The sequence below is a fragment of the Salvelinus fontinalis genome, chromosome 2 (assembly GCF_029448725.1).
Source record: "Salvelinus fontinalis isolate EN_2023a chromosome 2, ASM2944872v1, whole genome shotgun sequence".
NCBI lineage: Eukaryota > Metazoa > Chordata > Actinopteri > Salmoniformes > Salmonidae > Salvelinus > Salvelinus fontinalis.
The window spans coordinates 52,455,849-52,520,665 of record NC_074666.1 but is presented as its reverse complement, the minus strand read 5'-3'; the positions used below and the strand labels follow the sequence as shown (position 1 = coordinate 52,520,665).

Sequence of the window (64,817 nt, the reverse complement as noted above, 5' to 3'; positions counted from 1 at the left end):
ATAAAATTTCCAATATCCTCGCCCACGTGGAAATTCTGTAAGAGTAATATATATGCCAATTATGTGATGGTCCGACCGCATTCTGTCCCCTATCAAACACTTTTTAACTTCTGGTGCCAGAGAGAATGATATAAGAAAGTAGTCAAGGCGACTAGCTTGATTAAGCCTCCGCCATGTATATCTCACTAGGTCAGGGTATTTAAGTCTCCATATATCCACTAATTCCAATACATCCATGACATTCCTGATTTCCTTAAGTGCCTGAGGGTGATAGTTTTCAATCTTTTGTCTTGCCAAACGGCACACAAACACAATTGTCACGTGTGCTCCCTCTCCGGCCTCTAGGTCTCCAGGCTGCTCGTTATGACGCATACTTGTCACCAGCGTTACGCGCATTATGACATAAACCTGGACTCCATCACCTCCTTGATTACCTGCCCTTTATATGTCACTCCCTTTGGTTTCTTCCCTAGTCGTCATTGTTTCTGTTTCGTGTCTGTGTGCTGTTAGTGTTTCTTGTTTTGTATTATGTTCCGTTTATTTGATTAAAACACTCACTCCCTGAACTTGCTTCCCGACTCTCAGCGGACATCGTTACAACAATCCATGTCTCAACTGTCTCAAGGCTTAAAAATCATTATTTAACCTGTCTCCTCCCCTTCATCTACACTGATTGAAGTGAATTTAACATGTGACATCAATTAGGATCAAAGCTTTCAACTGGATTCACCTGGTCAGTCTACCGTTTGTCATGGCAAGAGCAGGTCAAATCAAATTGTGTTTGTCACATGCGTTGAATACAGTGAAATGCTTACTTACAAGCCCTTAACCAAATGCAGTTTTAAGAAAAATACAAAAACAATATTTTTTAAGTAACAAATAATTAAAGAGCAGCAGTAAAATAACAATAGCGAGGCTATATACAGGCGGTACCGGTAAAGAGTGAATGTGCGGGGGCACCGGTTAGTCAAGGTAATTGAGGTAATATGTACATGTAGGTAGAGTTATTAAAGTGTACGCATAGATAATAAAAAGAGAGTTGCAGCAGCGTAACAGGGGGTGGGGGTTAATGCAAGTAGTCTGGGTTGCCATTTGATTAGATGTTCAGGAGTCTTATGGCGTGGGGGTAGAAGCTGTTTAGAAGCCTGTTGGACCTAGACTTGGCGCTCCGGTACCGCTTACCGTGCAGTAGCAGAGAGAACAGTCTATGACTAGGGTGGCTGGAGTCTGACAATTTTTAGGGCCTTCCTCTGACACCGCCTGGTATAGAGGTCCTGGATGGCAGGAAGCTTGGCCCCAGTGATGTCCTGGGCCGTATGCACTACCCTCTGTAGTGCCTTGCGGTAGGAGGACGAGCAGTTGCCATACCAGGCAGTGATGCAACCAGTCAGGATGCTCTCGATGGTGCAGCTGTAGAACCTGTTGAGGATCTGAGGACCCATACCAAATATTTTCAGTCTCCTGAGGGGGAATAGGTTTTGTCGTGCCCTCTTCATGACTGTCTTGGTGTACTTGGACCATGTTAGTTTGTTGGTGATGTGGACACCAAGGAACTTGAAGCTCTCAACCTGCTCCACTACAGCCCCATCAATGAGAATGGGGGCTTGTTCGGTCCTCCTTTTCCTGTAGTCCACAATCCTCTCCTTTGTCTTGACCATGTTGAGGGAAAGGTTGTTGTCCTGGCACCACATGGACAGGTCTCTGACCTCCTCCCTATAGGCTGTCTCATTGTTGTCGATGACACTGTTGTGTCATTGGCAAACTTAATGGTGTTGGAGTGGTGCCTGGCCATGCAGTCATGAGTGAACAGGGAGTACAGGAGGGGACTGAGCATGCACCCCTGAGGGGGCCCAGTGTTGAGGATCAGCGTGACGGATGTGTTGTTACCTACCTTTACCACCTTGGGGTGTCCCGTCAGGAAGTCCAGGATCCAGTTGGAGAGGGAGGTGTTTAGTCCCAGGGTTCTTAGCTTAGTGGTGAGCTTTGAGGGCACTATGATGTTGAACACTGAGTTATAGTTAATGAATAGCATTCTCACAGGTGTTCATTTTGTCCAGGTGTAAAAGGGCAGTGTGGAGTGCAATGGACATTAAAACATCTGTGGATTTGTTGGGGTGGTATGCAAATTGGAGTGGGTCTATGGCTTCTGGGATAATGGTGTTGAAGTGAGCCATGACCAGCCTTTCAAAGCACTTCATGGCTACAGACATGAGTGCTATGGGTTGGTAGTCATTTAGATATGTTGGTATTACAGACTCAGAAAAGGAGAAATTGAAAATGTCAGTGAAGACACTTGCCAGTTGGTCAGCGCATGCTCAGAGTACACGTCCTGGTAATCCGTCTGGCCCTGCAGCCTTGTAAATGTTGACCTGTTTAAAGGTCTTACTCACATTGGCTACGGAGAGCGTGATCACACAGTCATCCAGAACAGCTGATGCTCTCATGCATGTTTCAGTTTTATTTGCCTCGAAGCAATTTAGCTCGTCTGGTAGGCTTGCGTCACTGGGCAGCTCGCGGCTGTGCTTCTCTTTGTAGTCTGTAATAGTTTGCAAGCCCTGCCACCTCCGACGAGCGTCGGAGCCGGTGTAGTACGATTCGATCTTAGTCCTGTATTAACTCTTTGCCTGTTTGATGGTTCGTCGGAGGGCATAGCGGAATTTCTTATGAGCTTCCGGGTTAGAGTCCCGCTCCTTGAAAGCAGCAGCTCTACCCTTTAGCTCAGGGAGGATGTTGCCTGTAACCCATGGCTTTTGGTTGGTGTGTGTACGTACAGTCACTGTGGGGACTTATTGAAGCCAGTGACTGATTTGGTGGACTCCTCAATGCCATCGGAAGAATCCCGGAACATGTTCCAGTCTGTGATAGCAAAACAGTCCTTTAGCTTAGCATCTGCTTCATCTGACCACTTTTTTATTGACCGAGTCACTGGTGCTTCCTGCTTTAGTTTTTGCTTGTAAGCAGGAATCAGGAGGATAGAGTTATGGTCAGATTTGCCAAATGGAGGGCGAGGGAGAGCTATGTATGCATCTCTGTGTGTGGAGTAAAGGTGGTTTCTAGTTTTTTTTCACTCTAGTTGCACATTTAACATGCTGATAGAAATTTGGTAAGACTGATTTAAGTTTGCCTGCATTAAAGTCCCCGGCTTCTTAATATTTTGTATACTCAGTGTCCTGTACTGTACTATACAGTACAGAATAGAGTGGAGTGGAGTAGAGTTCAGTACACAGTACGGCACACTATGCTTTACTGTACTGTCCTAAACTAAACTCCACTTGACTATACTCTACTGTCCTGTACTCTTCTGTGATGTATTGTACTGTACTCTCTGTACTGTACTGTCCAAACGTGTTAAAATTTGATGTCTTTGATTGGTTCAGATTTGATCCGGTCCAAAGGAGGATATCGCATATTTCTGCCTTTGTGTACCTATTTAGGATACATCACCATGAAGGGAATGACATTCATATCCGTACTTATAGATTTCTGTGTAAAGCTTTCCGTTTCCGTGGAATTGCCCTTAGTAGGCCTTCACGTCATAGGAATTTCACCTCTCTGCTTTTAATGCCATCCTTAATCTCCCGGGACTGTCATCGATAGGACCACTCCACCATTAGTTCTCCACTCTTGCAGTTACTAGAGACAGAGACACCATGGAACTGGACTGCCACTTGTCAGGAGGCCATTCAACAGCCAAAATGCCATCTGGAAAGAGCTGGCCTACATAGCCCTCATACATGTGCGTACCTATGATGCTACCACCCATAAGGTAGCTCGGGGTTTCCCAAACTCGGTCCTGGGGCCATCCCTGGACCCCAGCACTACACAGCTGATTCAAATAATCAAAGCTTGATAATGAGATGGTTATTTGAATTATCTGTGTAGTGCTAGGGTTAAGCCAAAACGTGCACCCAGGGTGGATCCCAGGAACAAGTTTGGAAAACCCTGCTGTAGCTGTTGGAAACAGATCACCCCACGGCCCAAAAACCCAGTCAAACATGAAGGATACTGCACTTGTCGCTACAGCTTGCCCAGAATTACCAGTTACAGCCCCTTTGCTGCACTCTTCTGGAAAGGTTTTCCACCTGATGATGGAACATTGCTGCGGGGCCTTGCTTCCATTCAGCAACAAGAGCATTAGTGAGGTTGGGCACTGATGTTGGGCAATTAGGCCTGGCCCAATTCATCCCAAAGGTATTCGATGGGGTTGAGATCAGGGTTCTGTGTAGGCTAGTCAAGTTCTTCCACACCAAACTCGAAAAACCATTTCAGTATCTCGCTTTGTGCACGGAGTTATTGTCATGCTGATACAGAAAAGGGCCTTCCCAGCATATAATGTCATTGTATGCTGTAGCATTAAGATTTCCCTTCACTTGAACTAAGGGGCCTAGCCATGAAAAACAGCCCTAGACCAATATTCCTCCTCCACCACCAAACTTTACAGTTGGCACTATGCATTGGGGCAGGTAGCGCTCTCCTGGCATCCGCCAATCCCAGATTCGTCCATCGGACTGCCGAATGGTGAACTGTGATTCATCACTCCAGAGAACGCGTTTCCACTGTTCCAGAGTCCAATGGCAGCAAGCTTTACACCACTCCAGCCGACGCTTGACATTACTCATGGTGAGCTTGGGCTTGTGTGCGGCTGCTCGACCATGGAAATCCATTTCATGCAGCTCCCGACGAACAGTTCTTGTTCAAACATTGCTTCCAGAGGCAGTTTGGAACTCCGTAGTGAGTGTTGCAACCGAGGACAGACGATTCATATGCATTACACGCTTCAGCACTTGGCGGTCCCGTTCTGTGAGCTTGTGTGGCCTATCACTTCGCGGCTGAGCCATTGTTGCTCCTAGACGTTTCCGCTTTACAATAACAGCACTTACAGTTGACAAGGGCAGCTCTAGCAGGGCAGAAATTGGACACACTGACTTGTTGGAAAGGTGGCATCCTATGACAGAGCCACGTTGAAAGTCAATGAGCTTTCAGTAAGCCATTCTACTGCCAATGTTTGTCTATGCAGATTGCATGACTGTGTGGTGGATTTTATACACCTGTCAGCAACAGGTGTGGATGAAATAGCCGAATCTACTAATTTGAAGGGTTGTTCACATACGTTTGTATTGTATATATAGTGTATGTGGCCAAAAATGTTGTACAAAGCTGGTGGAATAAGTTGGTGGAATCTTATAAAAATCATTCACAGCTGTAATTGCTGCCAATAGTGCTTCCACTAAGTATTAACTCTGGGGTGTGAAGACCTATGCAGTCAAGATATCTTTGTTTCTTAATTTTTTTTTCATTTTAGATATTTTCTATACATTTTATTTTACTTTAAAAATGTGGAGTAGGTTGTATTGATCATTAGGAAAACATTTGAAAAATTATTGTTAAAAGTTTTGGCAGCAAAATTTTAAAACTGTGCAAGGGATGTGTGAACTTTCACTAGGCGAAGGTGTTTGAGTGTAATCATGTTGGTCAAATCGGATTCAGAATACAATTTATTTACACCAAAGCAGTCTTTATGGGAGGGCAGTGTACACAATTCTGAAAAAATGCCTCATCTACAAAATTCCTATTTACACTTGATTTATCCTGTTATGGCTGCAAGGGAAAGTATTGAGTAGCCAGATAAAACATGCCCATTTCAAACGGCCTCGTACTCAATTCTTGCTTGTACAATATGCATATTATTATTACTATTGGATAGAAAACACTCTCTAGTTTCTAAAACCATTTGAATTATTTCTCTGAGTGAAACAGAACTCGTTCTGCAGCACATTTCCTGACCAGGAAGTGGAATGTCTGAAATCGTCGCTCTGTTCAACTTCCTGCCTCTACATGGGCATGGCACGTAAGAGTCTACGTACACTTCATAGGCCTTCCTCTGGATGTCAAGAGGCTGAGAGAGAAGAAATTTTGTGTTTATCTTCATCTGAATTGGAATACAAGGTCTTTGTATGACGTGTCCCTCATTTCCGGTACTCTGAAGCGCGCGACTTGGACAGTGGGATTGCCTTCTGTTTTGCTGCCGTTATGGACGACAACTATCTCCGGCTCAGATTTTATTTGATGCATGTGACCATATCATCGTAACGTATGTTTTTTCAATATAGTTTAATCAGATTATTTAAATTTTTTCGGAAGTTTTGCCGTGTTCCGTTCTCTGACTTTGTTGACGTTGGAGAGATCTGTGCCACTCGGCTAGTGTGCATGCTAAATGAAGAGGGATATTTGCCGTTCCAGATCAAAACAACGACTGTTCTGGACAAAGGACACCTTGTCCAACATTCTGACGGAAGATCACCAAAAGTAAGAAACATTTTATGATGCTATTTCTAATATCTGTCGTGCATGTGAACTGGTCGTGGGCGCCCAAGTGTTTCTGGCTATTGTGGCTACGCTAATATAACGCTACATTTTGTTTTCGCTGTAAAACATTTAATAAATCGGAAATATTGTCTGGAAACATAAGATGCCTGTCTTTCAATTGCTGTACACTATGTATTTTTCAGAAATGTTTTATGATGAGTAATTAGGTATTTAACGTTGGTGTCTGTAAATATTATGGCTGCTTTCGGTGCAATTTCTGATTGTAGCTGAAATGTAAACTATGATTTATACCTGAAATATGCAAATTTTTCGAACAAAACATATGCTATACAATAATGATGAAGTTGTTTCTTGGTTAGTGGCTATTTATATCTTTATTTGGTCAAATTTGTGATAGCTACTGATGGAGTAAAAACTGATGGAGTAAGAATAGTGGTGTATTTTGCTAACGTGGTTAGCTAATAGATTTACATATTGTGTCTTCCCTGTAAAACATTTAAAAAATCGGACATGTTGGCTTGATTCACAAGATGTGTACCTTTCATCTGGTGTCTTGGACTTGTTAATGTGTGAAAGTTAAAAATAAAAATAAAAAATATCTTTTGAATTTTGCGCCCTGCACTTGAGCTGGATGTTGTCATAAGTGTACCGGTGTCGGGCTGCAGCCCAAACAGGTTAACCTCCATCAAATGGTATTATGGCAACCACATTGGAGTAGGTTGTATTGATCAACCTACTCACGTGGATTGGGATATGTTCCGCATTGCGTCCAACAACAATATTGACGAATACGCTGATTCGGTGAGCGAGTTTATTAGAAAGTGCATTGACGATGTCGTACCCACAGCAACGATTAAAACATTTCCAAACCAGAAACCGTGGATTGATGGCAGCATTCGCGTGAAACTGAAAGCGCGAACCACTGCTTTTAACCAGGGCAAGGTGACCGGAAACATGACCGAATACAAACAGTGTAGCTATTCTCTCCGCAAGGCAATCAAACAAGCTAAGTCCCAGTATAGAGACAAAGTAGAGTCGCAATTCAACAGCTCAGACACAAGAGGTATGTGGCAGGGTCTACAGTCAATCACGGATTACAAAAAGAAAACCAGCCCCGTCGCGGACCAGGATGTCTTGCTCCCAGACAGGCTAAATAACTTTTTTGCTTGCTTTGAGGACAATACAGTGCCACTGGCACGGCCCGCTACCAAAACCTGCGGGCTCTCCTTCACTGCAGCCGAGGTGAGTAAAACATTTAAACGTGTTAACCCTCGCAAGGCTGCAGGCCCAGACGGCATTCCCAGCCGCATCCTCAGAGCATGCGCAGACCAGCTGGCTGGTGTGTTTAAGGACATATTCAATCAATCCTTATCCCAGTCTGCTGTTTCCACATGCTTCAAGAGGGCCACCATTGTTCCTGTTCCCAAGAAAGCTAAGGTAACTGAGCTAAACGACTACCGCCCCGTAGCACTCACTTCCGTCATCATGAAGTGCTTTGAGAGACTAGTCAAGGACCATATCACCTCCACCCTACCTGACACCCTAGACCCACTCCAATTTGCTTACCGACCCAATAGGTCCACAGACGATGCAATCGCAACCACACTGCACACTGCCCTAACCCATCTGGACAAGAGGAATACCTATGTGAGAATGCTGTTCATCGACTACAGCTCAGCATTTAACACCATAGTACCCTCCAAACTCGTCATCAAGCTCGAGACCCTGGGTCTCGACCCCGCCCTGTGCAACTGGGTCCTGGACTTCCTGACGGGCCGCCCCCAGGTGGTGAGGGTAGGTAACAACATCGCCACCCCGCTGATCCTCAACACCTGGGCCCCACAAGGGTGCGTTCTGAGCCCTCTCCTGTACTCCCTGTTCACCCACGACTGCGTGGCCATGCACGCCTCCAACTCAATCATCAAGTTTGCGGACGACACTACAGTGGTAGGCTTGATTACCAACAACGACGAGATGGCCTACAGGGAGGAGGTGAGGGCCCTCGGAGTGTGGTGTCAGGAAAATAACCTCACACTCAACGTCAACAAAACAAAGGAGATGATTGTGGACTTCATGAAACAGCAGAGGGAGCACCCCCCTATCCACATCGACGGGACAGTAGTGGAGAAGGTGGAAAGTTCCTCGGTGTACACATCACGGACAAACTGAATTGGTCCACCCACACAGACAGCGTTGTGAAGAAGGCGCAGCAGCGCCTCTTCAACCTCAGGAGACTGAAGAAATTTGGCTTGTCACCAAAAGCACTCACAAACTTCTACAGATGCACAATCGAGATCATCCTGTCGGGCTGTATCACCGCCTGGTACGGCAACTGCTCCGCCCACAACCGTAAGGCTCTCCAGAGGGTAGTGAGGTCTGCACAACGCATCACCGGGGGCAAACTACCTGCCCTCCAGGACACCTACACCACCCAATGTCACAGGAAGGCCATAAAGATCATCAAGGACAACAACCACCCAAGCCACTGCCTGTTCACCCCGCTATCATCCAGAAGGCGAGGTCAGTACAGGTGCATCAAAGCAAAGAGACTGAAAAACAGCTTCTATCTCAAGGCCATCAGACTGTTAAACAGCCACCACTAACATTTAGTGGCAGCTGCCAACATACTGACTCAACTCCAGCCACTTTAATAATGGGAATTGATGGAAATTATGTAAAAATGTACCACTAGCCACTTTAAACAATGCCACTTAATATAATGTTTACATACCCTACATTACTCATCTCATATGTATATGTATATACTGTACTCTATATCATCTACTGCATCTTGCCATATTTATGTAATTCATGTATCACTAGCCACTTTAAACTATACCACTTTATGTTTACATACCCTACATTACTCATCTCATTTGTATATACTGTACTCTATACCATCTACTGCATCTTGCCTATGTCGTTCTGTACCATCACTCATTCATATATCTTTATGTACATATTCTTTATCCCTTTACACCATTTGTGTGTAAAAGCTAGTAGTTGTGGAATTATTAGGTTAGATTACATGTTGGTTATTACTGCATTGTCGGAACTAGAAGCACAAGCATTTCGCTACACTCGCATTAACATCTGCTAACCATATGTATGTGACAAATAAAATTAGATTTGATTTGATATTGGCTTTTGGACTCCATATTGGATTTGGGGAAAAATCCAGGGTGGCCCCGAAGACAAACTGTGGTGTCCCCCTGACTTAATTGCAAGAGTAGGGGTTAAAGATACAAAATCCTTCAACCATAACCTTGGACCCCCAAAAATGTAATTTATATATCTGAGCCCACTTTTTCTCCTTAATGCCAATTACAATAGCCAAATAATTATTGGCACCTTTGACAAACATGAGCAAAAATACCATATAAAATAAATACTGAGCTATAAAAACACTGAGCTATACAGTATTGCATGGTCAAATAAATTGCTCAGAGAAAGACGTTTTATTTAACAAATCTATAAAAGATAGGGGTCAAAATTGCCACCCTTTTTTTCAGGACTCCAGCACCCTCCCCTTGCGAGGATAACGACACTGGGCCTTTTTCAAAAAAAAATTATGAGATTGGAGAACACATTGGAAGGCATCTTAGCCCATTCCTCCATGCGAGACTCTTACAGTTATTAACCATTTCTTTGACGATTTTGATGTGTGCTTGGGGTTATTGCCTTGCTGGAAGAGCCACTTGCAGCCAAGTGTCAGCCTCCTAGCAGAGGCAACCAGGTTTGTGGCTAAAGTATCCTAGTACTTGATAAAGATCATGATGCCGTTGACCTTAACAAGGACCACAAGACCATTGGAATCAAAATAGCCAATGCACCCCCATCTTTTACCATAGGTACAGTATGAGGTACCTTTCTGCTTATGCTTCTGTTTTTCATCGCCAAATCGACCACTGGTGTGCGTGGCCAAGAGCTCAATTTTCATGTCATCTGACCATAGCACCACCTGGAGTTTGATAAATGGCATTAGCACTTGGATTGGAACCCGGAAGCTGTGGTCAGATGACATGAAAATAGAGCTCTTTGGCCACGCACACCACTGGTGGGTTTGGTGTTGAAAAACAGAAGCATATACATTCAGGCATTTTTCTTCAGTTTTTAAGTTGATGGGGTGTGTCACAATATCTATAAAATGAACCACTTTTCCCAAAAAATATTTTTACACAACCATTAACTTAATAAATAGGAGTCATGATTGTGTTTTATGTTCTGACTCCAGTAGGGGTGTCAAAAAAAATGGAGGGCCTTACCACTAACCTATTAGTAGGTATAATACGTCTTGGAGATGCTCAGAAATACATACAGTAGGCTATGTTTCATATGGCTCTGAGCCAGGCTGACTGTTGCTATGGTGAACAATATGTCACATGATCATTCATCTTCTTGTTATAAATTGTAAAGGAGAGTTCAATACATTTTTTTTCATTAAAAAAACTAGCTAGCTATATATAAAATTATGTGCACCCACCTTCATCTCCTCCTTCAGTAGTTTGACTACCCGATATGTCCCTTGGAATATCAAAATTCTGCAGGATTTTTGCTGGAATTGGTCCTGCAGGAATTGCCATATCCTGCAGGATTCGTGCAGGAATTTACTTGGATGTGCAGAAATTGTCAGGTCCTGCAGGAATTCTCATATCCTGCAGGAATTGCCAAATCATGCAGGAAATCACAAAATCCTGCAGGTTTCGGTCCTGCATGATTCCTGCAGAGATTGTCATGGGAGTACAAGATTTGAAATTTTTTTGCAGGACAAGTCATACTAATGCAGGAGCATCAGGGACTTTTCCTGCAGGATTTTGTCAATCCTGCAAGATTACCGTGGGACTTTTTTGTAAGGGTACAAACAGGAACATCGCTTCCCTGAATTCTCAACCTCTCATGAGAATGTCATCTCCCCTGTGACAAATGCAAGTATCAGTAATTCTATATACGTACATTCCCTTTGATGCTTGACAAGATCGAGGTGTGTATTTAAAGACCATGAAAGCTAAGTGTGCCAAATTGGTTCGGGACTCGATGAAAACTGACCGGGACAACTGGCAGCAGAGCTTGGAAAAGGGGGCAGTTTTGGCAGCAAATACAACAGTCCACTGGCAAAGCCCGGACTGGAACTGAGGGAAGTGAAACGTTGTTAATACTATTGGACTGTGGAAGGTCCAATCTAGCATGGAATAGCCTTAATTTCTCAGAACAAGAATAACCTGACGAGTTTCAGAAGAAAGTTATTTGTTTCTGGCCATTTTGAGCCTGTAATTGAACCCACAAATGTTGATGCTCCAGATACTCAACTAGTCTAAGGAAGGCCAGTTTTATTGCTTCTTTAATCAGTACGACAGTTTTCAGCTGTGCTAACATAATTGCAAAAGGGTTTTCTAATGATCAATTAGCCTTTTAAAATGATAAACTTGGATTAGCTAACACAACGTGCCATTGGAACACAGGAGTGATGGTTGTTGATAATTGGCCTCTGTACGGCTATGTAGATAGTCCATTTAAAATCAGCCTTTTCCAGCTACAATAGTCATTTACAACATTAATAATGTCTACACTGTATTTCTGATCAATTTGATGCTATTTTAACGGACAAAAAAATTGCTTTTCTTTCAAAAACAAGGACATTTCTAAGTGACCCCAAACTTTTGAACGGTAGTGTAAATACAAAATATATATATATATCATATATATACTCGGAAACCATGATGGCATATTATTAAAGATGATTACATACATTTATGACACAAAAGGAAATGCACATAATTTCTAAAGCATTCTATGGGAATTTAGCCACCCTCTAAAGTCAGGATAAAAAACACTTAATCCAAGACAAATGTATTATGTATGGCCAAATATTAGCATTTTTATATTGTGTGTCGATATAGTAAACATAAACACCTGGATATGGTTTTGTCAATTTTCACAAAATATATCAGTGTTTTTTATCTCAGGTTTATATTTTCTTGTGTGCATAGTAATAATGCCACGACGTTAAAAATAACAATGAGTAAAGTATCACGTTAGTAGAATTTCCGAGTACAAGTAGCTAGATTGATACCGTAACAAAGGAATATGTAGTCTGTACTGCTGCTCACATACACTAAAAGCTTGATTGCATTCATTTCACAACATAATGGCAATGGAATATATTTTCCATACCTTCCACATACCCACACAACCTCCAAACTGCTATTCAGATCTTAGCACAGGCATTTGATCTTGTAAGTACTACAATACTCCAGTTCTGTTAAATTGGTGGTATTTAATGATAATCACAGATAAAATGTGTATCTCTGACTCACAGGTGAGATGAGGGAAGTGGGAAGGTAGGCCACTAAATGGTGCCCGAGGAAGACTTTAGTAGTACAGGGCATTCGGAAAGTATTCAGACCCTTTGACTTTTCCCACATTTTGTTAAGTTACAGCCTTATTCTGAAATTGATTCGTTGTTTCCTTCAAATCTACACGCAATACCATATAGTGACAAAGCAATAATTTTAGCAAATGTATATATATGTATATATATATATATATATATATATATATATATATATATATATTACATTTACATAAGTATTTAGACCCGTTACTCAGTATTTTCAGGCCTCTCCAGAGATGTTTGATCAGGTTCTGGGCTCTGGCTGGGCCACTCAAGGACATTCAGAGACTTGTCCCTAAGCCACTCCTGTGTTGTCTTGGCTATGTGCATAGGGTTGTTGTCCTGTTGGAAGGCGAACCTTCGCCCGAGTCTGAGGTCCTGAGCGCTCTGGAGCAGGTTTTCGTCTAGGATCTCTCTGTATTTGCTCCAATCATCTTCCCTCGATACTAATTTGTCTCCTAGTCCCTGCTACTGAAGAATATCCCCACAGCATGATGCTGCCACCACCATGCTTCACTGTAGGGATGGTGCCAAGTTTCCTCCAGACGTGACGCTTGGCATTCAGGCCGAAGAGTTCAATCTTGGTTTCATCAGACCAGAGAATCTTGTTTCTCATGGTCTGAGAGTCCTTTAGGTGCCTTTTGGCAAACTCCAAGCAGGCTGTCATGTGCCTTTTACTGAGGAGTGTCCACTCAACCATAAAGGCCTAATTGGTGGTGGTTGTATAGATGGTGGTTCCTAATTGGTGGTGGTTGCATAGATGGCTAATTGCATAGATGGTCATCCTTCTGGAAGGTTCTCCCATCTCCACAGAGGAACTCTGGAGCTCTGTCAAAGTGACCATCAAGTTCTTGGTCACCTCCCTGACCAAGGCCCTTCTCCACCGATTGCTTAGTTTGGCCGGGCGGGCGAGTCTTGGTGGTTCCTAAGCGGCCTTTACAGATTTTAACAACCAAACTATCAGTTTTCTGAAAGGTCAGCTGTTAGAATAACACATATGGAATCATGAAGTAACCAGAAAAGTGTTGTATTTTAGATTCTTCAAAGTAGCCACCCTTTGCCTTGATGACAGTTCTTTGCACACTCTTCGCATTCTCTCAACCACTTTGATGAGGAATGCTTTTCAGAGTTTTGAAGGACTTCCCACATATGCTGAGCACTTGTTGGCTGCTTTTCCATCCCTCTGCGGTCCATCTCATCCCAAACCATCTCATTTTGGTTGAGGTTAGGTGATTGTGTAAGCCAGGTCATCTGATGACACACTCCATCACTCTCCTTCTTGGTCAAATAGGCCGTACACCGCCTAGAGGTGTGTTTTGGGTCATTGTCCTGTTGAAAAACATATGATAGTACCACTAAGTGCAAACCAGATGGGATGGCGTATCGCTGCAGAATGCTGTGGAAGCCATGCTGGTTAGGTGTGCCTTGAATTCTAAATAAATCACAGACAATGTTACCAGCAAAGCACCCCCACGCCATCACACCTCCTCCTCGATGCTCCACGGTGGGAACCATACATGCTGAGATGATCCATTCACCTACTCTGCGTCTTACAAAGACACAACGGTTGGGACCAAAAATCTTACATTTGGACTCATCAGACCAAAGGACAGATTTCCACCTGTCTAATGTCCATTACTCTTCTTTCTTAGCCCAAGCAAGTCTCTTATTGTTATTGGTGTCCTTTAGTAGTGTTTTTTTTGCAGCAATCTGACAACGTAGGCCTGATTCACACAGTCTCCTCTGAACAGTTGATGTTGAGATGTGTCTGTTACTTGGAATTATTTGGGTTGCAATCTGAGGTGCAGTTAACTCTAATGAACTTATCCTCTGCAGCAGAGGTAACTCTGCGTCTTCCTTTCCTGTGGCAGTTTCATCATAGCGCTTGATGGTTTTTGCGACTGCACTTGAAGAAACTTTCAAAGTTTGACTGACCTTCATATCTTAAAGCAGTGATGGACTGTCATTTGTCTTTGCTTATTTGACCTTATCTGGTCATTATGGGCTTGGTGTTTTACCAAACAGGACTATCTTCTGTATACCACCCCTACCTTGTCACAACACAACCGATTGGCTAAAAAATTAACTTTTAACAAGGCACACCTGTTAATTGAAATGCATTCTAGGTGACTACCTCATGAAGCTGCTTGAGAGAATGCCAAGAGTGTGCAAAGCTGTAATCAAGGCAAAGGGGGCTACTTTGAAGAATCTATAATATAAAATATTTTTGGACTTTTTTGGTTACTACATGATTACATACGTGTTATTTCATTGTTTTGATGCATTCATTATTATTCTACAATGTAGAAAATAGTAAAAATAAAGAAAAACCCTTAAATGACTAGGTGTGTCCAAACTTTTGACTGGTACTGTACATTTATATTTGGTTAATTTACACATCTGCATTAAAGCATAATAACTGTATGTAAAGTAACTATTAATGCATCCTTTCCATAGTGTACATGTTTATTTTTGATAATACACTCTGTTTTTGTTGAGAATTTCAGGTTATTTAACCTAAATCTATTAGTATTTCCATTATGTCCATTTACACCATATTTGACCTTTGACCCATTAAAAAGGGCCTTAAAAATCAACGTTTCTGTAACGGCTTCTGTTGGTGGAAGGAGAGGAGGACCAAAATGCAGCGTGGTACGTATCTATAATATCGTTTAATCGAGAATGAATACAAAATACAAAAAAAGAATAAGAGAAATAAATGAAAACCGACACAGTCCCGTATGGTGCAAACACTGAAACAGAAAATAAGTACCCACAACCCATAGTGGGAAAACAGGCTACCTAAGTATGATTCTCAATCAGAGACAACGATCGACACCTGCCTCTGATTGAGAACCATACTAGGCCAAACACATAGAAATATAACGTACAGAACAAAACATAGAAAAACAACATAGAATGCCCACCCCAACTCACGCCCTGACCAAACTAAAATAAAGACATAATAAAGGAACTAAGGTCAGAACGTGACAATTTCACTGGACATCAGGCCTAACTATGTGTACCACCCCTCATTGTTTAATTATGAAGAACATTTCTTTTCAAACACTTTTTCTCGGTTGACTGGTCACTATCAGGCCCACTCAGAGGAGTAGACAGAACCAGAGTAAAACGTGGAGCGGAGCTGAATGGGCAGGCTACCTGAGATCCCCCATCCCCTAAACAGGAGAAACACAATTTTCCCTTTTTGTGGAATTGATTTCCACCCTAAACCCTTTAGTGGATGACCTACATCATTTTGCTAAATTTCCAATCTACCATCATTTTGAGACATTTCCAAAATAAATGTCCATCCTTTTTGTTGGAATCTTGCAACTTCGTGTTTTATGATTACAGTGGTTCCCAACTGGTCACTGCTAAATGAACCTGAAGTTATTAAGAGTCTAGGTGCTCAAACCCTCCACCAGGTGGTGTAGTCGATATTTTATGACATAGGTTTGTCCTGCTGTTTTTCTTTTTTTTATAGGTTTAACCAATTTCAGCTCCAGCACATAGCTCCTTTTTTTTCCAGCCCTTACATTCTAATTGGTAATTTCAGTCCATTCCCGAGGGTGTAAAACAAATCTTCAAAGGCATAACCATACAGCCATTTAGTTACAGGTATTGTCCTCTGATTCACTATTGACCGGGATTCTGTGAACCACACATTAACACAGTTCAGAGAGGAAATTGTAATGATTAACCTTCACTTTTAATGTCCTTCCAATACATTAGCACTACGGAGTGGGGTAATTCAAGATGCGTTAATACTGTGTGTTATCTTATCGCCTCCAATTGAGGGGATGGCCCATAAAAGGAGAGAGCTCTGCTGTTTGTTGTCAATGTCAGATGGGGACAGATGCTATCCAACAACTCTACAACAACCTCCGGAGCAGCTATACAGTTCAGGCAGTTTTTCTTTTCAAGTAAAGAAGTTACTTGACTATAAATAAAGCTTAACTGAACACAGCACCAATATGAGAGATTACGATGGAATTACAGCTTTCTTGGGAACATGGGGACCCTTTCAGCGGACAATCTTTTTGGCATTAGCCATCAGCATCCTGCCCAATGGATTTACTGGTATTTATATACTGTTTGTAGGTGATACCCCGCCACATGAGTGCTTTATTCCTGAGGATTATAATGTCAGTGACATGTGGAGAAATGTGACCATCCCCATGGTGACAACGAATGGTGTGTCACAGCGTAGTTCGTGCTCAAGACTCAAACTGGAGACAGTTAAAAACTTCTCTAGCCTGAATATCATTCCAAATGTGGATATCAACGTGAGTGAAATTGAGCTGGAGAGTTGCTTGGACGGTTGGAAATACAACAAAGAGGTCTACCAGTCAACAATTGTCACTGAGGTGAGAAAAAATGTGTTGCAAATCACTGCAAACATGATTGACTATTACCAAGCACCGAAAAAAATGTGTGTATGATAAAAAAGAGAATGAAAATCAAATATGTGCATGATAAACTTCCAATGCTTACATAAACAAAGAATTGCAGTTACAGTCAGAAATGGGCAAAGTATACCTTAAAATGTATCTTGTTACAAATACAAGATACTCTAAATGCCATTTTTATTAAACCAAAATACAAAATACTTTTGCAAAGTATTGTATTTAGATAAAATACAGGTATATTGAGGTATTTTGTCAGTTTGAAAACACAAAATACATTTGCAAGTGTCACGCATTCACTACAGCAACATTCTCAGTAACAGTAAAAAATGAAATAACTTTTTATTTGCTATGACTGTGAAATGTGCTTGTACATCTACGTTAGTTGAATGCACTGACTTGTTAATCACACTGCATAAGACCCACTGGGCTAAAAACTGGTACACGTAATTTCAACAAATAAAATCAATATGATGATGCTGTATCAATGTGGGAAACTGATTGGATTTGCAAAAATCATCAACATTTTTTTGTCTTTTTTTCACCCAACTCTAACCTAAAACCAATGACATGGTGACATTCTGCTATGACCAAAATGTAAATGTAAAAATGTACAATTGCGCACTGGGTATTATTATTGACTCTTATCACATCATGGTGCCATCAGACTTCTGATACCAATGCATGGTGAAAAGGGGCAACAAAATTGTGAATCACAAAAAAAAATGGTATAGAAAATGATGTATTTTCAAAATACAAATTACAGGTCTCGAAAGTATCTTGTTTCAAAATACATTGGATTGTAGTTCAGGCCAGTGAAATCCAATGACAAAATAATCAAATGTAATTTTAAATATGTATTTCAATTCAATGTAACAGAAATACTGTTACAGCACAGTGCATTGTAGTTACACTCCCCTAACATATTTATTTGGACAGTGAAGCTAAAAAGTTTAATTTGGCTCTATACTCCAGCATTTTGGATTTGAAATAACATGTTTCATATGACGCAACACAATCTGTGCAGGACACGTTTAAAGAGAGAGTGATGAATCTGCATAGAATAACTAAGGGAAATGAATTGATTCTCCACAAACGATCATGGGCTTAACAAGGTTGTTTGATGATCATCCCTGAGGTTTTCCTGAACTTTCTAATACATTTCTGATGCAAATCATACCAAAGCAAACTTGCTTCAGGCTCACATTTGCTATTACCTGATTTGACATACAGTATCTGGTGCTATAACTTTTATTGAGATAATAGTAATTGTCACGTTCGTCGTAGTGAGGAGACCAAGGCGCAGCGTGATGTGAATACATACTTCTTTTAATAAAGAAATAACACTGAACAAACTAAACAAAATAACAAAACTAACGTGAACGCTATAATACAACGAGTGCAGACATGCAACTTCACATAGACAAGAACCCACAAAACCTAAATGGAAATGGCAACCTAAATAGGATCCCCAATCAGAGACAACGATAAACAGCTGCCTCTGATTGGGAACCAATTCAGGCCACCATAGACCTACAATAACCTAGACAACACAAAACACACATACCCACCCACGTCACACCCTGACCTGACCAAAATAATACAGAAAACATATATAACTAAGGTCAGGGCGTGACAGTAATAAAGTCAGATTCTAAAGATTTGTCAAATTATTTTACACATTTGTTTCTGATACCCCCAAGTGTCCTAAAATAGAAAATCAGATATTCAAAGAGCTTGACTATGTTAATAGTATCTTAAATATGAATCCATTTTATATCATGTATGAATCAATTTGACTTTGTGACCCCTCAACCCCCCTTCGCCGAAGGGTATGGCGGCTCACCCAGTGATATTGTTTTACAAAAGTGTCTCCCTCAGAAATATTACAGACTACCACTGCCCTACAGGTACAAATCAAAGGATTCTACAAGGCACCCAAAAGGGTTCGCCCAAAGGAACAAATGACAGAACTCTGTAACCGGATGGTACTTCTGCAAAATTCTGAAAAAATATCCTCTGTGTACAATGTAAAAGACCAAATAATACATGCAGAGCAGAATTCGGCCGATACCCGCTAATTATCGAAATCCAGAAAATAGACGTTAAATTCTACAACCACCTAAAAGGAAGCAATTCCCAAACCCTTCAGAACAAAGCCATCACCTACAGAGAGATGAACCTGGAGAAGTGTCCCCTAAGCAAGCTGGTCCTGGGGCTCTGTTCACAAACAGAAACAGACCCCACAGAGCCCCAGGACCGCAACCCAACTAGACCCAACAAAATAATGTGAAAACAAAAAGATAACTACTTGACACATTGGAAAGAATTAACACAAAAACTGAGCAAACTAAAGTGCTATTTGACCCTAAACAGAGAATACACAGTGGCAGAATACCTGACCACTGTGACTGACTCAAATTTAAGGAAAGCTTTGACCATGTACAGACTCAGTGAGCATAGTCTTGCTATTGAGAAAGGTCGCCGTAGGCAGACCAGGCTCTCAAAGGAAGACAGGCTATGTGCCCACAAAATGAGCTGAAAACTGAGCTGCACTTCCTAACCTCCTGACAAATGTATGATCATATTAGAAACACATATTTCCCTCAGATTACACGGACTCACAAAGAATTTTAAAAACGAATCAAATTTTGATAAACTCCCATATGTGTTGGGGGAAATACCACAGTGTGCAGTCACAGCAGCAAGATTTGTGACCTGTTGCCACAAGAAAATGGCAACCACTGAAGAACAAACATCATTGTAAATGCAATCCATATTTATGTTTATTTATTTTACCTTTTTTACTTTAACTTTTTGGACATCGTTACAACACTGTATATACATAATATAACATTTGAAATATCTTTATTCTAGTCTAGTTGAACTTGTGTTCCAATATGTAATATGTACTGTTCACTTTTTATTGTTTATTTCACTTTTGTTTATCCATTTCACTTGCTTTGGCAATGTAATCACGTGTTTCCCATGCCAATAAAGCCCCTTGAATTGAATTGAGAGACAGAGAGATCAACACTCACACATGACTTCATAGATGGTCATAGTTTCTAATCATATTTTCTAGAGGTTTTGATATATGAAGAGGGTCAAATTGAACTTAAGAGGGCAGAATCTATTGTATAGGATAAGTATGAATGAAAACAGGAAGGGCAGTTAAGTGATCTGAGACCTTACATGGCCCTGCCTTTGGGAGCCTGTCAGGTTGTGACATGATGAGAGAGGATACAGTATGTTGTGAATAGTGCTATAAACATACTTGTTTTTGACCACTCAGGGACCTAATCTCAAACACTCATGAAAACATGTCAAAAATATTATCTACACTTAAGAATGTGAATTTGGTTAAAGATAATAATTGCATTTGCTAATTTGTAGGCATGAAAATAAAGATGCTTTAAAATGTGACATGTTTGAGAGATTTCTGGACACTATAGGGGACGCCTAGGCCTTGTTATGGACAAACATTTATACAAATAGCTTGGTATATGATATCTGCTCCATTTGTAGGGCACATGTGGACACAATGTTGGGTAATCACTGAAGGGGAATGTTGACCAACTGACCATCTCAGTATACAGCTCAATAAACACACTTGGTGTTTTGTTACATTTCAGTGTTCTGTGATGTATTTCAACTGTCATATTGGGATGCAAACTCAAAATTGAATACATTTCAACTCTATATCTGACATGGTAGAGGTGTGTTATTTTCTTTAAGCCCATAACCATGTGTTAGGTGTATACTTTTGTTTCAAAGTAGATTTGTTTAAGTCTACCAAGAAACACTCTGTGTGACCCTGACTTAGCCCAGTGCAGTAAAAGGTTATGGGGTAAAATTATCTGTTTAAGTCATTAGTAATGGGCACGTCGTTAAAGGGTACAAGGACATTTTGTAGGTGGTCTTTAGCCTGTCAATCATTTATTGCTTCATAAGCAGAAAACATTTGGTTCAAAGATACTAGGGTCACCCTAGGTTCATAATATTGAACCGCATTAAGGCGTTAACTGTTAGACACTTAGAGAGGAGGAGAGAGCGATTTATTGCCACCAAGCTCCACATGCACACACACATGCACACACACATGCACACATCCCAAGGACCCAATGACTCTTGTGTAGGGCGAGATAAACAGATCAAGGAGACAGCTTCCATTAATGGTAAATTACATTTAATTTAAAACTTGTATTTTCTTCAAAACCTTTACTACAGTCATTTAAACATGCATATTGCAATTATTAAACTTTACTATGCAATATTAAATGGCAACACCAATGTTTTATTTCCTAAACATTTAAATAAATCACACATATTATTATTACACAATATTACAGATTACCACCCAATAAATGTTTATATGTATAATTATTTTTGTTGTTGGAAAGACTGTTTTTTAAATGTATTTTTCTTAGAAAATATTTAAAAAAGAATGTCTTGAGCATGGCCCTCGTTTGCTTGTAACCCCCTCAGCTAACCTGGCACCACGGATGCAACCTAGCCCCACGGGGAGAGACAGAGAGAGAGAGACAGAGAGAGACAGATTTGTTTAATTGAAGGTAAATTACATTTTCTTTCAAACCTTTTATTTTCTTCATAAACTTTACTAGAAAAATGTAAGCATACATATTACAATTATTAAAGTTTACTATGCAATATGAAATATTAATCTATGACACCAACGCTCTAACTACTAGACTACCTGCCGCACCAAATACCGTGAGAACATCCCGAGAGGATGTCATTAAGATGTCAATGAGAGGACATCCAAAGGACACAGCAAAACACATCAATCACTTTTTGACAGCAACCGTCTACTAAACTCAGCATAAAAAGAAATGTCCCTTTTTCAGGACACTGTCTTTCAAAGATAATTCTTCATTGTAAAGGGTTTAAACACTGTTTCCCATGCTTGTTCAATGAACCATAAACAATTAATGAACATGCACTTGTGGAACGGCCGTTAAGACACTAACAGCTTACAGACGGTAGACAATTAAGGTCACAGTTATGAAAACTTAGGACACTAAAAAGGCCTTTCTACTGACTTTGAAAAACACCAAAAGAAAGATGCCCAGGGTCCCTGCTCATCTGCGTGAACGTGCCTTAGGCATGCTGGATGGAGGCATGAGGACTGCAAATGTGGCCAGGGCAATAAATTGCAATGTCCATTGTCAGGATTTGGCCAGGATTGTTCCGATTTTGGCCACTAGAAGCCCCCATTGTGCTTTTTGACCCTTTTGTTTTCCCTTGTTTCCAGTTATTATTTGCACCTGTGCCTCGTTTCCCTTGAATGTATATTTTTGCCTAAAAGAACTTTCCTTTTTACTTTATTAAAACACCGTCTCAAGTACTGGTGTGTCTGCCTCATCTTCTGGGTTCTGCCGACTATTTGTGGCTCAGTTTGCTAAGTGACTGTTCCTCACACCGGAGACCCGAGTTCGTAACCGGGTCCTGACAGTCCGTATTGTGAGATGCCTAAGACAGAGCTACAGGGAGACAGGGCGGACAGTTGATTGTCCTTGCAGTGGCAGACCACGTGTAACAACACCTGCACAGGATCGGTACACCCGAACATCACACCTGCGGGACAGGTACAGGATGGCAACAACAACTGCCCGAGTAACACCAGGAACACACAATCCCTCCATCAGTGCTCAGACTGTCCGCAATAGGCTGAGAGAGGCTGGATTGAGGGCTTGTAGGCCTGTTGTAAGGCAGGTCCTCACCAGACATCACCGGCAACAATGTCGTCTATGGGCACAAACCCACCATCGCTGGACCAGACAGGACTGGCAAAAAGTGCTCTTCACTGACGAGTCGCGTTTTTGTCTCTGCGGGGATGATGGTCGGATTCACGTTTATCGACGAAGGAATGAGCGTTACACCGAGGCCTGTACTCTGAAGTGGGATTGAGGTGGAGGGTTCGTCATGGTCTGGGGCAGTGTGTCACAGCATCATCGGACTGAGCTTGTTGTCATTGCAGGCAAACTCAATGCTGTGCGTTACAGGGAAGACATCCTCCTCCCTCCCTTCCTGCAGGCTCATCCTGACAGCATATTGGATGACTGTCATTCATATTCCATTCACCCAGTTTAATGTAACAGCGATAGGTTCAGGCTATTACATAATACTCCAATTTTCCCTATACCCATCATGAGGTTGCTATAACCTAGCCTATGAATGAAAGTTTGTATGTAGGTACCCACAGGTCGAGAAACAAATTTGATGTGACAGACAGTGACATTCAATACCACCTTGCATACTCTTGCCTGCATCTAGCTGATAGTGGGTGTAATCATTAGTCCAACAGTTGCAAACAATAGTTTCTACTGGACAAATTCAGGTATGTTAATCCCCGTTTTGTTCCGTTTGCTTCTGTTTAAGAAACATTTTTCAACAGAATTGGTGGAATGAATACAGGGGTCGAGCGTAAACACAGTTCACAGTTTCATAGCAGCCACGTTGTATTCCTTCTCGCATCCATGTTATGCACTCTCCTCCTTTCACCTCTTCTCTTCGCTTGTGGACTTCAATGCACAAGACATCAGCTGTATGTCACCAGGAGAAAAAAAACTTTCCAAACCAAACCGCTACACACAGTCTACATCGTTGTCACCATATTAGCTAAAGTAACGTCATGCAGCAAGCCCCCAAACGGCTGGCAGTATATGTTTCTACAAAGCTGTACAATATTGATAACCTTAAATAATCAATTCATTGCATATATTCTTGTACCATATGATAAATTATCAGTTATAAATGTATCTTTTTCTTCACTATGTTAGCTGCAACATGCTGTACTTTCTGCACACGCATGATAGACATTTGCTGGTCGGAGCACAACTCCGGCGCCGGTGAGCATGAGGAGCATCTATTAATCCTGCTGTATAATTAATTGCAGCCAGGTCAAACGAAAAACAAAAATAAACAAGTAACTCGGATAAAATGTATCATAACTCTTGAGTCAGTAAACAGAGTCGTTCAAAAATAACAAATAGTTTGTGAACTGCACATCAAAACACAGTGAATGCTGGTCGCCAGCAAAATCACAACAAAGTCTGGTCACCAGCAAAAACCAGCTAGGCCATGCTGGTCAGAGAGGTTTGACCAGCTAGACCTTGCTAGTCAGACCAGCTTGACCAGCTTGAAATTTTCCTAGCACGCAATGACTACATCCCGCTTATGACTCTACACACTTGTTGGAGGCATTTGCAGTTTGTTTTGGTTGTGTTTCAGAGTCACATTTATTGTAAATAAGAGTAGAATATGTTTCTGAACACTTCTACATTAATGTGGATGCTACCATGATTATGGATATTATGAATAAATCGTGAATAATGATGACTGAGAAAGTTACAGAGGCACAAAGATCATACCCCCAAGACATGTTAACCTATTACCATTACCGATAACAGGGGAGGTTAGCATTTGGTGGGAGTGTATGATATTTATACTTCTGTCAATTTCGCACTTATCATTACTCACAATCAATTAATGATTATCCGTTGTTAGGTTCTGAACAAACAGAGTAAAAACTCAAACTGACGACTAGGAAAATCTCAAACCAACTTTATTCATCCACTGGGTCATACAGCTGCAAAGACAAAGACATGTTTACACAATTACATATATTTAAACCCTCCTACTAGACGGAGTCAACTCCTTGCACATCTAGACAGCCAATACATCTCTGTTGCTAGTCAGGAACTTAATTGGTTCCTCTCACTGGTGTAGTCAATGCCCTGCCTGATGCTAGAACCTTTGTGGGCGTGGAAGTATACTGTATGTGTGGGAAATAGAACTGTTCCTTCTCTTCATTTGACCTGACCTCGGGCCGAATTCCTCACTCCTCCCTAATCCACAAATGTCCTACCTTATCAGTGACTGAAACCAGACTGTTGCCCTTTGCCTCCCTCCTTAGGAGCCATGAGATTTAACAATAACATGTTTTGACAGAAGTTAAAACTTTCTGCACTCCCCCTTATCTCACTCAGTAACTTTCCATACACCTAGTTGTTATCCACCCTCACTTGACCCCAACATAGACATTCCTTGTACATGTAAAGTAATCAATACATTCTAGTATGATAACATGAATTAGTACATTTCAAGCTAGAACCCAACAGCCCCTCCTTTTTTAATAGTAACTCCATACTGTTCAACTATATATAAACTTCGAAACTTTGAAAAAATATACAATTTTCTCAGTTGATTTGTATGTTTACACCGCCGAGACTTATAGCCTATGACCTATCACTGTCACGACTTCCGCCAAAGTTGGTACCTCTCCTTGTTCGGGCAGCGTTCGGCGGTCGTCGTCACCGGCTTTCTAGCTGCCACCGATCTTCGTTTCTTTTTCCATTTGTTTTGTCTTGATTGTACACTCCTGGTTCCCATTACGTTATAATTTATTCCCTATTTAACCCTCTGGTTCCCACAGGGTTTTGTGCGTGTTTGTTCTTTGTTTAGTGTCCAAGACTTCTGTGAGCTGGTTTGTTTTCCATGCGTGGAAATTATTGTTGTTTCTTTTCGAGTAAAGTACATATTTTACTCAGTTCTGTGTCCTGCGCCTGCCTCCATCCTAACCGCTGCACACTGACACTTGACACAAACACGCACAGCATATGGAGTCAGCAGGTGCACCCAGTCCTCCGTTACCAGTGGAGGAGCGCATCCAGCAGCACGCGACAATGCTCCAAAATCTTGGCACAGCCATGGATCGCGTGCTGGACACCATGGAGCGATGGGAGAGAGGGGGTTTTCCCATACCCCCATCAACTTCACCCCAACCCACACCGCTGTCCACCCCTCTGTCACCTGGACCCAGTGGGATTCGGCTCTCGCTCCCGAGGGCATATGATGGGACGGCTGGCGGTTACCAGGGGTTCCTACTCCAGTTGGAGCTATACCAGGCGACCGTCCACCCAGCTCCATCGGGACACCAGAGCATGTCCGCCCTCATCTCCTGTTTGTCGACGAAAGCGCTTGAGTGGGCCAACGCCGAATGGGGAGGAATAGACGTAGCGTTGGTCCGCTATGAGGATTTCACCCGCTGCTTCTGGGCGGTCTTCAATCATCCACCTGAGGGGAGAGCGGCGGGGGAACGCTTGTTCCATCTCAGACAGGGGATGATGAGCGCACAGGACTTCGCACTGGACTTCAGGACCCTGGCTGCCAGCGCGGAATGGAATGAGAGGGCCCTGATCGACCATTACCGGTGTATTCTACATGAGGTTGTTCGTTGGGAGCTGGCCTGCAGGGACACCACCCTTACCCTCGACCAGCTGGTGGATTTATCCATCCGGCTGGATAACCTGTTGGCCACCTGTGGACGTTCGGATCGGGGTCCGTCCATTCCACCACCCAGCACCTCCGATCCTACACCTATGGAGCTCGGAGGTGCTGCTCTATGGGTGACCGGAGGAGGGGCCGTTTCCTGCACCACCTGTTGCCGCAGAGGACACACCGCTGGTCGGTGATGGGAAGGTTCTCCAGGGAGATGAGGCAGCAGGCAGGACACTGGTGGATCATCCCAGGTGAATAGGCACCCGACTCACCCAGAGCTCCCTGTTGCGCACATGTGTGTATGAATAGAATTTCCTGAGTTTTCCACGCATTCCCAGAATAAGACGCTAGTAGATTCAGGTGCAGCTGGGAACTTTATTGACCGTTCATTTGCACTTAGATTAGGGATCCCTATTGTTCCTGTTGATGTGCCCTTCCCTGTACATGCCATAGATAGTCGTCCTTTAGGGCCGGGCCTGATTAGGGAGGTCACAGCTCCACTATGTATGAGAACGCAGGAGAGTCATGAGGAGAGAATTACTCTCTTCCTGATCGATTCTCTTGCGTTTCCCGTGGTGTTAGAGCTTGCCTGGTTGGCCTATCATGACCCCACTATTTCGTGGCAACAAAGGGCTCTCAAGGGATGGTCACGTCAATGCTCCGGGAGGTGTATAGGTGTATCCATAGGTGCAACTATGGTGGAGAGTCCAAACCAGGTCTCCACAATGCACATTCCCCCTGAATAGGCCCATATGGCTCTCACCTTCTGTAAAAAGAAGGCAACTCAACTACCACCCCATCGACGGGGGGATTGTGTGATAAATCTCCTGGTAGACGCAGCACCTCCCAGGAGTCACGTGTATCCTCTGTCACAGGAGGAGACGGCGGCTATGGAAACATATGTCTCCGAATCTCTGGGACAGGGATACATTCGGCCTTCCACTTCACCTGCCTCCTCGGGTTTCTTTTTTGTGAAGAAGAAGGATGCAGGTTTACGCCCGTGCATTGAGTATAGAGGTATAAATCAGATCACGGTGAAGTATAGTTACACGCTGCCTCTCATTGCCAGTGTGAGTCATTGCACGGGGCGCGCTTCTTCACCAAATTGGATCTAAGGAGCGCTTACAACCTGGTGCGTATCCGGGAGGGGGATGAGTGGAACACGGCATTTAGTACCACCTCTACGCACTATGAGTACCTCGTCATGCCGTACGGGTTGATGAATGCTCCATCAGTCTTCCAATCCTTTGTAGACGAGATTTTCAGGGACCTGCACGGGCAGGGTGTAGTGGTGTATATAGATGACATTCTATACTCCGCTACACGCGCCGAGCATGTGTCCCTGGTGTGCAAGGTGCTTGGTCGACTGTTGGAGCATGACCTGTACTTCAAGGCTGAGAAATGTCTGTTCTTCCAACAGTCTGACTCCTTCCTAGGGTACCGCCTGTCCATGTCAGGGGTGGAGATGAGAGAATGACCGTATTTCAGCCGTGCGTAATTGGCCTACTCCAACCACAGTAAAAGAGGTGCAGCGGTTCTTAGGGTTTGCCAACTACTACCGGAGGTTTATCCGGGGCTTTGTTCAGGTAGCGGCTCCCATTACCTCCTTGCTGAAGGGGGGACTGGTGCAACTGCAGTGGTCAGCTGGGGCGGACAGGGCTTTTGGTCACCTGAAGGCTCTGTTTACCTCGGCTCCCGTGCTGGCTCATCCTGATCCCTCTTTGGCATTCATAGTAGAGGTGGACGCATCCGAGGTTGGGATAGGAGCTGTGCTGTCTCAGTGCTCAGGTACGCCACCAAAGCTCCGCCCCTGTGCTTTCTTTTTGAAGAAGCTCAGCCCGGCGGAGCGAAACTATGATGTGGGGGACCGGGAGCTGTTGGCTGTTGTCAATGCTCTGAAGGCGTGGAGGCATTTGCTTGAGGGGGCTAAACACCCTTTTCTCATTTGGACTGACCACCGCAATCTGGAGTACATCCGGGCGGCGAGGAGAATGAACCCTCGCCAGGCAAGGTGAGCCATGTTTTTCACCCGTTTTGTTTTCACCCTATCCTACAGACCAGGTACCCAGAACGCTAAGGCAGATGCACTGTCCCGGATGTATGACACAGAGGAGCGGTCCACGGAACCCACTCCCATACTTCCGGCTTCTTGCCTGATGGCACAGGTGGTATGGGAGGTTGACGCAGACATCGAGCGGGCGTTACGTGCTGAGCCCACTCCCACCCAGTGTCCAGTTGGGCATCTGTACGTTCCGTCTGATGTCCGTCATCGATTGATCTGTTGGGCCCACACGTCACCCGCCTCTGGTCATCCTGGCATCGGTCGGACAGTGCGCTGTCTTAGTGGGAAGTACTGGTGGCCCACTTTAGCTAAGGACGTGAGAGTTTATGTTTCCTCCTGCTCGGTGTGCGTCCAGTGCAAGGCACCTAGACACCTGCCCAGAGGGAAATTACAACCCCTACCCGTTCCACAACGGCCGTGGTCACACCTATCGGTGGATTTCGTCACGGATCTTCCTCCGTCACAAGGAAACACCACGATTCTGGTCGTTGTGGTTCGGTTTTCTAAGTTCTGCCATCTCCTTCCTTTGCCCGGTCTCCCTACGGCCCTACAGACTGCGGAGGCCCTGTTTACACACGTCTTCCGGCACTACGGGGTGCCTGAGGATATAGTGTCTGATCGGGGTCCCCAGTTCACATCGAGGGTCTGGAGGGCATTCATGGAACGTCTTGGGGTCTCGGTCAGCCTGACCTCAGGGTTTCACCCCGAGAGTAATGGGCAGGTGGAGAGAGTTAACCAGGATGTGGGTAAGTTTCTGCAGTCCTATTGCCAGGACCGGCCGGGGGAGTGGGCGGCTTTCATCCCCTGGGCAGAGATGGCCCAAAACTCCGCCACTCCTCCACTAACCTGTCTCCGTTTCAGTGTGTACTAGATTATCAGCCGGTCCTGGCACCGTGGCATCAGAGCCAGATCGAGGCACCTGCGGTGGATGAATGGTTTCGGCGCTCGGAGGAGACATGGGACGCTGCCCATGTGCGCCTGCAACGGGCCATCAGGTGACAGAAGGTCGATCGCCGACCGCCACCGCAGTGAGGCTCCGGTGTATGCACCGGGGGACCGGGTCTGGCTCTCGACCCGAAACCTGTCCCTTCGCCTGCCCTGTCGGAAGCTGGATCCGCGATTTGTGGGCCCATTTAAAGTCCCGAGGAGACTGAACGAGGTATGTTATATGTTACAGCTTCCCCCTGATTATCGTATTAACCCCTCGTTCCATGTGTCTCTCATCAGGCCGGTGGTGGCTGGTCCGCTCCAGCAGTCTGAGGTGCGGGAGTTTCCTCTGCCCCCTCTGGACATCGAGGGGGCCCCGGCGTATACTGTGCGAGCCATCACGGACTCAAGGCATCGGGCGAGGGGCCTTCAGTACCTCGTGGAGTGGGAGGAGAGATGATGGGTGGGTGCCGGTGGAGTGCCGGTGGAGTACATCCTGGACCCTTCCTAACTGCAGGAATTTCACCGTCTCCACCCGGATTGCCCTGCGCCTCGTCCTCCGGATCGTCCCGAGGCCGCACTGCTGGAGCTGCGTGTCAAGAGGGGTGGGGGGGGGGGGGGTACTGTCACGACTTCCGCCGAAGTTGGTGCCTCTCCTTGTTCGGGCGGTGCTCGGCGGTCGTCGTCACCGGCTTTCTAACTGCCACCGATCTACGTTTCTTTTTCCATATGTTTTGTCTTGATTGTACACACCTGGTTCCCATTACGTTATAATTTATTTCCCATTTAACCCTCTGGTTCCCACATGGTTTTGTGTGTGTTTGTTCTTTGTTTAGTGTTCAAGACTTCTGTGAGCTGGTGTGTTTTCCCTGCGTGGAAATTATTGGGGTTTCTTTTCGAGTAAAGTACGTCTTTTACTCCGTTCTGTGTCCTGCGCCTGACACCGTCCTAACCGCTGCTGACACTTGACAATCACACGATGTACACTCTTATTCCCCTCCTTTCATACAACTGATAATGACATTTCAGCTGGAGCTTTTGACTTTTTCTTCCTGCTTCAGGTTCCTAAGAGAGTGATAACAAAAGACTTGAAAAGCAAAATAAAATAAAAACACAAAACATGACAAGTATTAGTAATGCGTTAAGCCATGCATAATGATATATGGCAAAAAATGAAGTTTGATAAGATGATGATTCCCACACTCCCTTAGCCTGACTTTATGCCTTTGGGATACTGTTCTGCTGGGCTACACAAAAATGAAGGCTCTATACAGCCCATGCTTGTACCCAGACTTCCTCTTCAGGCTGCAGGTTTACAAAAGGTGTTCCCACGCCATATCATCCTAACTCAGCCACCGTCTCCTCCTTCTCCTCCTTCTCCCTCCATGGCCACCAGATATACAGTTCATGTGCGATGGCCTTAATCAACTGGACCTCATCTTGAGGTAAATCAGCACTGCATACACGTTTCCACATCAACGCCTTCAGAAGGGGATATCCCAGCAATGCTAACAAGGTAAACCCTGCTACCACTAACACTGCCCATGATCCATTGTGTCAGAAGTTAACATACACTAAGTTGACTGTGCCTTTAAACAGCTTGGAAAATTCCAAGAAATGATGTCATGGCTTTAGAAGCTTCTGATAGGCTAATTGACATACTTCGAGTCAATTGGTGGTGTACCTGTGGATGTATTTCAACGCTTACCTTCAAACTCAGTGCCTCTTTGCTTGACATCATGGAAAAATCAAAAGAAATCAGCCAAGACCTCAGAAAACAAATGTAGACCTCCACAAGTCTGGTTCATCCTTGGGAGCAATTTCCAAATGCCTGAAGGTACATCGTTCATCTGTACAAACAATAGTATGTAAGTATAAACACCATGGGACCACGCAGCCGTCATTCAGCTCAGGAAGGAGACACGTTCTGTCTCCTAGAGATGAACGTACTTTGGTGCGAAAAGTGCAAATCAATCCCAGAACAACAGCAAAAGGACCTTGTGAAGATGCTGGAGGAAACTTTAGAAAAATATCTATATCCACAGTAAAACCGAGTTCTATATCGACATAACCTGAAAGCAAGGAAGAAGCCACTGCTCCAAAACCGCCATAAATAAGCCTGACTACGGTTTGCAACTGCACATGGGGACAAAGATCGTACTCTTTGGAGAAATGTCCTCTGGTCTGATGAAACAAAAATAGAACTGTTTGGCCATAATGACCATTGTTATGTTTGGAGGAAAAAGGGGGATGCTTGCAAGCTGAAGAACACCATCCCAACTGTGAAGCACGGAGATGGCAGCATCGTGTGGGGGTGCTTTGCTGCAGGAGGGACTGGTGCACTTCACAAAATAGATGGCATCATGAGGCAGGACAATTGTGTGGATATATTGAAGCGACATCTTAAGACATCAGTCAGGAAGTTAAAGCTTGTTCACAAATGGGTCTTCCAAATGGACAATGACCCCAAGTATACTTCCAAAGTTGTGGCAAAACGGCTTAAGGACAACAAAGTCAAGGTATTGGAGTGGCCATCACAAATCCCTGGCCTCAATTCCATAGAAAATGCTTGGGCAGAACTGAAAAAAGCATGTGCGAGCAAGGAGACCTACAAACCTGACTCAGTTACACCAGCTCTGTCAGGAGGAATGGGCCAAAATTCACCCAATTTATTGTGGGAAGCTTGTGGAAGGCTACCTGAAACATTTGACCCAAGTTAAACAATTTAAAGGCAATGCTATCAAATACTAATTGATTGTATGTAAACTTCTGACCCACTGGGAATGTGATGAAAGAAATATAAGCTGAAATAAATCATTCTCTACTATTATTCTGACATTTCACATTCTTAAAATAAAGTGGTGATCCTAACTGACCTAAAACAGGGAATTTTTACTAGGATTAAAATGTCAGGAATTGTGAAAAACTGAGTTTGAATGTATTTGGCTAAGGTGTACGTGAACTTCCGACTTCAACTGTATATCTCAGTCAGATGTGGTGGATGCCAAAGCACTTTGCTGAGAAAGTACAATGAGCCCTCAATGTGACCTTGGATGAGAGAGAGATGTATGGGGATTAACAGCAAAACTATGGTAGTGTGTCTGTTTTAATCTCTGAATGAGCAGCAGCTGGAGCAAACACTTGTTTGCTCAAGGGCTTAATGACAGGTTACTCCGTTAATTCTAGCATCTGTTGCTGTAAGCCTACACAGAGCCAATCAACCCACACATTTGCAGTGATGTACTGTTACATCCTTCCTCTCCCTAGTATTATTGCTCCTGATCCACAGTAAGGATAGAAAAGGAAGAAAGCGTCAAACTCCTGAGGAATTTGTATGCGCCTTTTGGGAGCAAGGAGTACTCAGAGGGGACCATGTGTTTGTAATGAAGGAGGTTTGATGAGTCAAGGCAGCGCACCAAAGCAGATCTGGAAACATGGCTCCCAGCTGACAACGCACCCCGTCTACTCTGACTCATATTGACAAATGAGTGCATTTGCAAAAGGGCAAGTGCAACAAATTGAGAGGTTGACGTGTGCCAGATCAATTCAGATAAAAAAAATATGTAACAGGTTCACCCATACACATTCAGACAGTGCTTCCATTTTAAAATTCACAAAGCAACAACAAAGCAAGGATGTTTCAGATTCAGGAATGTTCAAATAAAAATCTATTTATAATCCTAAAATAATTCCTTATTCATAAATCATGCAATGTTAAATCATTCAAACGTGCACACAGTACATTAAACCATGTGTAATAAGTGACTTACCTGCTGAAGCTGACAGGAAAAGATGAGCTGGATGGAGTTGACATCCCTGATCCATCCCCAAATTCCTGGCCTCTGTTCCAGCCATCACTGACTGAGGGCAGTGGCGGATACAGGCCAAAGACAGGCTTCTGATCCTGTTGTACGCGCACTGCCGTCGGTGTGTTTCCGCCGTAGTGGTAACTCGGCCCACTCATGGAGCCCACCGAGCTGTGGGTACCAGGTATGTCCAGGCTGGATATCTGACAGTAGCTCTGGCGCTCGTTCTCCTGCTTGATTACCCCTGGGGTGTAAAGCTGGATGAAGGAGGTGTCAGCGTCCTTCTCTGTCTTGATGACAGGCATGGAGATCCCTGGGCCCAGTTGCTGCCGATGCTGGTCCGCACCCTTCAAATTTTTACAGTTTCCCCCACTGCTACTGACTATGGGCTTGGTTTCCATGTTGCCGTCACCGAGCAGGGCATCATCCACTGACAGGGAGGAAAGGAAAGCGGCCCTGTCAGCCAGGTAAAACTCATTCAGGTCAGACAGAGAGCCAGGCAAGTCCAAATCACGCAGAATGTCCAGCGTATTGTCACCAAGGAGCCTCTCGTTGACATCCAAGTCCTTCAGTGACTGTCCAAAGCTGACTGTCCCCATGTCAAGCCTGTCCTTATCCATTGGTGAAAAGTCCTCTGTTTTCAGAGGGAAACGGTAATTAGAACATCCAAGTACAGAGCTCCCTGGGGTGTTGGATCTATTCAAATCTGAAATGCTCTCCTCCAACAGAGCAAAGTTCTCAAACAGCTGCTGTTGTTGTTGATGATTCTGCTGCTGTTTCTGTGTGTTCTGCATTCTCAGGGCCTTGCCCATTAACTTCACTTCAGCCTCCTCTATAGAGAGTCCAATGGAGGCTGTCCCTGCTGTGGAGAGCTCACTCTGAATCTTAGTGACATTCAGTCCATTAGAGGAGTCTCTGGCTGGAGGCTGGGGTGTGGAGCCAGGCAAATGCATCACGGAAGTTAAGTGGTGGACTTGGAACTGCCTGCGTTAACCGAGAAGCTTCCCTCTTCACCTCCATCTAAGCTCTTGTCCTGGTTATCCATTTCTTGATCCTGCTTGACACACACAGGGATGAAAGCACTGGTTTAGAAAGTGCTTGTAATTCAATTCAAAATGGCAACAGAGACTGATAATTAAAAATAATTGTCTGAATTTAAAATGGGTACTCTGTTATTTACAATGTTTCTATACAATGCAATCATTTCAACGCACATATTTGATATTTAAACCATATGATCACATCTCTCCTGGCTTCTACATGACTGACAATATGACAGCAGTGTAAATAATATTCCAATGTTGTAGCTACCACCAATAAACTAGCAAAAAATACCTTCAATCCAGAAATCAGAGGTGTAACCTATAATATAGACATTTGAAACAGTGTTTACATTAATATTTTAAGGTTACGCCCATTTTGTTTTGATATTTTCTGTATGCAAACATGAGCATGCTTTTTCGTTTCTCGTATCACCACAATGGGAAAGAGAAAGCACGCGCATGCTCGCACACGGAAAAAAATCACTTAAGAACAAATTCTTACGTACAATGAAGGCCTACACCGGTCAAACCAGGACGGCGCTGGGCCAATTGTGCGCCGCCCTATGGGACTTCCAATCACGGCCGGATGTGATACAGCCTGGATTCAAACCATGGTGTCTGTAGTGACGCCTCTAGCACTGAGATGCACTGCCTTAGACCGCTGCTCCACTCGGGAGCAAAGATCATTCCATCTAACCCATAACACGTTAATCACAACTGCTCGGCCACTTATAAAGTTATAAACATAAAGTTATAAACATACTTTTTCAAGTCAATTACTCAGTTTCCCCCCCAAAACACTATTACGAATTCCCGCGCCTGTCTCCAATCATTTATACAATGTGACAGCTTAAAACTTATTGTCAATAGGGGGGCGCTGTTTTCACTTTGGAAAAAATCGTGCCCAATTTAAACGGCCTCGTACTCTATTTTAGATCATACAATATGCATATTATTATTACTATTGGATAGAAAACACTCAAGTTTCTAAAACTGTTTGAATTATATCTGTGAGTAAAACAGAACTAATTTGGCAGCAAACTTCCAGACAGGAAGGGAAAATTCTGAAAATGGGGCTCTGTTTCAGGGCCTGCCTATTCAACTGGCTTATAGTTATCGATATACATGCACTTCATACGCCTTCCACTAGATGTCAACAGGCAGTGGAAGGTGGAATGGGGTGTCTAGCTTGATCTGAGGTCGAATGACAGCTTTTGGAGTGGCAGGTCAGGAATTTCCTTTGTCTACCAAGACGCGAGGCGGAGCTCGACATTAGCTTCTGAAAAGCTTTCGGTTTACACGGCGAATATCTCCGGCTCTGATTTTATTTGATACATGTGATAATAACATCGTAAAGTAGGTTTTTTCAACTGAGTTTTATCAGTTTATTCAACGTTTATTGGGACTTTTGGAGTTTTCCATTCTTTGCGTCAAGAGAGGGTGGGAACGTTATCAAACCTTGGCTAGCATTGTGGCGCGAATTCAACAGAAGAAAAGGACATTCTAAAACCAAACAACGATTTATTCTGGACCAAGGACTCCTTGTACAAGATTCTGATGGAAGCTCAGCAAAAGTAAGAACAATTTCTGATGTTATTTCTGTGGAAAATGTTGATTCCTATTCTTCGCCGTTTTGGTGAGCGCTGTCTCGTAATAACGCAAGCTGTATGTTATGGTAAAGTTATTTTTAAAAATCTAACACGGCGGTTGCATTAAGAACCAGTGTATCTTTCATTTGCCATACAACAAGTATTTTTATGTAAAGTTTATGATGAGTTCTTTGGTCAGATTAGGTGAGTGTCCAAAATAGCTCCGGACATTCTGGGGAAATGTTGCTACATATTCACAATGTATAACCACGGTTTGCAGCTAAATATGCACATTTTCGAACAAAACATAAGTGTATTGTATAACCTGATGTTATAAGACTGTCATCTGATGAAGTTGTTCAAGGTTAGTGATTAATTTTATATCTTTTACTGGTTTTTGCGATAGCTACCTTTTGCGGTGAATAAATGCATTTGTGTGTTTGGCTATTGTGGTAAGCTAATATAATTCTATATTGTGTTTTCGCTGTAAAACACTTAAAAAAATCGGAAATATTGGCTGGATTCACAAGATGTTTATCTTTCATTTCCTGTACACCATGTATTTTTCATAAATGTTTTATGAGGAGTATTTATGTATTTCACGTTGCTCTCTGTAATTATTCTGGCTGCTTCGGTGCTATTTGTGATGGTAGCTGCAATGTAAAACTATGATTTATACCTCAAATATGCAAATTTTTCGAACAAAACATACATGTATTGTATAACATGTTATAAGACTGTCATCTGATGAAGTTGTTTCTTGGTTAGTGACTAATTATATCTCTATTTTGTCGGTTTTGTGATAGCTACCTATGCGGTAGAAACATGGTGAAAATATGCGGTTGAGTCTTTGGCTATTGTGGTTAGCTAATATAAATACATATTGTGTTTTCGCTGTAAAACATTTTAAAAATCGGAAATGATGGCTGGATTCACAAGATGTTTATCTTTCATTTGCTGTATTGGACTTGTGATTTCATGAAAATTATATTATATGATATCCCTGTCCCGTTAGGCTAGGCTATGCTAGTCAGCTTTTTTGATGAGGATGCTCCCGGATCCGGGATGGGTATCACTGAAAGGTTAACCGACCCTAAATGAAGACAGCTGGAACTGGCCCATCCGACGCCGCCGCAACTTCGGCAGCTGCAATTGGCCCATCCGAAGCTGCCGCAACTTCGGTAGCTGTAACTGGCCCCTCCGAATCCGCTGCAACTGGCCCGTTCGACACCGCCACAACTTCGGCAGCTGCAACTGGCCAGTCCGATGACGCCGTAACTTTGGCAGCTACAACTGGCCCATCCAATGCGTACGCAACTTCGGCATTTGCAACTGGCCCTGACCAACACGCACCACGTTCCTGTGGTCGTCCTCGAGACCGGTGTCGTCCCGCTGCTGGTGCAGCCCGTCAGGGGAGGGGTACGGCCCAGAGGAGCAGTGCTGGGTTCCTGCAGTGGACATCCTGGACACTTCGCTGACCAGGGATTTTCACCTTCGGCACCCTGACCGACCCGCACCACACCATGTGGTCATCCCCAAGGCCGGTGACGTAGACCTCCGGAACTAGTGCATGGAATGAGCAGCAGTACTGGGGTAATCCGTAACATTCCACTGCAACTGGCCCGTCCGACCCCTCCGCAACTTCGACAGCTGCAACTGGCCTCTCTGACGCTGACACAACTTCGGCAGCTGCAACTACGCAACTTCAGTAGCTGCAACTGGCCCTGATCAACCTGCACCGCGTTTATTGGGCTTCGTCCCGTCCCGTCCCTTTCATGGCATGTTGTATATTTTGGGTGGAGTATTAAACCCCCCTATTAGGAATTTCTGCGCCTGTCTCCTAATCATTTATACAACACGACAGGCAGTGTATGTTCCAGTTGTACTGCAATTACTGCATCCAGAAACTAACTGCTGTGTTACTATGTTGTCTTGTCATCATTTTGCAATTCTACTGTGGTTATTTTGCAGTTACAGCATACAACAATTACTGGAATTCAGAATAAAAGTTACTGCACTATAACTGCAGTTTCACTTTTTGTAAAGAGTAGAGAAAATACATTTGTGTAAATTAGGAAATATGTGTATTTTGCAGTGGGATGTGGTGTGTGATAACGCGTACAAAGTTCCTTTGACCACATCAATTCACTACTTTGGTGCGCTGGTGGGAACATTCATCTCTGGCCAGATGTCCGACAGGTCAGTACTGTATCCTGTCATACTGTGACCCTCAGTGCTAATGGAGAATCATGTGAGGCGTGACCTTGTGTTCTTTTTCATCAACAGGTTTGGAAGAAAGCCAGCACTCTTCACTACAATAGTAATCCAGATTGTGGCCACATTCGCACAAATATTCTCCCCAAACTGGGAGGCATTCAGTATTATTTTCTTCTTTGTTGGCGCTGGATCAGTCTCCAACTATGTCATAGCGTATGTTCTTGGTAGGTTGAAAATAAGCATTCCTTGTAACTACAGTATCTCTTATGCATTTGGTAAATTTACTTAACTTGCATATCTGGTCCTAGGGACAGAAATACTGAGCCCTGGAGTTCGTGTGGTATTCTCCTCTCTTGGAGTGTTCCTAAGCTCTGCGATCGGCTACATGCTAATGCCACCTGTGGCATACTTCATCCGTGACTGGAGGTGGTTGCTGGTGCCCATGGCAGGCTCTGGACTCATATACATCCCCCTATGGTGGTAAGCACAATGTTTTTCCCGCAAAACCCTTCTACTGAGTCAATGATCTGTGGCCTCTTCTTTTAACAAGGTGCATTACTTCTTGCATACTTCATTAGCTTGATTGCACAAAGGGCTTCAGTTAAGTTTTTTATGACTGTGTATGGTATAGGGTCATCCCAGAGTCTCCCAGATGGCTGCTCTCTCAGGGAAGAGTTGAGGAGGCTGAGGCCATACTGAGAGATGCTGCCAGGAGGAACAGAGTTGAAACACCAGAGGTCATCTTCACTCCCTCAGAGGTGAGCTAGCTTAGCTTAGCTACAGTTTAGCTTACGTCGTTTCATAAAATGCACTTCCTAAGGATATGGAGTAACAAAAACCCTCCACAGAAGAATTACAAAAGTGTCTATGTCTTTGAATCTGATGTAAAATAGATGTTTTAGGTACTAATCCAGTTTAAGTCACAGTCCATTTTGCTGCAGTACATAACCTGAATGAAGTACATCAACCAATGGTAAATCACTTGAGAGACTAATGCATTCCTTCCTGTTTTATGGCGTAATCCAGGTCATTCATCAGAATTCTCTAGTTAAGGTTTCTGATGTGTTTTAACCAATGCAGTGAATCACTGCAGAATAACAAAAGTGAGATAGATGGTGGACTAGATGGTGCTCATGGAGATAAAGGATATGCAGGTAATAGAATACAGGGGCAACCTTCCCAGCCATCACCATCTCTTGCGATGTCTTATTAAGACATGTCTTGAGACGTATGAATGCAGCTGCCACTGTATCGAAGACATTGTACGCAGTGTATCATAGTGCACTGCGCTTTATTACGAGCGATATGTTGGCTGGCCCATTTTGAAGTCTCATAGACTGATGCATCAAACTGTTTTTGTTTATGAAGCCCTCCTGCATAAACTTCTGCCTTAACTTTCTTCATTGTTAAACTTAAAGACGTTCTGTACAGGATACCAGTCCCGGTCTCAGGGATGACTAACTCTGGAGATCCTCTTTGATTTCCAATGAGTTTGGTATATCTGCTCTTAGTTATTTTTTTTGCATCATGTGTGGAATGATCTCCAACGTTCTTAAACATGTTAGGAATTGGTGCCTCTAGGGCATTTCAGAAAGCTGTTGGGGGACCTTTTATCTTGAAGAATGTGTCTGTTTTTTTTATGATTGTGTTTTGCTTTTTGTATATTGTGTGTAGAATAGTTTACCTTTGCTTTACCACAATTATAGAATATTCTATTTGTTTATACAAAATGCATAATAGGCCTATATAAAGCACTTATGATAGCTTGGTTCTCGTAACTAAACAACATTTTTTTTTGTACCCATGTATTTTGTGTATATGAATGTGTAGTTTAATGTGTACATTGTATTTCTATGTGTATTGCGGTGCTATACAGGGCTTATCTGGAACAGAGACCTTGGTCTCAGCATTGACTCCCTGTCAATATAAAGGTTAGATAAATCAAAATGTCTTAAATATATAAGACATCTTAGAAATAAGACATTAAGACACTAACTCAGTTACATTTTTTATTTAGGGCTATGGCAGTCAATTGAAAAAACAGTATTTCTGTCTTCTCAACTCACTATCACATACTTTTAATTTGGGGCTAAGACAGTCAATTGCAAATTAATCTGACATAATGTCTCTTGTCTCACCACCACTAATGAGATGGGTGTGTTTGATGCATGTCGGGTCGGAGTTTCTCAAAGTAAGGGGGCGTGGTCGACAGTACGCACCTCATCTCTGCTGTCACATTCAACCTGGATTGATATTTGTTTTTAATGCAGACGAGAGCACTGAATCCACCTTCACACAGATACTGTATGAGCTGACGAAGGGTACCAGGACTTTTAATGCTCACAAGGAGACGGCAGGGTATTCCCTTTGAGGCAGGACCCAAACCTCCTCTGTAGTGACCCATGAATGTGTCATAAAGTAACCGACACTGCCACCTGGTGGAAAGTTTGCGCACCAGGACTCTTTAGATTCAGGTTCAATCAGAGTGGCCAGTTGGGAACCACATCAGTGACCAATAACACAAGGAGGCAGAGCTTCAACAAACAGTCTAGATTTTGGGGGGGAACAGAGGTAGGTACAAATTTAGGCCACCCACTAATGGCCGAAAGTGGAATTTTATTCCACAAAAAGAAAAAAAGCGTCTTTCTCCAGTTTAGGGGGTGGGGAAATCCATTCATGGTTTTCCTTCTGCTTTGTCCATTCCAGATCCACCCCCTGTGGGTTAGGCCTGTAGCACAAATAAATGATGTGCAGTACAATGCCACACGTTTAACTTTGCATATATGGTTACAATAAACCAGTCTACTCATTAAAATGAGAAATCCATTCATTAAAATCCAGTCCAATGGAAAATAGTTCAACTGTGAACGTCCCTGTTACTCCAGTCTGTGTTTTCCATCGATGATGTGGGCCAGAGCCCCGCCCCTTTTCCAGTTTCTAAGATCCTCCCTTTAACCCACCTTCCTCTACTTTCTTCACTGCCTCAGCATATGACAACTTCTGCTCTACTCTAACCCTGGAAACCTCCACCTGCCTCTCTCGCACGAGACATTTCTGATCCCCAGCCCCATGGGCACCGACTACAATTAACACATTCCACTACTTTCTCCAATGCTACACATTCCTTTGTCGCATGCCCTTCTGCACATTTCTCACACCTTGGACCCTCCCTCCTACACACTGCTGCCACATGCTCATACGCTTGACACCTGTAACATCTTAATGTATTCGGCACATACGCTCGTATAGGATAACTTGTCTTCCCATGTTCTTCCCATGTTCCCAGGTGTCTTCCCATGTTCCTCCTTGGTGACCGTCTGGGGCGTTAGACATCTGTCTGCCCCTGGTTCTCCACCGGGGTCTCTCGTCAGGGGCATGCTCTGGAGTACCTTCCTCTGTTCCAGATTTTACCATATTTCCCTTCAGAGCACACTGGCTTAGTCTTCCTCTGGGCATCCTTCCCCACTTTTCCACAGGCAGAGGTAGATTTTTCAGGGGGTAGACTCACCAGGTCTTCTATGGACGTATGAAAAGTTTTATTGCACACATGTTCAGGTTAAGATGTTACACCCACCTCGACTGCCCTTTCCTTTTCTGTGTTGTGGTAGGGTTTGCGTCCCTTCTTGCAAGATGACCTGCCTTCAGGGAGTGTCTTCTGCCGCACACATCTTCTACATGCTGAGGGCCACACCCATAGATCCTTTTCCATCTGGGATCAGTAGCAGCGTCGACTGAGGGCCAACAGCATCTTGGCCATTCCAACATGGCCATTTCTTCCATGGATTTGCCTGCATACTGATGCTTTTCTGGGTCGAAAACCCGACAAGTGAGTATCCCATCTTTGAGCTCTAGACTAGCCCACTCCAATAGGAGGCGGCGCACAGCTGCAGTCTCCCAGTTATTTTCTTCACCGGCAGGTCTTGCCTCTTGGGCAAAATATGGGTGTAGACATCTGAGGGTGGGATCTCGTTCTTGTCGCTCCTCCCATTGCTCAGGGTCCTGGCCCATTTGGACAATGTTCACCATGGTTGGTTCTGTTTGACAAATGAGAGGTACCAGAGCATCCCAACACAATCCATTGACATTCATTCATAATATGGGTAGTTTTCCAGGGTTATGAATTTAATCAATTTCTCTGTTCCTCAACACCAAGGTCCCCACCTTTACCTCTGCCAGCACATACCCTATACATAGGGGATTTGCAAACCATTTTCTGCACTCAACGTTCAAGGTCCTCCTTGGGGCCAATCTCCTGTGAGGGTGTTAAAACAAGCTTCTGTCATCAGGGTAAGTTTAGAACAAGTATTGATTAAAAGGTTCACATTTCTTCCATTTGAATGAGTTCAACTTCAGGGCATGTGCCTACCAAACTTGGCCTGTAGGTACAGTCTTGCTTGGGCCCTTCAAGCCTTCTCCAGTCACCTGGCCCGTGGTGGCTGGGCTTAGTAGTTTAAAGGCTGCTCAGTTGCTTTATTGACACTTTCCTCATTCATATGCCCACTGGCTCTACACTCACAGCTCGATCTCGCTGAGGTTCGGAGTCCTCGTAGCTCTTCTCGGATGGTTTGGCTCAGGTCTGTCATCTGCCCATTAAATTTGGTTGGGAATCATTGATGGACAGCAATAATTCAACCTTGCCTCTGATTTTCAATTCTTGCCCTGACTTCTAATGAGGCCATATCACCCTAAATGCAGCATGGCCAATGCAGACGTCAGATTGACCATACATCCAGATGCACAATGCACTTCTCTCTCCAGAATGCGCGCTCTCCCGCCAATCTGTGCACATTCATTGTTTCATAACTGCATTGTGTGAATTGTTTGCATTTGATTGTTAGTGTCTATCAATTCCCCATGACATACTCTATATCACCAGTAGTACATTCACAGTTAATTCATATAATTTCTAGTCTACAATGTTTCTTACTTTGGTTACGGTTTAGTTTCAATGCGTTCAATATTATTATTCCAGTCTTCCTGTTCTCATTGTCGGAGTGGACACATTGTTTGCAGAGTGCACAAACTATGTTACACTTGTGAGAAAGTTTTGGTTTATTTCATTCCATTTACGAGTTCTGTCAATTTAGTCATTGTCTTTGTTTGGAGCGCTCCTGTCAATGTTGAGAAACACAGACGCATAGAACTAGGCCTATAGGCTACAGTACCTGGCCCATGGGCAAATTTAGGCATATATACATGTACCCATTTGGGGATCTGATAGTATTTCTGATTGGCTTAACGCACCACCACTAATGACCTGTGGAGCTTCTCAAGGTAAGGTTTTCTTCACCTCAAACAGCAAGCAAACAAAGTGTGTTTTTACCAGGGGCGCAACTTTTACTGGGGGCAGGGGTGACATGTCCTCCCCACAATCTGAAAATGCATTTTTGTCCCCAACAGTTGTATCATTTGAATGTGATACAAAACGAGGCAACGCAGTGCTTTTGGATCATGCGGATGCCTCTGAGCAGTCAGGTAAAATTGTATGTCCCCCCACATCTAAAAACAATGTTGCGAATTACAATAATTCCTCAATGTATTAGAACAATCTTTCCAGCTCTCTCCCTTTTGATAGCCACTCAGCGTGAAAGGGGAAAATGGCATGCTCTGATCCAGTGGAAACGTCATAAAATAGGCTTCTTATCAGTGCTTAGTTGATTATTGGAGTCAGCTGTGTAGTGCTGGGGCAAACACCAAAATGTACACCCCTTGGGGTCCCGAGGACCTAGTTTGGGAAACACTGCTTTATTCAATATCAATATACAAATTCTCAATCAGGGTTTTTTCATAAATGTATTTGTTTTAATAAAAATGTGTTCTTTTTGGGCCTCCCGGGTGGCACAGTGGTCTAGGGCACTGCATCGCAGTGCTAACTGCGCCACCAGAGTCTCTGGGTTCGCCCCCAGGCTCTGTCGCAGCCGGCCGCGACCGGGAGGTCCGTGGGGCGACGCACAATTGGGCTAGCGTCGTCCGGGTTAGGGAGGGTTTGGCCGGTAGGGATTTCCTTGTCTCATCGCGCTCCAGCGACTCCTGTGGCGGGCTGGGCGCAGTGCTCGCTAACCAAGGGGGCCAGGTGCACGGTGTTTCCTCCGACACATTGGTGCGGCTGGCTTCCGGGTTGGAGGCGCGCTGTGTTAAAGAAGCAGTGCGGCTTGGTTGAGTTGTGCCTCGGAGGACGCATGGCTTTCGACCTTCGTCTCTCCCGAGCCCGTACGGGAGTTGTAGCGATGAGACAAGATAGTAATTACTAGCGATTGGATACCACGAAAATTGGGAAGAAAAGGGCGTAAAATTTTTAAAAAGAACACATTTTTTTTTTTTTTTTTTTTTTTTAATCTTGTTATTATCATTATAAAAATAGATACATACTGATTGTACAAAACATTAAGAACCGCTGCTCTTTCCATGACATGGTGAATCCAGGTGAAAGCTATGATCCCTCATTAAAGTCACTTGTTAAATCCACTTCATTCAGTGTAGATGAAGGGGAGGAGACGGGTTTAAGAAGGATTTTTAAGCCTTGAGACAATTGAGACATGGATTGTGTATTTGTGCCATTCAGAAGGTGAATGGGCAACCCAAAATGACTGCCTCGCCTGGTTTACCAACTCTTTCTCAGATAGAGTTCAGTGTGGCAAATCGGAGAGCCTGTTGTCCGGACCTCTGGCAGTCTCTATGGGGGTGCCACAGGGTTCAATTCTTGGACCTACTCTTTTTTCTGTATATATCAATGATGTCGCTCTTGCTGTTGGTGATTCTCTGATCCACCTCTACGTAGATGACACCATTCTGTATACATCTGGCCCTTCCTTGGACACAGTGTTAACAAACCTCCAAATGAGCTTCAATGCCATACAACACTCCTTCCGTGGCCTCCAACTGCTCTTAAATGCAAGTAAAACTAAATGCATGCTCTTCAACCGATTGCTGCCCGCACCTGCCCGCCCTCCTAGCATCACTACTCTGGACGGTTCTGACTTAGAATATGTGGACAATTACAAATACCTAGGTGTCTGGTTAGACTGTAAACTCTCCTTCCAGACTCATATTAAGCATCTCCAATCCAAAATCTAGAATCAGCTTCCTATTCCGCAACAAAGCCTCCTTCACTCATGCTGCCAAACATACCCTCGTAAAACTGACTATCCTACCGATCCTTGACTTTGGCGATGTCATTTACAAAATAGCCTCCAACACTCTACTCAGCAAATTGGATATAGTCTATCACAGTGCCATCCGTTTTGTCACCAAAGCCCCATATACTACCCACCACTGCGACCTGTATGCTCTCGTTGGTTGGCCCTTGCTACATATTCGTCGCCAAACCCACTGGCTCCAGGTCATCTATAAGTCTTTGCTAGGTAAAGCCCTGCCTTATCTCAGCTCACTGAACACCATAGCAACACCCACCTGTAGCACGCGCTCCAGCAGGTATACTTCAATGGTCATCCCCAAAGCCAACACCTCCTTTGGCCATCTTTCCTTCCAGTTCTCTGCTGCCAATGACTGGAACGAATTGAAAAATCACTGAAGCTGGAGACTTATATCTCCCTCACTAACTTTAAGCATCAGCTGTCAGAGCAGTTTACCGATCACTATACCTGTACACAGCCCATTTGTAAATAGCACACCCAACTTCCTCATCACCATATTGTTTTTTTTGTTGCTCTTTTCCACCCCAGTATCTCTACTTGCACATCATCATCTGCACATCTATCACTCCAGTGTTAATGCTAAATTGTAATTATTTCGCCACTATGGCCTATTTATTGCCTTACCTCCCTAACCTTACTACATTTTCACACACCGTACATAGATTTTTCTATTGTGTTTTTGACTGTACGTTTGTTTATCCCATGTGTAACTCTGTGTTGTTGTTTTTGTCGCACTGCTTAGCTTTATCTTGGCCAGGTCGCAGTTGTAAATGAGAACTTGTTCTCAACTGTTCTACCTGGTTAAATAAAGGTGAAATAAATAAAAATGTAAGTGCCTTTGAACGGGGTAAGGTGGTATGTGCCAGGGGTACCAGTTTGTTTCAAGAACTGCAACGTTGCTGTTTTTATTTAAGCTCAACGGACTTTGTAGAGTGGTGTGATGAATCACACTTGGTCCTCAATACCAACAAGACCAAAGAGATGTGCATAGACTTCAGGAAGCGAACAACACCCACATCTGCAACATCTACTCTATCAGAGGTCAGATCATAGAGATTGTAGAGGGATACAAATATCTGGGTGTCCTCTTGGACAATAAGCTTCAGTGAAGTAGATACACAGACCTGATCTACAAAAAGAGTCAGCAGACACTGTACTTCCTCGAAAAGCTGGGATCTTTTAAAGTTGACTGTACTACAGTGACTCTGTTCTACGAATCTTTCAGAGCATTTAAACTGTTTATATTGTTCGTTGGTTTGGCAATGCCACTGTCAGCCAGGAAAATATGCTGAGAATGGTTATTCCTACAGCAAGCAAGGTACTTGGAGTCAAACTGAGAGGCTTGGATAATATCTTTAAGGTCAGGGCCCTCAGCAAGGCTCACACAATCCTTTTAGACCCAAACCACCCCCTGTACCTGGACTTTAAACTACTCCCCTCTGGGTGCAGGTATAGGGCACCCCTCCCACTCCCCGACAGGAAAAAAAAACTAGGCAATCATTTGTACCAGGTGTGATATCCCTCCTAAACAGCTCGGGCTGAAGTTCAAATCCACCAAGTAAGCCCAACAGGCTAGTCCCTTTCATTGGTATGTACTGTATGTTACAGTTATGAATTTGTATTGTCAATTCATTTTATATTGTATTTAAACTCCACTTCAAACATGTACATGATACTGCAACAACATTTCCCCATGGGGACATTAAAGTATGTAAAGCAAAATAAAAAACACCAAGCCAACTTGACACAACTGTGGGAAGCATTGGAGTCAACATCCCGGTGTAAAGCTTTCGACTCCTTGAAGAGTCCATGCCACGACGAATTGAGGCTATTCTGAGGGCAAAAGGGGGTGCAACTCAATATTAGGAAGAAGCATCTACTGCTTCGACACTCAGTGTGTATATATATATACACTGTTGAAGTCAGAAGTTTACATACACTTAGGTTGGAGTCATTAAAACTCGTTTTTCAACCACTCCACAAACGTCTTGTTAACAAACTATAGTTTTGGCAAGTCGGTTAGGACATCTACTTTGTGCATGACACGAGTCATTTTTCCAACAATTGTTTACAGACAGATTATTTATCTTATAATTCACTGTATCACAATTCCATCGGGTCAGAAGTTTACATACACTGTTGTATGTGCCATTAAACAGCTTGGAAAATTCCAGAAAATGATGCCATGGCTTTAGAAGCTTCTGATAGGCTAATTGACGTAATTTGAGTCAATTGGAGGTGGACCTGTGGATGTACTTCAAGGCCTACCTTCAAACTCAGTGCCTCTTTGCTTGACATCATGGGAAAATCAAAAGAAATCAGCCAAGACCTCAGAAAAAGATTGTAGACCTGCACAAGTCTGGTTCATCCTTGGGAGCAATTTCCAAATGCCTGAAGGTACCATGTTCATCTGTACAAACAATAGTACGCAAGTATAAACACCATGGGACGCGTTCTGTCTCCAGGAAATGAACGTACTTTGGTGCGAAAAGTGAAAATCAATCCCAGAACAACAGCAAATGACTTTGTGAAGATGCTGGAGGAAACAGGTACAAAAGTATCTATATCCACAGTAAAACGAGTCCTATATCGACATTACCTGAAAGGCCGCTCAGCAAGGAAGAAGCCACTGCTCCATAACCGCCATAATCCAGACTATTGTTTGGCCATAATGACCATCGTTATGTTTGGAGGAAAAAGGGGAACGCTTGCAAGCCGAAGAACACCATCCAAACCGTGAAGCACAGGGGTGGCAGCATCATGTTGTGGGGTGCTTTGCTGCAGGAGGGACTGGTGCACTTCACAAAACAGATGGCATCATGGGGCAGGAAAATTGTGTGGATATATTGAAGCAACATCTCAAGACATCAGTCAGGAAGTTAAAGCTTGTTCGCAAATCGGTCTTCCAAATGGACAATGACCCCAAGAATATTGCCAAAGTTGTGGCAAAATGGCTTAAGGACAACAAAGGCAAGGTATTGGAGTGGCCATCACTAAGCCTTGACCTCAATCCACTAGAAAATTTGTGGGCAGAAATTGAAAAAGCGTGTGCGAGCAAGGAGGCCTACAAACCTGACTCAGTTACACCAGCTCTGTCAGGAGGAATGGGCCAAAATTCACCCAACTTATTGTTGGAAGCTTGTGGAAGGCTACCCAAAATGTTTGACCCAAGTTAAACAATTTAAAGGCAATGCTATCAAATACTAATTGAGTGTATGTAAACTTCTGACCCACTGGGAATGTGATGAAAGAAATAAAAGTAAAATAATAATTTTTCATTCTTCATTTCACATTCTTAAAATATAGTGGTGATCCTAACTGACCTAAGACAAATTATTTTTTACTTGGATTAAATGTCAGGAATTGTGAAACTGAGTTTTAATGTATTTGGCTAAGATGTATGTAAACTTCTGACTTCAACTGTATATGTATGTATGTATGTATGTATGTATGTATGTATGTATGTATGTATGTATGTATGTATGTATGTATGTATGTATGTGTGTTAAAATGTTGTCAAACGCTTTCCATTGCATGTCTTCATGACATGGCACAAAATGTTATGGTGGGTCTAAAGACACAATCCGTGTCTCAAGACAAGTCTTAGAAATGTGTTTTAAGATGACTCAAGACATCTTGAGAAACGGGATGGCTGGGTATGAATTTACTCTTAACAAATGTCGACCATTATGCTTTTTGCTTTTCTAAATTATGTATCCTGATGATGACTTACCCACATATCACCAGGTAGAAGATGCTCTGGCCATGAAGGACATGAAACACAACATTCTGGATGTCATGAGGAACAGCAACATGCTCTCAGTCACAGTTCTGTGTTCCCTTCTGTGGTAAGTCCTAAACAATCTCAATGACTCTGAATGTGACTTTGTTTGTGCCTGTTCATCATGCTCAGTAGGATCTGTATCTTTGATTTCCCTTCTTTTTGCAGGATGATAATCTCCTGTGGTTACTTTGCCCTGATTTTGAACACCACCAACCTCAATGGAAATCCCTATATCAACTGCTTCCTGTCTGGAGTTGTAGAAGTGCCAGCCTATTTCATCGCCCTGGTGCTGCTCAGATACTGTTCCAGACACTTATGCCAGTCCTCCACTCTCTTCCTAGGTGGCACTGTTATTCTCTTCATTAACATTGTCCCAACAGGTAAAATTAATTGACAGTCTCAGAGGGAGTCTCATTGACAGATATTTATAGACATCACCCAATTTACACCTGGCTGTCTCTCTATGTTTCAGATCTCCCAGGAGTGGCCATCTTTCTGGAAATGGTAGGGAAGTTTGCCATCACCACAGCATTCTGTGTGGTGTACGCCGTCACGTCGGAGCTCTTCCCCACCGTGGTTAGGAACATGGCTATGGGGACGTGCTCCATGGCAGCACGCATAGTCACCATCCTCTCCCCCTTCATCATCTACCTCGGTAAGACCTGACTCACGGTCCCTTTCTTTGTTCAGTGGAGATGAACAAGATTGAGTGGACGTAAATTGACAATGTCTCTCACTGTGAATTTCCTTTGCTGATATTCAGACCCCTCCCTTGGTACTGAAAACGTCTTAAATTTTTTTTGTTGCAGGAAATTACTACAAGTACCTTCCATACATATTGATTGGTAGCCTGGCAATATTTGGGGGTCTGTTCTGCTTCATTTTACCTGAGAGTTACGGGAGGGTGTTGCCAGAAACCATCTCACAGATGCAACAAATCAAAGGGTGAGTTTGACTGTCCGTCCTTCTTTATGTCCATCCGTATATATATGAATGAAGAATTGTTTCAAATACGTGTTTTTGTCTTTTCTACAGGTGTCGATGCAACACAGACCAAGACACCAAAAACATTGATAGCAAATCTGAGTTTCGGAAGGAGTCTAAATTGTGAATCTTGTTCTACTATAGAATTTTTTTCTCTTGTGGTGTATTAAAACTACAAAACAGAATTCTGGTTTGTAATTATTAGCTATCTTTTTCTTTATGAAATTGTACAGTGCATTCGGAAAGTATTCAGACCCCTTGACTTTTCCACATTTTGCTACATTACAGCCTTATTCTAAAATTGATTCAATTGTTTTTTCCCCTCATCAATCAACACACAACACCCCATAATGACAAAGCAAAAACAGTTTTTTTGTTGTTGTTCAAAAAGATATCAACATATACTGAAATATGATATCTACATAAGTATTCAGAACCTTTACACAGTACTATGTTCAAGCACCTTTGGCAGCGATTACAGACGTGAGTCTTCCTGGATATGATACTACAATCTTGGCACACCTGTATTTGGGGAGTTTCTCCCATTCTTCTCTACAGATCCTCTCAAGATCTGTCAGGTTGAGCGTCGCTGCACAGACATCCAGAGATGTTCGATCGGGTTCAAGTCCGGGCTCTGGCTGGGCCACTCAAGGTCATTCCGAGACTTGTTCCGAAGCCACTCCTGCGTTATCTTGGCTGTGTGCTTAGGGTCATTGTCCTGTTGGAAGGTGAACATTCGCCCCAGTCTGAGGTCCTGAGCGCTCTGGTAAAGGTTATCATCAAGAATCTGTCTGTACTTTGCTCTGTTCATCTTTCCCTTTAATCCTGACTAGTCGTCCAGTCCCTGCCGCTGAAAAACATCCCCACAACATGATGGTGCCACCACTATGCTTCACCGTAGGAATGGTGCCAGGTATCCTCCAGACGTGACTTTAGGCATTCAGGCCAAAGAGCTCAATCTTGGTTTCCTCAGACCAGATAATCTTGTTTGGTCTGAGAGTTCTTTAGGTGCCTTTTGGCAAACTCCAAGTGGGCTGTCATGTGCCTTTTACTGAGGAGTGGTTTCCCTCTGGCCACTCTACCATAAAAGCCTGATTGGTGGAATGCTGTAGAGATGATTGTCCTTCTGGAAGTTTCTCCCATCTCCACAGAGGCACTCTGGAGCTCTGTCAGAGTGGTCTTCAGGTTCTTGGTCACCTCCTTGACCAAGGTCCTTCTCCCCTGATTGCTCAGTTTGGCCAGGCGGCCAGCTCTAGGAAGTCTTGGTGGTTCCAAGCTCTATGGACAGTTCCTTCGACCTCGTGGCTTGGTTTTTGCTCTGAGATGCACTGTCAACTGTGGGATATTATATAGACAAGTGTGTGCCTTTCCAAATCATGTCCAATCAATTGAATTTACCACAGGTGGACTTCAATCAAGTTATAGAAAAATCTCAAGGATGATCAATGGAAACAGAATGCACCTGAGCTCAATTTAAAGTCTCATAGCAAAGGGTCTGGATACTTACAGTATGTAATAAGGTATTTCAGTTTTTATTTATTTATAAATTAGCAAAAATTTCTAAACCTGTTTTCGCTTTGTCATTATGGGATATTGTGTGTAGATTGATTCCATGTGCACAAAAAGCTTGTTTCTATCAAATTGTATACACAAATTTGTTTACATTCTGGTTAGTAAGCAGTTCTCTTTTGCCAAGATAATACATCCACATGACAGGTGTGGCATAACAAGATGCTGATTAAACAGCATGATAATTACACAGGTGCACCTTGTGCTGGGGACAATAACAGGCCACTCTAAAATGTGCAGTTTTGTCACACAACATAATGCCACAGATGTCTCAAGTTTTGAGGGAGCATACAATTGTCATGCTGACTGCAGAAATGTCCACCAGAGCTGTTGCTAGATACTTTTATGTTGTATTCTCTACCATAAGCCTCCTCCAATGTTGTTTAAGAGAATTTGGCTGTACGTCCAACCAGCATCACAACCGCAGACCAAGTGTATGGCGTCGCCAGGGAGAGCGGTTTGCTGATGTAAACGTTGTGAACAGAGTGCTCCATGGTAGGGTTATGGTATGTGCAGGCATAAGCTACTTTACGGACAACAAACACTATTGCATTTTATCGATGGCAATTTGAATGCACAGAGATACCATGACAAGATCCTGAGGCCCATTGTCGTGCCATTCATCCGCCGCCATCACCTCAGGTTTCAGCATGATAATGCCTGGCCACGTGTTTCAAGGATCTGTACACAATTCCTGGAAGCTGAAAGTGGCCCAGTCCTTTTCTGGCCTGCATACTCACCAGACATATCCCCCGTTGAGCATGTTTGGGTTGCTCTGGATCGATGTGTACAATAGCGTGTTCCAGTTCCTGCCAATATCCAGGAATTTCGCACAGCCATTGAAGAGGAGTGGGACAACGTTACACATGCCACAATCAACAGCTTGATCAACTCTATGTGAAGGAGATGTGTCGAGCTGCATTAGGCAAATGGTGGTCACACCACATACTGACTGGTTTTCTAATAGACGCAACTACTTTTTTTAAAGTTATCTGTGACCAAGAGGTGCATATTTGTATTCCCAGTCATGTGAAATCCATAGATTAGGGCCTCGTGAATTTATTTCAATTGACTGATTTCCTTATATCAATCAATCAATCAATCAATTTTATTTTATATAGCCCTTCGTACATCAGATAATATCTCGAAGTGCTGTACAGAAATATGAACTCAGTAAAATCTTTGAAATTGTTGCATGTTGCATTGCAATTTTTGTTCAGTATATATAGCCAAGTTAACCTTACTCATTGTGTTTCTATTTGGTAAAATCGTCTGCCACATGGCATATATTGTTACTCCTTATTGTGTTTAACTTTTCTATTATTGTGACAAATACCATTTGTTTCGAATTGAACACTTCTCCTGTGCCTTATGTTGGTGTTCAGGTTACGTCATGTATTTAAGTTAAATGACAATCATTCTTATTTGAATTGAAATATGCACTTTTATGATCATATTTGTATTCCGTAGAGCAGATTGTATTGAATTCTATGCATAAAGATCGTTGCAGGTTACTTAGACATCAATTAGATCCTATTGAGGTGACTAATGCTCAAGTATTTTGTTTGGGTCCTTTGTAAAAGTGTATGAATAATTTTAGGGCAGAGGCTTTTTCTAGATTCATGTCATCTGTGTCTGATGACATAATGTGACAAAGTGCTGATGTACTGTGACATCTAGAGGCCATATGCTGATATCATATTTGAATGTCAGGAAGGTAAAACAATATGTGGTAAGTTCGTATATTTTGTACATTGCGTTGAATTCATTTTCATGACTTCAGTGAATCAGTGACTATTATATTATATTGTATTTAATATGCAATATGCAGATTTCTCCTATTCAAGTATTATTCAAGCCAGGTGGTTAACTACTGTGTAAAATGTGATCCTCCAGACAGTTGTGAGATCAGGTCAATTAATATACACTTCCTTTAGGTTTTAGTGGGCATGTCTGGAAGTTGTCTTGAGGTAGATAAGGTACAGAGGAGCTGTTGGAATTACACCCCTTTGTAATTCTATGTAAACGTAATATAAATATGACTTTACTGTACTGCACATCTAATCTTCATACAGCCAGCAGACAAAATTAATGGTTAAGCTACAAAACTTATCTCAGCATTTGGACTTTAACCTCACACAGGTTAAAAGATAAAGGAAGATCCTCTTGAATTTTAACTTGGGTGCCCGGCTGACATCATGTATAAGCTGAGTTATGTATAAAGAGTCCCATAACCTCTCGAGCCTTATGAGTGGCTGCTGCTCCACATGTGTGCAATGGGCAAGCAACTGAAAAACCGTGTGAGCGGGAGTAGCCAAGTTCGTGATTATGATGAAATTACATCTTTCTTGGGAACATGGGGACCCTTTCAGCGGACGATTTTCTTTGCATTGGCTGCCAGCATCCTCCCAAATGGGTTTGTTGGTATTTATATTGTGTTTGTAGGCGATACACCACCACACCAATGCTATATTCCTGAGGAGTATAACATCAGTGAGACGTGGAAAAATGTGACAATCCCCATGGTTACAATGAATGGTGTGTCACAGCTTAGCTCTTGCTTAAGGCTCAAATTGGAGACCGTTAGAAACTACTCTAACCTTAACATCGTCCCAAATGTGGATATCAACGTGAGTGAAATTGAGCTGGAGAGTTGCTTGGATGGTTGGAAATACAGCAAAGAGGTCTACCAGTCAACAATTGTCACTGAGGTGAGTCAGGAATATTCACAATATACATTCTACTTTCATTGTAACATGTAAAACATCACACATTTTACAGTACAAAACAATTGTCTAAAATCATATGTACACACCTTGTAATCCAGGAAAATGGGTAAATATGAAATGAAAACTATACAACAAGGAACTTTGTTTTTAAAGTTCAAGAATGAGTTTCCTTGAAGGGTGTCGAGATAAAGTCCACAAGCCCTCAATGGCATATGCAGTCAGCTTAACTTGACATTTTCACATTTCATGTCAACTTTTGAAGAGAGCTAAAATGACCTGTATCAAATATTAACCGTCTGCGATCGGGGAAAGCAGTCTTCTGTTGAAGAGCACAGTGTCAATGATTCTTTTGACAAATCATTATTTAGTGCACTGATTCCTTGGACGAATCGTGCTTGAAGTGGAGGCAGAGATTTTAAGGTTTTTAACCGGACAGTTTGTGGTGCTTCTGTGGTGACGAGGTGACAAATCTTCTGTTTCTGCTAGTTCTGATTTTGACACTTTTGCTCCCAGAATTAAATGAAGTGGCTACCCTCATGCTGGGCTGGGAGCAACACAGACCTATAGATCCATAGTCGAGGATTCCTCCAAACATACAAAGGGTTCCATCTTCTACACTGATTAGTAGCTGATCTGTCTGTCACTAATGGTTTGTTTTGCAGTGGGACCTGGTATGTGACAATGAGTTCAAAGAGCCTCTGACATCCTCAATATACTTCCTTGGTGTTCTGGTGGGAACCTTTATCACAGGACAGCTGTCCGACAGGTGTGTATGACAGAGACAAGTTTGGAAAGAACGAAGAACATCATATCCATAAGGACTTCTGTGGTTCTTACATTGAGTTGTGAAAATATAATTGTAATTGTAAGAGGCTTGCAGGAAGTCAAAACAAAATGCAGTGTCTTTGTCTGCTGCTACAGAATCCCACAGTGTTCACAGGATCTCATAAAATACAACAGTGAACAATTAGTGTGTCCTTGGCCATTATACAACCACTATCAACATATAGGAGAATAATACTTACTTAACAATCAGTGTCACGGCCATTGACCCTCAACCTGTACCTTGAGTGTCACAAACACTAGAAATCATGTGTATTTCAAACATTGAGAATATATTCATATGCTAAGCATTGTGTTAATCACTCTAAAGTGAATATGAACTTCAGTGATCTAAAACAACCCCATTAAAATCGTGCAACACAAAAGATGTTATGACTTAACAGTTCATAGATTACATTTGGATTGGAGCAGTTCACAATAAAGACTTTTCTTAATGCCATATCGTCTTACTGCCATATCTTCACTGTGCATCTTTTAAATTCCATTAATAGGCTAAATCAGGTGTGGGCATCTCCAGTCCTTGGGGCCTGATTGGTGTCACACTTTTCCCCCATCCCCAGCTAACACATCTGATCAACTAATCAGGATCTTCAGTTTAGAATGTAATTCGTTTGTTCAGCTTTGCTAGGGATTGGGGAAGAGTTTGACACCACTCCGGCCCACGAGGACTGGAGTTGCCCATCCCTGGGCTAAATAATAATCCAATTAGAGTTGTTCATAACTTTTGACAGGTTCGGAAGAAGGCCAGTGCTCTTTTCCATGATGGTGTTACAGACTGTAGCTATATTCGCCCAGATATTCTCCCCAAACTGGGAGGCATTCAGCGCCATCTTCTTCTTTGTGGGCTTTGGTGGATTCTCCAACTATGTGGTAGCTTATGTGTTAGGTTTGTGACAAACTTTAATAAAAAAAATTAACTTCCATTCATTCGTAACAGCTCAACTTCAGATTTATCCAATAAGAACACATGACACAATACACCTTTGACCTGTGTGCTGGTTGGTGTCTGCAGGATCTGAGATTCTGAGCCCTGGGACACGCGTAGTGTTTTGCTCCCTGGGTGTGTTCATGGGATCTGGTTTGGGCCAAATGTTCATGCCAGCGGTGGCCTACTTCATCCGTGATTGGAGGTGGCTTCTGGTACCCATGGCTGGTTCTGGACTGATGTACATCCCCCTCTGGTGGTGAGTTGATGAATTGAGGACCCTCAACACTGTCTAGTTGAGGACATGGTCTAACTGTACAACCTACTGTATGTTTGATTGGCACAGGTTAATCCCAGAGTCTCCCAGATGGCTGCTCTCTCAGGGAAGAGTTGAGGAGGCTGAGGCCATACTGAGAGACGCTGCCAGGAGGAACGGAGTTGAAGCACCAGAGGTCATCTTCACTCCCATTGAGGTAAGCAGTTACCTTTAGTGAATAGGTCTAGATTTGAGGGTAACAGAATAGGTCACACTTACACTATAGCTACAAAGAAAAAAATGGATACAGCGACAATTACACCTATGTGACAAGTGAACTTGGACGACACCTCAAAAACACAGAAAAATTGAGGTTGGAAGTGGAAGGAATATGTGCATTGCAAACGTGGAAGTTTTTAAACTTACAGTATTTCTTCCCTACAATAGATTGAGGATGCCTGCAAAAATATGGACAAGAAATATAATTTCTTGGACATCCTACAGAACTGTAACATGGTCTCAGTTATACTAATTTGTTCTCTTTTGTGGTAAGTCGTGCTCTCCGTTGCATTATAGTTGTATTCCAAGATATGCTTAAAATACCAGAGTCTTATCACTCGTTAAAGATAGACTCTCCTTTATGATGTTGCCACGAGCAGCACCGCACATTTTGAGATGAGCATGATGCAAGGCTCTCACAGTCACACAGAGTATGTAAAAAGGGCTTTATAAATACATTTGATTGATTGATTGATTGATTATCTATGCATGTGCACTAGTGTCTTTTTCGTCAGCATGCTAGGCTAGCTTATGCTTTAGCAGCCCGTTGGATTCCATGACCTAACATTATATAGTAGCTGCGGGAAGTGTTGTGGAATCCAATGGGCTGCTTCAAAATCAAATCAAATCCAACTTTATTTGTCACATGCACTGAATACAACAAGTGTAGACTTTACTGTGAAATGCTTACATACAAGCCCTTAACCAATAGTTCAGTTCAAGAAGCTAGCATGAGCTAGCCTTGCCAATTCATAGACAGTAATGCTAGTGCGTTAGAGTGTTTTCACATACATATGTGACTGACCGGCTCGATTAGGTCTTATGTAGCAAAATTTGAAATTGTTTTTTACTTTGGATAAAAATAGAGACTCAGAGATATAAAATGGCATGTCATACAGTACATTACAGTTGATGAACAATGGTTAAGTAATTCTACTTTGAAAGCTGATCAACTTGTAACCCCACTTTTGAGAAAATGGCCATTGAATGTTTTGGGACGCCTACTTGAGAGCTCTTCTTTGTCTACACCCATTCAGCATCGTTCACTTAAGCCTTATCCCCCCCCCCCCTCCCATCTATTTAAGGATTCCCATGTAAGGCCATGTACTAAACAACAAAAGATTTCAAGACTAAAGGCTTGTTTATACTATGTCTATCAACAGTTGTCGCCGTGACATCATGAACATTCTGTTGTCGTCCGACATCAAACTTGTCATTGTCGTTATAAAAAAGTATGAACACAAAAACTACAGACTGCATGACATCAGCAGCCTGGTGGTCTAAAATAGCATAACTGGTGTATTTTAACACCAATAAACCCACCCGTTTAAAAAACAATTCAGTATATGTCAAACCAGGCAACTAAAACCAACTTTCAAAACAATGTTTTGGTTCTTTCTAGCTTGTTAGCTAGCTAGCTAACGTTCAAATAATGACCACGTCATATACAGTAGCCCCCAATGTCTTCACTTTAACTAATTTGTATTCATTGTTGCAAGAAAATAAATTCACAACAAGATCATTATTTACAAGTTAATGGCAAACTAATTACAGAAAATAGCTTGCTGTGGTGAGTGTGACGAAATTAAACAGGGCATTCTACCGGAGAACTTTATGATTTGGACACTGTCTCTTTGGCCTAACGTTATATCGTAATTTGACTTTGATAGAGGTCATGTTGTTTTTCACATTACTGTCTATGGTAAACACATAGTATGTCAAATAAAACAAAAGTTTATTTGTCACATACAGAGGTTGTAAACAGTACAGTGAAATGGTTACTTGGTGGAGTCTTTTGTTTAGACATCTAACTAGCTATCTAAACAATTAACCATAATCCCTCTCTGTCACGGATGTCATGGTTCCCCTTAGTTTGAAGATGTAATCCGGAGAAAGGTGTTTTATACAACAGTAGCCTTCTGTGTGTTCTCTTTTCGACTCCCTCTGCATATTTGAAAACAAACGCCAGAATGTTCTCAATTTCTATTGCTATCATACTCTAATTCCACTGGGCATTCCACTGATTTCAAAACTCGGTCCTCCAGAAAGTGGAGAGCAACACTTTTGCAGTTGTACTATGTGAAATCTTTTTAAAAAAGCTGCGTTAGAAAGGATTACCTACACATACTGACCAGCTCATGTTATACACAGAAGCGTGCTACATGGCAGACCAATCCGAACTGATCGCTCAGCATGTCCAGCCTCATCCATTAATTATCTCAGCCAATTATGGCTAGCGGGAAGGTTCCTGCCTTTTCCGTGGCTAAACCAACTCGGCTCTTAATTTAACAATTGAATTCGTATTTACAGATGGCATACAAGTTTGTTTTTTAAGGCACATGAAAGTTCACATGTTCCAGACGGCATTTCTGCAGCCCCCCCCCCCCCCCGAAAAAATATATAGGTTGTATGTTCAAATGCCTCTCCTGTGAAGTGTTGAAGTGCAACATATGACTAGTTTCCTGAAACAGGTCACATACTGTATCTGAAGTGTGCGGGAAATGCCCCGATGCTCCGACACTGCCACATTGCTCTGTCTGTTATGTTAATACGCCTTGGTTGCAATACGGTTTTAGAAACATCTGGAACTTACCTTCCAAATTGTCTCGAATTTTAAAAAACAAACAAAAAAAAGGGTTAAATTACCTCACACCTTTATAACACAATTCCTTCATGACCGTATTTCCATGTTACAGTGTGTTTATGGAAGAGAGAGGCGACCACCTGTTCCAATTAGCTATGTAACGTCTCTGAACACCTGTGTGTCACGGAAGTTGGATGCCAGAAAAGTGTTTTAACGGAAAATATTGTAACTGAAAAATACTGTCGGCTGCAACTGTGTTAAAACAGTGTACAGTAAGTGTATATTTTGCATTTGTAAGAGGATTTTGGTCGAGTTTATTCTGCTTTTCTTCGTGTCATCTTCAGAAAATTGCATGTAGCTTTTCTCCATACCTTCGTGGTAGTTTGTACTGGCATGTCAGATTGGCCTTGTGGGTGTGACCAAATCCAAGGACTGGATTCCGATTGACTAGTTGTAGGTCGGCTATTCAGACATTTATTTCACAGCAATTTGTGACTTGTTGGTCTCTCATCATTTTATTAATATCAGACTATTATCAATCATCACACTGTTATTAATATCAGACCCATTACTTGACCTGGGTTACATGTACTACAACCAGTATTTGCAATCTTAGAGAGCTATAAATAATGTATGATGACTGCTGATTGCAGTATTTATGTTATTTTCCTATTGTCCCTTTAGGATGGTCATCACCATGGCCTACTATGCACTGCTATTCAATACCACTAACCTGCATGGGAATTCCTATATCAACTTCTTCCTGTCTGCAGTTGTAGAAGTGCCAGCCTATATACTCGCTATGTTACTGCTGAAATTTTGCTATCGAAGATTCTGCCAGTCATCCACTCTGTTTTTTGGCGGTTCTGTTATTCTCTTCATCCAGATTATCCCAGCAGGTAATGTTAAAATGTCATTTCTAGTCTAGGGGATACACTATTTTATGTTCAGTTCATTATGAACAAAGCAATGTAAAACCCATAAGCGTTCCCTACTGCACATAATCAAATGCTGTTTCACTTGTGTGAAAACATGAGCTCTTGATGTCCATTTGATATGCGTGTGTGAAGGTCAAGAATGTCTTGTCAGAGCTCCGATACAAGATATTAACCCCTGACTGACGTCGCCACTCAGATCTCCCAGGAGTGGCCCTCTTCCTGGAGATGGTGGGGAAGTTTGGCATCACCACAGCGTTCTGTGTGGTGTACGCCGTCACGTCGGAGCTCTTCCCCACCGTGGTTAGGAACATGGCTATGGGGACGTGCTCCATGGCAGCACGCATCGGCAATATCATCTCCCCCTTCATCATCTACCTCGGTAAGACCAATCAATCAGTTAATCAAACAGTTAATGAATCAATCAATGTCAACATTGGACTGTTCATAAAGTTGTATCTATATAATCTTGCCCTCTTTTACCAGGTAATCATTACAAGTACCTGCCATATATTTTGATTGGGAGTCTGGCTGTGTTATCCAGCCTACTTTGTTTCGTTCTACCAGAGAGTTTTGGAAAGGTTCTCCCTGAGACAATACCACAGATGCAGAAGCTTAGAGGGTAATTCATGTATTTCATAGGTGTTATAATAGTTAATAGCATATGGTAACGTTTCATAGCTTGTTCTTATGATGGCATAATGATAATAGCAACAATAATGAAAACAACAATGTTTATTAGTATCATAATTACAGCAATTATCATTAGGAATAGTATTAGAATTATAATAGCAGTAGTACTAGTAGTACATTGCAAGTATATGTTGTATAATGTGCTACACTTATACGTCTCTCATTTTGCAATAGGTTCGGAAGTAAGAAGAAAACTGCAAATATAAGTAACAATCCCGTTGTAGAAGAAGAACAAAGATTTTAACTGACTCACGTTGTTACTTCCCACAAGACACTGTACATAAATAAAGTTTTTTAATGAACATGTTTTAATTTATATCTCATATGTCATTGTTCATAGACACTGAGTGTACAAAACACTAGGAAAATCTTCCTACTATTCAGTTGCACCCCCTTTTGCCCTCAGAGCAGCCTCAATTCGTCAGAACATGGACTTTACAAGGTGTCGAAAGCGTTCCACAGGGATGCTGGCCCATGTTGACTCCATTGCTTCCCACTGTTGTGGTTGGCTGGATGTCCTTTGGGTGGTGGACCATTCTTGACACACACAGGCAACTGTTGAGCTTGAAAAAGCCAGCAGTGTTGCAGTTCTTGACACACTCAAATCGGTGTGGCTGGCAACAACTACCATACCTCATTCAAAGGCACATCTTTCAAAGGCACATCTTTCAAAGGCACATCTTTTGTCTTGCCCATTCACCCTCTGAATGGGCACTGTACAATGGCGCCGGAGCAGAAGGCAGACATTTTACGCACCCCCAACTGATTGTGTTTTTTTGTCTGTTTATCTGCATTGTTTGTAACTTATTTCTTTACTATTTTTGTACATAATGTTGCTGCTGCCGCCTCTTATGACCTAAAATAACTTCTAGAAATCAGGACTGCGATTACTCACCACGGACTAGTAGAATCATTTTTCTTCTATCACGACTCTGACAAGCCCGAGGCGGAGGATATACGGCTCCCTCGGGAACAGGCCCCGACCCCAGTGATCTGTGTGAAGGGGAGGCGGAGAAAGAGAGGCCGGAGGGTGAGCTGCCTTCTGAGGAGTTGGAGGCAATTGAATAAACCCCCACTCCCCTCAATTCTGCTAGCAAACATGCAATCTTTGGACTATAAAATGGACGAGTTATTGGGAAGATTAAACTACCAACGCGACATTAAAAACTGTAACATCTTACGATGTACCGGCAGGATAGAACAGCGGCGTTTGGTAAGACAAGGGGCGGCGGTCTATGTATTTTTGTAAACAACAGCTGGTGCACGATATCTAAGGAAGTCTCGAGCTATTGCTCGTTTGAGGTAGAGTTTCTCATGATAAGTTGCAGACCACATTACCTACCGAGAGAGTTTTCATCTATATTCTTTGTAGCTGTTTACATACCACCACATTCAGAGGCTGGCACTAAGATAGCATTGAATGAGAAACTTAAATCAGTTTTACCAAATTTCTATCAGCATGTTAAATGTGCAACCAGAGGGAAAATAAGTCTGGACCACCTATACTCCACACACAGAGATGCATACAAAGCTCTCCCTCGCTCTCCATTTAGCCTATCTGACCATAATTTCATCCTCCTGATTCCTGCTTACAAGCAAAAATTTAAGCAGGAAGCACCAGTAACTAGATCAATAAAAAAGTGGTCAGATACAGGACTGTTTTGCAAGGACAAACTGGAATATGTTCAGGGATTCCTCCAATGGCATTATGGAGTACACCACATCTGTCATTGGCTTCATCAATAAGTGCATCGATGACGTCTTCCCCACAGTGACCGTACGTACATACCCCAACCAGAAGCCATGGATTACAGGCAGCATCCGCACTGAGCTAAAGGCTAGAGCTGCCGCTTTCAAGGAGCGGGACTCTAACCCAGAAGCGTATAAGAAATCCCGCTATGCCCTCCGACGAACCATCAAACAGGCAAAGCATCAATACATGACTAAGATCGAATCGTACGACACCAGCTCTGACGCGCGTAGGATGTGGCAGGGCCTGAAAAACATTACAGACTACAAAGGGAAGCACAGCCGAGCGCTGACCAGTGACACGAGCCTACCGGACGAGCTAAACTACTTCTATGCTCGCTTCGAGGCAAATAACACTGAAACAGGCATGAGAGCACCAGCTGTACCAGAAGACAGTGTGATCACGCTCTCCGCAGCCGATGTGATAAGACCGTTAGACAGGTCAACATTCACAAGGCCGCAGGGCCAGATGGATTACCCGGACGTGTACTGAGAGCATGCACTGACCAACTAGCAGCTGACATTTTCAACCTCTCCCTGTCCGAGTCTGTAATACCAACATGTTTTAAGCAGACCACCATAGTGCCGGTGCCCAAGAACACTAAGCTAACCCGCCTAAATGACTACCGACCTGTAGCACTCACGTCTGTAGCCATGAAGTACTTTGAAAGGCTGGTCATGTCCACATCTACACCATCATCCCAGACTCCCTAGACCCACTCCAATTTGCATGTCGCCCCAACAGATCCACAGATGCACTCCACACTGCCCTTTCCCACCTGGACAAAAGGAACACCTATGTGAGAATGCTATTCGTTGACTAAAACTCAGCATTCAATACTATAGTGCCCTCAAAGCTCATCAATAAGCTAAGGACCCTGGGACTAAACACCTTCCTCTGCAACTGCATCCTGGACTTCCTGACGAGCCGCCCCAGGTGGTAATGGTAGGTAATAACACATCCGCCACGCTGATCCTCAACACAGGGGCCCCTCATGGGTGCGTGCTCAGCCCCCTCCTGTACTCCCTGTTCACTCATGACTGCACGGCCAAGCACGACTCCAACACCCTCATTAAATTTGCCGATGACACAACAGTGGTAGGCCTGATCACCGACAACAATGAGACAGCCTATAGGGAGGAGGTCAGAGACCTGGCCGTGTGGTGCCAGGACAACAACCTCTCCCTCGACGTGATAAAGACAAAGAAGATGATTGTGGACTACAGGAAAAAGAGGACCGAGCACGCCCCCATTGTCATCGATGGGGCTGCAGTGGAGCAGGTTGAGAGCTTCAAGTTTCTTGGCATCCAGATCACCAACAAACGAACATGGTCCAAGCGCACCATGACAGTCGTGAAGCGGGCATGACAAAACCGATTCCCCATCAGGAGACTGAAAAGATTTGGCATAGGTACTCAGATCCTCAAAAGGTTCTACAGCTGCACCATTGAGAGCATCCTGACTGGTTGCATCACTGCCTGGTATGGCAACTGCTCGGCCTCCGACCACAAGGCACTACAGAGGGTAGTGCGAATGGCTCAGTACATCACCGGGGCCAAGCTTCCTGCCATCCAGGACCTCTATACCAGGCGGTGTCAGAGGAAGGCCCTAAAAAATTGTCAAAGACTCCAGCCATCCTAGTCATAGACTGTTCTCTCTGCTACCGCACGGTAAGCGGTACTGGAGTGCCAAGTCTAGGTCCAAGAGGCTTCTAAACAGCTTCTACCCCCAAGCCATAAGACTCCTGAACATCTAATCAAATGGCTATCCAGATAATTTGCATTGCACTCCCCCTTCCCTCTCCACACCACTGCTACTCTCTGTTGTCATCTATGCATAGTCACTTTAATTAACTCTACCTGCATGTACATACTACCTCAACTAACCGGGGCCCCAGCACATTGACTCTGTACCGGCACTGCCCTGTATATACTGTTATTTTTTACTGCTGCTCTTTAATTACTTGTTACTTTTATCTCTTATTCTTATCCATATTTTTTTTAACTGCACTGTCGGTTAGGGGCTCATAAGTAAGCATTTCACTGTAAGGTCTACACCTGTTGTATTAGGCGCATGTGACTAATAAAATTTGATTTGAATGTCACACATTCACAATCCAAGTCTCAGTTGTCAAGGCTTAAAAATCATTCTTTAACCTGTCTCCTCCCCTTCATCTACACTGATTGAAGTGGATTTAACAGGTGACATCAATAAAGGATCTTAGCTTTCACCTGGATTCACCTGGTCAGTCTATGTCA

The 64,817-nt window shown here is 43.1% G+C and overlaps 2 protein-coding genes across 2 annotated transcripts; both read left to right on the top strand.

Annotated features, from left to right (window-relative positions):
* Positions 1-16,590: 16,590 nt before the first annotated feature.
* On the top strand, positions 16,591-50,131 carry LOC129820968 (solute carrier family 22 member 4-like). The gene is made up of 10 exons (XM_055878146.1): positions 16,591-17,088; positions 37,953-38,056; positions 38,144-38,298; positions 38,383-38,554; positions 38,706-38,832; positions 48,976-49,076; positions 49,178-49,392; positions 49,485-49,667; positions 49,822-49,957; positions 50,048-50,131. Exons 1-10 carry the CDS (start codon positions 16,696-16,698, stop codon positions 50,121-50,123), a joined length of 1,662 nt encoding a protein of 553 aa, XP_055734121.1. The 5' UTR covers positions 16,591-16,695; the 3' UTR covers positions 50,124-50,131.
* A 3,630-nt stretch (positions 50,132-53,761) lies between these two features.
* LOC129868882 (solute carrier family 22 member 4-like) lies at positions 53,762-61,115 on the top strand. Its single transcript, XM_055943207.1, has 10 exons — positions 53,762-54,276; positions 54,957-55,060; positions 55,869-56,023; positions 56,150-56,321; positions 56,409-56,535; positions 56,766-56,866; positions 59,866-60,080; positions 60,316-60,498; positions 60,603-60,738; positions 60,984-61,115. Exons 1-10 carry the CDS (start codon positions 53,833-53,835, stop codon positions 61,051-61,053), a joined length of 1,707 nt encoding a protein of 568 aa, XP_055799182.1. The 5' UTR covers positions 53,762-53,832; the 3' UTR covers positions 61,054-61,115.
* The last annotated feature ends 3,702 nt before the right edge of the window (positions 61,116-64,817 follow it).

Excerpts from the sequence above, each read along its gene's own strand:
- LOC129820968 (XM_055878146.1), top strand. The coding sequence starts at position 16,696 with ATGAGAGATTACGATGGAATTACAGCTTTCTTGGGAACATGGGGACCC. Across the intron at positions 17,089-37,952 it reads AGTCAACAATTGTCACTGAG|TGGGATGTGGTGTGTGATAA; the intron begins GTGAGAAAAAAT and ends TGTATTTTGCAG. Across the intron at positions 38,299-38,382 it reads TGTCATAGCGTATGTTCTTG|GGACAGAAATACTGAGCCCT; the intron begins GTAGGTTGAAAA and ends ATCTGGTCCTAG.
- LOC129868882 (XM_055943207.1), top strand. The coding sequence starts at position 53,833 with ATGTGTGCAATGGGCAAGCAACTGAAAAACCGTGTGAGCGGGAGTAGC. Across the intron at positions 56,024-56,149 it reads TGTGGTAGCTTATGTGTTAG|GATCTGAGATTCTGAGCCCT; the intron begins GTTTGTGACAAA and ends TGGTGTCTGCAG. Across the intron at positions 60,499-60,602 it reads CCCCTTCATCATCTACCTCG|GTAATCATTACAAGTACCTG; the intron begins GTAAGACCAATC and ends CTCTTTTACCAG.